Genomic DNA, 70,987 nt, shown 5'->3' with positions numbered 1-70,987 from the left:
CCTATCGTCACCGTTTGTTGTTTCTCAGGAACAAACTCCTCAAACGAATCGTCTTCACTGTCGTAGCCGGGGTCCTTTGGATCATTTGGGATGATAGATCGTGGAGAAACCATTGGTTGGACAGTATAGCTCATGACTACTTCCTTGTACCCGCCCTCCTCTGCCTCACAGTGGTACGTCCCAAAGGTGGCGTCGGCAGCATGGAAGATGAGGCTGCCATCAGTTGATTGGATGAAGAGTTTCTCTGACAGGTTTTGGAACCGAGGGGAGGTCCAGGTCAGAGTGGCCATGTTGGATGGTTTGATACACTGGAGTCTAACTACTTCATTCAGACCAGCACTGACCTCTGCTGGACAGAAATCATAACGAGTAAAATACATGAGAGAGCAAGAAATTACTGAACGTATTTATATACATTCACTCATCTTTATATACAATTGCGGATCGTCTTTATAAATAGCGTAAACATTTACCTGTGTCCTCAGTGTTCCTGATTTGTTGTAAACATTCTTTTTCGACGTTTCCGTTTTCCACGTCCTGAACACTGAGGAGGAAGAAGACTGTCAGTCACTGCACAAGGCATATGTTCTCAAATTAACTGAAACCTGTTGTAGATCTCTGGACTTGTTTATGATAATTCTTTTGAATCTCTATAACAGTAGTTTTCATTTGTGAGACAATAATGAATCGTTCACCAACATGTGTTCACGCTCGTGGTTTAGACTCGTGCACTCCCTCCTGGTCGGACTCCACCCACACAAGGGATCTCTGGCCAGAACACACTGACTGCAGCTTCTGTAAACGGAGCAGTTCGCCACAGGGACTGAGGTGACACCCTCCGACGTTCCCACGTATACCGCCCCCTACAGGAGAGGAGAATACTGTGACATGTACTCTGTAGTCTAAGTGAATGCTCAGTTCTCAGGTGTCAGGTTTACCTTGGTGGACGAGAGTACGATGCTTTTCACAAGCTGTGGATGAGTGAAGACCTGAATCTCCTCAATGAGCCGGGCGCCCCGATCCAGAAAAACCATCTTGTGCAGGAATCCAGACTCTGTACGTAAGAGGAGTAATTACTTTTTAAGTCAGAACAAAATGTTCTCATCATCGGGTTCGTTCATGCTGTTTAATCTCCTGACCTGTGAGCAGGAAGAGGACGGTGTACTGCTTGCCATTAGCTGCCATCGTCCTCATCGCAGCCACACGACTGTACTGATGCTCCGAGGAAACAACCGCTGGGCCGTCTGTCACAGGTTTGACTCCACCGCTGGTCAGGAAAGACCTCTTCACCTCCTCTAGCTCAGAATCAGTGGCTTTGTCCAGTCCGCACTGTCGAGCAGCATCGTAACAGGACGGCAGCATTTTAAACAGAACAATCTCAGAGTGAAAATGATTGAGAACAAAGCCGGGCACACAATCGAACCCTGAGGTACTCCGTTCTTGATAAGTCCTTAAAGAAGCGGCATGAACTTGATTCAAAGGTCACGGTAACCTCACCCTCCGCTTACAACATAAAAGAGAACCTGTGGTAGCTTCAGCTGTCATGAAAAAAGAGGACCCGCTCCTGATGTAAATATAAAGTATTTCAATATAAAGGGCCTATCCTAGTGTAAAGAAAACAACAATTCGTACAATTTAGATGAAACACAGTAGAGAAAATATTACTAGGATTATTTCATATAAAATTTCTGCCAATAGATCCTTTCTATACACACTTGACCTTTAACCTAATTTAATTTGTTTTAAACCTGACTGAACTTGTTTTAACTTGACGTTACTGTGGTGGTGCGACTCTTGGGATATCTTTGGTGATTGTCCTCACCTGTCCCAGGTACCAGTGTTTTCCCTGCTGAAGACTCCACTGGTGTGTCTTCATGTCGAAGGTCCTGTAGCTCCCAGCGAACACCATCCTGACGTCCTGCAGCTTAAAGACACAGACAGCAGACTGACGGCCTGAGGACCTGAAGGAGACCAGAGGACAAACTGTGTTATTATCAGAGTGATATTAATATTCATTACATTCTTCACAGAGTTCACAGGAAGGTTTTTCCTCTTCTGATCAAACCTTGGTCAAGTCAGAAGAAGTATAGACTTCCTGTTGACATTTGGACTAAGCTGTTGGAACTAACTGAACTTCATTAACTCTCGACTTGTTTGGTTTATAAAAACTTTGATGAAGACTTTAGATTGGGTCCGAAACCAGATGCAGCTGGTCAACTTATTATATATTATTATATGTATTATACATACATTTTTATTAACTGCTGACACTCTTCAGAGATGAAGGATTGTCTTCAGATGCTCATAAACATGTTTTCATGTTTTCTTACCACTGAGAGGTGAAGACGCCGTAGAACAGGGTGTCAGAGGCATCGCCGCCCTCTGGTGGCTGCAGGGTGAACATGTCCTGGAGAATGTTGAAGGGAAGCTGTTTGTGAGATTGACAGAGAAGAGAAGCTTTGGCGAAGGACGTCCACTTCTTCTGCAGTGTCCTCTGTCCACCACTGTCGTCCTGGAAACCATCAGAGAAGACACAACTTCAGGGAAGCTGCATCTGACCAAAGTTAATAAATATGTATGTATAATACATATAATAATATATAATAAGTTGACCAGTGATCGTATATAAAGATGTTTAGTTCCTCGGTGTTTACCCTACAGACTTGAGCAACTCGTGGAATCTGCAGTTTGTCAACGAAGCTGAACTCTTTCCCGACTTCACTGAAAAAGAAGTAGAGCTTCCTCTCCACCGGGTCCGCCGACGAGCCGACGAACGATGGCTCTAAAATACAAGAAGTGATGACAGACGAGGAAAGTCATAGTGATGAGCACAGACAGAGAAACATTCAGATCTGATCAGTTCTTTTAAAAATGTCCCGCCAGAGATTTGTGCCAGGATCGAAATACAAGTTCTGAGAGAAGATGTTAATGTGGCAATTACAGATGTAAAAAATATGTACAGTGAAGGTAATAAGTGTTTGATCCCTTGCCGATTTTGTAAATCTGCTCACTGACTACGAAATGAACAGTAAATAGTTGTAGTCGTAGGTTTATTGCAACAGTGAGAGACAGAATATCCCCAAAAATATCCAGAAAATAACATCATAAAAATTATAAATTGATTTACATTTGATTGTGTGAAATAAGTATTTGATCTCCTAGCAAAACCTGACTTAGTACTTGGTGGAGAAACTGTTCTTGGGCGCTGAGAGGGGGGGGCGGGGCACTCAAAACAGGTCAATCTGAGGAGGACTGTTTTAGACAGGGTAAAAAGATCCTGTTTTAAATTATCCTTGTGGTAATTTGACCATAATATGTTACAGGGTTAACCCCTAACCCTTACATTTCATTAAACCCCAAGGAACCACATCAACTGTGGTGAAATGGGCATAATATGTCCCCTTTAAGGTAAGGAGACTTGCTAGGCCCCTCCAGGACCTTAATGTGCTTCTTCTTGAGCCACTCCTTTGTTGGCCATATGTTTTTGTCACCGTCGTGTTGGAAGACACATCCACGACCATTTTCAGTGTCCTGGCTGAGGGAAGAAGTTTGTCGCCCACGTTTTCCCGGTACATGGTCCCGTCGATCCTCATCTCGATGCGGTGAAGTCGTCCTGTCCCCTCAGCAGAGAAACACCCCCGAAGCCTAATGTTTCCACCTCCATGCTGGACTTCGGGGTTCCTGGGGTTATAGTCATCATTCCTCTTTCTCCGAATACGGCGAGTCCAATTCGATTTTGGACTCATCTGACCACATCACCCTCTCCCAGCTTTCTCTGAATCATTCAGGTGTTCATTGGCAACCTTCAGACGGGCCTGTACTTGCGTCTTCTTGAGCAGGGGGACCTTGCTGGTGCTACAGGATTTTAATCCATTACGGCGTAGTGTGTTACTAATGGTTTTCTTAAGGACTGTGGTCCCAGCTGTCTTGAGGTCATTAACCAGTACATCCTGTGTAGTTCTGGGCTGATCCCCTCAGCTTTATCATGATCATCGATACCCCATGAGGCAAGACCTTGCGTTGAGCCCCAGACCGAGGGTGATTGATGGCAATTTTGTGTTTTTTCCATTTCCGAATAATCGCAACAGCATTTGTCTACTTCTCACCAAGCTTCTTGCCGATGGTCTTGTAGCCCATTCCAGCCTCGTGCAGGTCTAAAATCTTGTGCCTGACTTTCCTAGACAGCTCTTTGGTCTTGCTGGGGCTGAGGTTGGAATCTGACTGATTGATTCTGTGGACGGGTGTCTTTTATACAGATAACGAGCTGAGATTCTGAGTACTTTTTTAAAGTGAGAGGATTATTCCAACTAGTCTATGGAAGTCAGAATTCTTGCTGGTTGGTAAGGGATCAAATACTTGTTTCCCTAAATCTAATGCAAATCAATTTAGAACTTTTATATTTTGTGATTTTCTGGATTTTGTTATTTTGAATTCTGTCTCTCACAAAAAAACAACCATTACAATTATAGACCTTTTATTTTCGTTTTAGTGGGCAAACTCACAAAATCAGCAAGGGATCAAATACTTATTTCCCTTTACTGTATTTATGACCTTTGACGGGAGATAAAGAAAAAAAATTTAGTGAGGAAATTCAGTTTGTAGCGTTTTGAAACATCACTTCAGGTGAGGTGAAACAAAAAAATAATCATGTTTTTATGAGTTTTAAAAAACAGTGTTATCTCTCCTGTCTCTTTAAGACCTCCCTTTCTATAAAGCCCAGCGAGCTCTGATTGGTCAGCTGACTCGCTCTGTTTTTAATTGATCACCCGCTTGCAGCACTTGTGGGAAAGATTAACTCAAACCCCGCCTCTGCTTTTCCTTCACCTAGCTTTGGTTTTTGGGTGAAAACATAACCTTCACTGTAAAAAAGGTTTAAAAAAAACTAACTTTTTGCCTCCTTTCAAAATAAAGAGTAAATTTTTTTCACTTGATTTTGAGTGTCCCTATGTAAATGTGGCTTCTTCTCATGCCCTGTTAATGTTTTCTGCAACACAGAAAGGCGAACATTCCTCAGGCCCTCGCTGGTAAAAGTCATCCAGTGAAGGAGACTGCCGTCTGGAGGTCATCGTGAATTCATAGAGCCGTAGTTACATTTCAGTTGTTAGGGGGATGTCAGACTAGCCAATAGTGGCCTAGTGGCTAGTCAGACATAGTGTAAGTATTGTGCGAACACTAAAACAAGCCTTGCACAATACACACTGATCATCGTAATGGGACATCATGTTAATAATAAACATTATTTACTCTCTGAAAAATAAATAAGGGACACCTCATTGGTAGGGCTGGCCGACCCGATTGCCTTCACCATTCCTGGTGTGGTGAATTTTTTTAGCCCCTTTTTTTGTCAGTGAAACGATTTTTTAACTATTTGATCCTGAATTGATTTAGATGCATATTTTTGAGTGACATGAACACATGGGAAACAAATTATTATCCAGCAATTCACTTTAATAATAAACAAAAGTTTTTCAAGGGACGGTTGGCAACCCTACTCACCGTCCAGTAAACTGACGGATGTGTCCTGGCTGACGTTAGGACGACTGTCTTTGCTGAAGTGTCGAGAAATCTGTGGTTCGACGCCTCTGAAGTCGCTGGTTGTAGCGGTGAACAACTCGCCGTCTGCACACGGACAAACACAACAGCTGAGGAAACACACGTGACTGTGGGTTCAGTAAAACAACAGGACTCAATAAGCAACACTTATAGACCTGCTTCTTGTACAGTCAGCCAATCACAAGAGCAGCTTCAGATTCAGAGACTTTCTACTCAAACATTCATAGCATCCAGTAGAGTCGAATTAAGGTTCGAGACACTTCTGCAATGGCTTCACTTTCTGAGTCTACACATTTTTTTATAAACAGGCATCTTAAGGCCAGTATCCAACCTCCAATTCATCAGAGAGACACTTGAAAAACTTGTTTTGTGCAAATAAACTTCTTCCTAAAAGAGAACACATCCTGGAGGAGTTTCAGGCTTCAGAGCTCGTCACTGAAACTGAAATAATCACCTCAGACTAAAGTCTGAGGAAAACAAGGTTTTGATTCTCATCCTCCTGGAATTGAGCTTTTGATACGATTTGACCACAACTTCCATATCACTGGTCTTGAGAAGTTTATCTGTCTGAGTCCTGAACAAAACGTACGATAAAGGGAGGAAGTTCTAAGTCTACGTTGGAGAACATGTGTCTGACAAACAGCTGTTTTGAGGTTCCACAGGGCAGCTGCCTAGGACCTTTGTTATTTTCACTGAACATGCTGCCACTGGGTGACATCATCAGAACGCAAATTGTTTCTGTAGTTACGCAGATGAAACACAACTTTTCATCGCTACTGAGCAAAAAAGATGTCAACGCTCTTTGCTGCATCACTAACGTTCTTTCAGGAATAAATACACGTAGAAGAAACAATTTCCTGAAGAACAATGTGCATAAAACAGAAATCCTTTTGTTGGCCCAAAATCAAAAAGAGAAACACTATAAAACAATCTGGGTTAGGGTTAGCTGGGTTCTAGCTGCGCTGCACTGGTTGTTCCACAGAGGATTGCCTTTAAGGTTCTCCTCCTCACATGCAAGGTTCTGGAGTTACCCAGTTACAAAGATGCCTCTCTAGAGAAATATGTTCCCTCTAGAGCACTGAGAACATCTTAGAGGTTGTAGCCCAAAGACAATCTGAGACAGGCTGCTGCTAGATATATTACAATTTTATATTGGTCTACACCTTTTTTGTCAGCTAGGAGGAGGGGCCTAAGTCTCCAATTGCCTGAGGGTCTATTGCAGCTTGAGAACACAGTTAAAGTCGCCTCCTATTTTCAAATTGTAATTGTTATCATTGGGTATGATAGAGAATAGCTCAGTAAAGAAATTCCTTTTCTTTTAGATATCATTTTAACATGCTCTTATGTTTCTTAAAAATATGTCTTCTTATTTGAATCACATTTGAAAATGTTTTTATTGCTATTTATAATATATATAGTGCACATTAGGCTGCATTTCTTGTAAGAAAGATGCTATAGAAATAAAGTTTATTATTATCATTATCATCAGTCTGTGATTTTCATGTTTGAGAGTTTGTTCTCTTTAAACAGCTGTGATGATGTCACTGACTCACCAATGGCGATTGCGGAATTCCTCTGGAAGGGGCTGAACGGACATCGACCTTTAGCCCCGTTGTGTTGGACCAAAGAGAAACTCGCAGTGTCCTGTGGAAAAGAAAGAAAATCTGAACTGAACAGGAGAAAAAACTAATGTCAATGTTTGAATACGTGAAACTATCAATCAATCAAATTTTATTTGTATAGCCCATATTCACAAATCACAATTTGTCTCATAGTCTTTAACATGGTGAGACATCCTCTGTCCTTCACCCTCAACAAGAGTCAGGACAAACTACTAAAAACCTTTTAACAGGTACAAATACATAGAAACCTCAGAGACACATGTGAGGACCCATCTCCCAGGACGGACACAAGTCAACAGATGTCAAGTGAAGGAAACATCATCAGGATTAAAGTTGTTAGCAGCATTGATGAGGGGAAACATCTTGAAGGATAACTTCAATACTATATGTCAATCAGTCCTGCTGCATCATAGTCTATGGTCAGCAGCCAGCAGGACCATGATCCACCATCCAGACCAGATCCACTATAGTCCACAGTCATTGTCCACTGCCACCAGTTAGGATCCATCATCAGCTGCTACCTCGGTCGTGGTCCACCACCATTAAATGATCATTATTATAACGATCAGCCTGCACGATATAGAATCCTTTATTAAACTATGTGTTTGGACTCACGATGAAGGCGTCACGAGGGCTGAAGGCGAAGCTGCCACAGGTGTAAAGGTGGGTTGAGTTTATCAGCTGCAGAACTCGGACAAAGTTCGGACAATCGACCTGCAGGCAGAGACAGACAGACAGACAGACAGACAGACAGACAGACAGGCAGAGACAGACAGACAGACAGAGAAGGTCAGTGAGATAGATACAAGATACATGTATTGGTCCCACAAACACGCTATGCGGATGACACCCGGTTATATTTGTCACTAAAACCTGAACAAAGTAATCAATTAACTAAACTTCATCATGTCTCAAGGACATAAAAACCTGGATGACCCGCAAGTTTCTCTTATTAAACTCAGACAAAACAGAGGTTATAATACTTGGCCCCAAACACCTTAGAGATGCATTATCTCATGATGAAGCTGCGCTAGACGACATTGCCCTTGCTTCCAACAAAACAGTCAGGAACTTGGGAGTGATCTTCGATCCTGATTTATCCTTTAATAGTCACTTAAAACAAATTTCTAGAACCGCCTTTTTCCACTTGCGTAATATCTCAAAAATCAGACATGTCCTTTCGCAAAAAGATGCAGGAAAACGAGTCCACGCCTTTGTTACATCGAGACTGGACTATTGTAATTCATTATTATCAGGCTCCAGCAGGAAGTCGTTAAAGACTCTACAGCTTGTCCAAAGTGCTGCAGCACGTGTCCTGAAGACAACCAGGGACAAAGAGCACATGTCTCCTGTGTTTGCATCGCTACACTGGCTTCCAGTTAAATCTAGACTAGAATATAAAATTCTCCTCCTCACCTTCAAGGCCCTTAATAATATAGCGCCTTTTTACCTTAAAGAGCTGTTAGTACCTTATAAACCCACTAGAGCATTCCGCTCCCAGAATTTAGGCTGTCGTCCCATAAAGTAGAGTAGGAGCCAGAGCTTTCAGCCATCAAGCCCCTCGGCTGTGGAATAATCTCTCACTTTCAGTTCGGGAGGCAGACACCATCTGTTCGTTTAAGAGTAGGCTCAAAACCTTCCTTTTTGATAAAGCTTATAGTTAGAGCTAATTAGTGCTGCAGAACGTTACTTGTTCTATTTTATGACATATGACACACGGAGCTTCTCCTTCCAGCTTCTCCTTCCTCTTCTCCATCCCTATCCCCCTTCCCCGGAATCCCTTTGCTTTATCACCCGCAGATCCAGGGCCTCTGTGGCCGCACCATGGATTGCGGTTTGTTGATTGCGCACCGGGGGTCGTGGTGGTGGATCCAGTTTGGCGGATTCTGTGTTATGTGGGCTGATCGTGGTGGTGGTGGCGGACCCTGTGTCGCGTTGGCATTGGGCACGGGCAGTGGACCAGGACCGCGGCGGCGGCTCGTGGTGGGTCCTGGTGGGCGGCGGTGGACGGTGACTGAGGACTGGAGTGGCGTTCTGGTCTGGATGGTGGATCGTGGTCCTGCTGGTTGCTGACCATGGACTGTGATCGCAGCGGGACTGCTTGGCATGTCATGTTGGGGTTGTCCTTCGGGATGTCTACCCTCATCAAATGCTGCTAGAGACTTTAATCTTTAATCTTGAAGACTTTAATCTTGATGATGTTTTCCTGCACGTGGCATCTATTGCACATCTGTCCGTCCTGGGAGACGGATCCTCACATGTGTCTCTGAGGTTTCTACGTATTTTTACTTGTTAAAAGGGTTTTTAGTAGTTTTTCCTTACTCTTGCTGAGGGTGAAGGACAGAGGATGTCACACCCTGTTAAAGCCCTATGAGACGAATTGTAATTTGTGAATATGGGCTATACAAATAAAATTTGATTGATTGATTGTCTTATTTCTATTTTTGTTTTCACTCCGTGGAGTCGAACCAGAGACCAACCAGTCGATTTTCTTTTTTTTTAAGATAGATAGACAGACAGGTGGACATCGGTGTACGCTATGTTGAGGCCGCTTAGCTTAGCTTAGCAGAGCTCAGCTTAGCAGAGGTTAGCTTAGCAGAGGTTAGCTTAGCAGAGGTTAGCTTAGCAGAAGTTAGCTTAGCAGAGGTTAGTTTAGCAGAGGTTAGCTTAGCAGAGCTCAGCTTAGCAGAGGTCAGCTTAGCAGAGGTTAGCTTAGCAGAGGTTAGCTTAGCAGAGGTTAGCTTAGCAGAGGTTAGCTTAGCAGAGCTCAGCTTAGCAGAGGTTAGCTTAGCAGCGGTTAGCTTAGCAGAGCTCAGCTTAGCAGAGGTCAGCTTAGCAGCGGTTAGCTTAGTAGAGCTCAGCTTAGCAGAGGTCAGCTTAGCAGAGGTTAGCTTAGCACAGCTCAGTTTAGCAGAGGCTAGCTTAGCAGAGGTTAGCTTACCAGAGCTCAGTTTAGCAGAGGTTAGCTTAGCAGAGCTCAGCTTAGCCGAGGTTAGGGAGCTGCTGTCTGTTGAGAATTACCTCTTGATTCTTCCCTTTACCTCGACACTCCTTGATGTCATCCTCAGACGGACGCCATGACACCTGGACAGATACAGTTTCAGTCCAAACTTTAAATGTTTGATCTTTCCAACATGAATCTGAGCCTTGTGTTTTTTCTAAACTTCATCACGGCTGCAGCAGGTTAATCACCTTCCTCCTCAGGCTGATGACATCACTCTGACTAATGTCCAATGAGAGGACAGCATCTCGTGCCCCGACATACAGGGTGGAGCCATCGTCGCTTAACAGCAGTGTGGTGGTGTTGTGGACATCGTGGAGGCTGAAGTGGACGAGAGGTCGTCCTGTGGAGTCTGAGAGACAACAAACAGACGACTAGAAGTTTAGCCTGAATCACAAACTGTAAATAAAGATGGATGACATCACAGAAAGTGTCTCTATGGCCCCCTGGGCGAGCTGTAGGATAACAGCTGTTATTATTATTATTATTACTATTATTTTTAACAATAATACTTTTTATTACATATTACTATATGAACTGTTGTTGCTATCATACATATAATCTTTACACTGTTAATGTTTTCATTATAACAACTCAGAGCTGATACCTGATGCTGCACAAGTGTTCCTGGTCTCCCTCTCCCCCCTATCTCTCTCTTCTCTCTACTCTACTCCCCATCCCCCCCGGAACTTCTGGTTTCTCTATAAAAAGATTTGAAGGTCTTGACTTTCAATGTAAAGTGCCTTGAGATGATGTTTATTATGATTTGGCGCAATATAAATACAATTGAATTGAATTGGTGTCTGGCTGCAGTAAAGGTCATAAACCCTCCATGTGAGCGGATGGGACATGGAACAATCTAAAAAAAAATCAAAGTAGACGTTAAATAAATGTTTGTAAAGATGTTTCTGTCGTTTCAGCTCGTTCTCATCTCTCTGATGTTTGTTCAGTTTGGTTTGAATCAGTTATTTGATGATATGAAAACAGGCATGGTTGAGAGCTGAGACTGACTCAGGATTGGTCAAGAGTGAGTGTGGGTGGGACCTTGATGCCACGCCTCCACTCCACATCACTACTGCACCGACAGTCATTGATGTGAATTCAGATGCAGCTGATCACACAGTTTATGATCTGGAACATTTGACTCCACATTTAGAAACATGTTAAACAGGAGCACAGATTGTCTCTGAAAACGTAAAAAGGACATTGAGAAATAACAAAAAGACTTTCTGCTCAGGCATGAATTTGTCAAACAGAAATGAGCCGAGAGCTAAACAACCTTCTCCTTGTTTGAGGTTTACTGGCAAACTGCATGTTGATACATTCTGGTTAAAGGTTTCACACTGACTACATCCTGGTGGAAAGAGGAAATGGTTTCTTCAGTTTCTACTCTGTGTTTTCACCGTTTCCTTCAAAGAAAGAACTTCATCGCTGTTGTTCTTTTTAAAGTCACCTGACGAGTTCAATTGTTTTTCTCTGAATTCAGTTCAGAGTTGTCATCCATCACACCTTCACCAACATCTCTCAGATGTCAAAACCTGGTTCAGACCTGAACCTTGTCCTCTGGAGGAGTAAATACCACAAAGTAAAAATACTGTCCAAGTAAAATTCATGCATTTCATCAAAAATCCTACTTCAATGGGAAAACACACAGCAAAGAGGCATCTACATCAATAAAAGTAAAATGTCCAAAAATATCCTATTTTACGAAAATAAAGTACTATCATTATTAGTATTGCTGTTCTTGTTAATATTATTTTATTTCTTGCAAATGAATTTTGAAAAAACATTGATGCTTAAACTGACTTGAAGTATGCAGTGCTAGCCTGACGTTGTCAGACTCACATTCTAGTCAGAATGTGAGTCTGAGACCGCTCCATTGGGCTGTGATTATGGGGCGTGTTTTCAACAGAGCAACGTAGTATGTGACGTATGCTAAGCAACGCATTGTGAGTTATTTACTAACGCCGGGTTCACACCGGACGCTTCAGCGCAGCGCCAAGCCTTAAATAACAGCTGGCTCCCATCCACTCCCATGTTAAAACTTTGTGCCGGTCACACCGGAGGCTGAAGCACCGCGAGGCAGCCTTGGCGCAGCGCGGTGCTTCAGCCTCCGGTGTGACCGGCACAAAGCCGTGCAGCGATCTACTGGATCAACGGGTGATATTATTAGCGCTGCCCGGCGGTTCAGCGTCGCTTCAGTGTCCGTTGTGAACAGCCAAGCGCCGGGGCGATAGGGATTAGCGCGGTGCTCTGGCGTCGCCTCCACGTTCTGTGTTCCTCTTTCAAAATGAATGCGCTGTCGATGTCTTCTAAAACAGACTCAATGGCAGCATCTACACATCTCAGCTCGCCAGCGGCAGCCATGTTTGTTGAAAACGAATTCAACCTAAGGGCACTTTGGTGACGTGGTTGATTACGTTACCGTTGATCATCTGTCAATCATCGTATAAAGCCCGCCCTGACAATCTGATTGGCCCGGTCGGGCATAATTTTTTCCCAACGGAGCGACTCCAGACCGAACCGCCCGACCTAAAATGTTGTGGGCGGGGCTAAGTTCGTCTGGCATCCAGGCTAATGCAGTGCAGTACTTGAGTAAATGTACTTCTTCACTTTCCACCAGTGTTGTTATACAGCAGGTCCAGTGTCTTTATCTGTTGTGTCAAGAGCCTTCCCATCATGTACGTGTTCTCAGCATGTGGTAAACCGGACGTTTTTTATATTACCTCTTTATTTGTGTCTCATAAAACTTCTCATCGATGAGGCGCTAACAGGAAGTGAGGGAGCAGAACAAACCACCACAGACAGAACCTCTTCCTGTTTCCGAGGATGTGGCTCAGAGCTTCAGACAGTTTGTGTCTCAGCTCAGGTCAAAATAAGAAGCTGTGAAAACACGCTGGATTCTGTCTGAGAGATTTTCAATGAACTGATGAAGAGAAATAAAAAATATTAACAAAGATAAAAACCCTTTGTTATTTACAGAAGAGGAAGATACTGACACGTTTGAGTTTTCAGACTAACACAACCTCCTTCCATACAAACGTTTTAGTAATAATATCATAAATAATCTGATTCCACACTAACACACCTGAAGACACGTCACACGATCATTCACGTACACTGGTCATGTGATGTAAACAGGAAGTAGATCTCCTGTGCTCCTCTGAAGGAAGAAGAGTGATGGGGAAGAGTCGGAGCAGGGATTTCTTTTCTCTGAGCGACGACGAGATGGAACTGTTACTGACAGGAAGTGTTACTGACAGGAAGTGTTACTGACAGGAAGTACTAGTGACGCTTTGTGTTATACGCTGGTAGTCAAGTCATGTGACTGATGAGAACCAATCAGGAGGAGAATGTCTGCGTCATCATTTACAAAAGTCTCAGCTCCTGTTTGTCCAGACTAAAACACAAACCCAGAGTTTTCAAACTAAAACGAGACTAGCCATATTTCGTAAAGTGAAAACTATTGATACTTAACCATTTTTACCAGAGTAGAACTTATTGATTATTTCAGATCGAGGTTATTAAGTCTGTAGTTTTATTTTAATATCACTCCTGAAACCAATAATTGAAACCTGTTGCTGAGTCACTTTAAAATTGATCAGAATCTCTTTCTTGTGTTTTTATCTGATGAGTTTTATTATGAAATTAGTATTTGATTTGTTAAATATCAGGTTATGATTAGTTCCAGTGAAACATAGAAAATGTTTAATATTAGACATCATATTTTACATTTCCATGTGTCGTCTGTTCACATGTGATGCATTGATTCATTTCTTAACTGTGTTCATATATTTAGTCACATAAGAAAATGATTCTCACTTAGCTTTTATATTTTTGACACAACGGTTGAATGTTTTAAACCAGGAAATAAGACGTCATTCCGTCATTTCAAAATAAGATCGCAGCTGTGACACAAACTTCATGAGCAATAACCAGACTGATGATCAAAACTGATTGATTATTGATAAGAAATGTTTTTGGACTCACTGAGGGGGAAGGAGATCCGAGCAGGAGGCAGAGAGCTGGCGGAGGTCAGCACGCCGAGAAGGAGGAGGAAGAGGAGAGTGGCTGATGGAGCCATGATGGAGGAGGTGAAGATGAAGGGACGATAATGATAAAGACTAAATATGTTCGTCGTTGTCTTGAGTCGACGGCAGGAAACTGACTGTGATACTGAGAAGAGACTCAGGAGTGACCACAACTTCCTGTTACTGCAGAGATCGGCTGGGGCTGGGGGGGGGGGGGGGGGGGGGGGGGTAGAAAGCTTCTGTGAACCATCATCGTCTGATGAGTCACTGTTCAAGTAACCTCGTACAGACAACTAAGTATATTAAATAGTTATACACCCAGTGGCGGGGCGGCTCCTTCTCATGTCACGTGGGGGGCGCACGAGCACTTAAAAAAAATCATCTGGCCCGTAAAGCGTTTTTTTTATGATCTATCATATCACTGTGTGTGGAAGTGGCAAATTGGCGCCTCCTGCTTGATGCTGTGTGAGAAAGAGGAAGGGGAGGGGGGGACAGTTCACCTCTGGGTCTCCCAAATGGAACGGACAAGGGGGGGGGGGGGGGGGGGATCCACTGTACAGAGCAGTGATTCTCAAACTGTGTGGCGCGTCCCGTCCGCATCGCTTTAACAGCGGAGCAGAAAACACATCGGGGTCTGCAACCCGCCCCTCTGAAGACCCGCCCCTCTGAAGACCCGCCCCTCTGCAGCGGCTTCCTGAACAGTGTTGCGTGTGTCGCGGACACACACAACACAGGCGCCGGGGCTCCGCCCCCCCCCCCCCCCTCCGCTCACTCTCTCAGAGACACACAGTGAGATCAGAGCTCGTTCACGTGCAGCAGGTCAGGGACAAACAAGAGATTCAAAAACCAAGTTGAAAAGAAAGTACGATGAAGCCGCTCGGAGGGGGTCTCGCCCGGGGCGCAATTCCATGTAGAACCGCCACTGTATACAATATATATCAAATTACAATTTTCTTTGATATACAGGACTGTCTCAGAAAATTAGAATATTGTGATAAAGTTCTTTATTTTCTGTAATGCAATTAAAAAAACAAAAATGTCATGCATTCTGGATTCATTACAAATCAACTGAAATATTGCAAGCCTTTTATTCTTTTAATATTGCTGATTATAGCTTACAGCTTAAGAAAACTCAAATATCCTATCTCTAAATATTAGAATATCATGAAAAAGTATACTAGTAGGGTATTCAACTAATCACTTGAATCGTCTAATTAACTCGAAACACCTGCAAGGGTTTCCTGAGCCTTGAAAAACACTCAGCTTGGTTCAGTAAACTAAATCACAAGTATGGGGAAGACTGCTGATCTGACTGCTGTCCAGAGGACCATCATTGACACCCTCCATCAGGAGGGTAAGACACAAAAAGAAATTTCTCAAAGAGCAAGCTGTTCACAGAGTGCAGTTTCAAAGCACATCCACAAAAAGTCTGTTGGCAGGAAACGCTGCACAACCAAGAGAGATGACCGCAGCCTTAACAGCATTGTGAAGAAGGGTCGCTTCCAGAATTTGGGGGAGCTTCAAAGACAGTGGACTGAAGCTGGAGTCCAGGTATCAAAAGCCACTGTTCACAGACGTGTCCGGGAAATGGGCTACAATAGCCGTATTCCCCTGGTCAAGCCACTTCTGAACTCAAGACAACGGAAGAAGCGTCTGACTTGGGCTATGGAAAAGAAGCACTGGACAGTTGCAGAGTGGTCCAAAGTCCTCTTTTCAGACGAAAGCAAGTGTTGTATTTCATTTGGAAGTCAAGGCGCCAGAGTCTGGAGAAAGGCTGGAGAGGAGCAAAATCCAAGTTGCTTGAAATCCAGTGTGAAGTTCCCACAGTCAGTGATGGTTTGGGGAGCCATGTCAGCTGCTGGTGTTGGTCCACTGTGTTTCATCAAGTCCAGAGTAAATGCAGCTGTGTACCAAGAGATTTTAGAGCACTACATGCTTCCGTCTGCTGAAAAGCTCTATGGAGATGAGGATTTCATTTTCCAGCATGATCTGGCACCTGCCCACAGTGCCAAAACCACCAGTAACTGGTGTACTGACCATGGCATTACTGTCCTCGATTGGCCTGCCAATTCCCCTGACCTGAACCCCATAGAGAATTTGTGGGGTATTATGAAGAAGAAGCTGAAAGACACCAGACCCAACAATGCAAATGAGCTAAAGGCCGCTGTTGAAGCATCCTGGGCATCCATAAACCCTAAGCAATGCCACAGGCTGATTGCCTCCATGCCACGCCGCATTGATGCAGTAATCCGTGCAAAAGGATTCCCAACCAAGTACTGAGTGCATTAATGGACATTTTCAAATGTTTGATTTTGTTTTGCTGTTATAAATCTTTTTTTTACTTGGTCTGAGGAAATATTCAAATTTTTTGAGATAGGATTTTCGAGTTTTCTTAAGCTGTAAGCCATAATCAGCAATATTAAAAGAATAAAAGGCTTGCAATATTTCAGTTGATTTGTAATGAATCCAGAATGCATGACATTTTTGTTTTTTTAATTGCATTACAAAAAATAAAGAACTTTATCACAATATTCTAATTTTCTGAGACAGTCCTGTATATATATATATATATAAGAAAATCGTAATTTTCCTCTTCAGGTGACTGTAACAGGTTTTTAATGTTAAGAAAACACTGTCCTCAGACTATCCATTGCTGCAGCTCCTCTTTTAGCCTCTGTCTTAAACCCTTGGTTTTAGCTTGTGTAGCTTTAAGATCCCCCCCTCTGAATGAAGCCCACACTGCCCTGATTGGTCAGCTGGTCATCTCTGTTGTGATTGGTCAACAGTGTGTCAGACACTAACACTCTTATTAGTCACTTTATTATTTTGTTTGTGTGTCTCTTTCTCGGTCACTGTCCTATATTGACTTTGTGGAAATGGCCATGTGTTGTTTATACCTTCCACACTTTGTTACAGCGAGCTATGCAGAGAGGATGGTAAATGGTTTTGTATTTATAAATCTCTTTTCTAGTCTTGATGACCTAAAGCTCTTCACAGTACATGTTTACATTCACACATTCACAAACACATTCTTACAGTGCATCTATTCGCAGCACTTAGTTATTCTATGGGGGGGGGGGGCATTCAGGGTTCAAGGACAAGGACACTTCGGCATGCAGATGGGTCAGACTGGTGATCGAACTGCCGACCTTCAGGTTGGAGGACGACCACTCTACCCCTCAGCCATGCAGAGGAGCCAGAGCCTTGTTTACTGAGCCGACCAGCTGATTGAGTAAACCTGTGTTAGACCTGGAATCCCAACGGAGCTGCAGAGGATATGTTAGATTCATATTTTACTCACTGTCCGACCACAATTTGTCACTTGTTCTTCGTCTCTTGTATTTAGTCTGTTTATAGGGTTATTCTTGGTTCCATATATGTTAGTACTGTGTATTCTTGTACTTTATTGTGAATCATTTACTTTGGGAGTATATATAGTTTTTAGTACTTTTTATGTTTATTGCATTCTATTTTGAGCTATTTAAATTCTTTCTATCTATTTTATTGCTTCTTCGCTCTATTTGCAATGCCCTTAACATGCTGCTGTAACACAATCATTTCACAATTTGGGATCAATAAAGTGCATCTATACATCAGTTACCAAAACAAAACAAGAAACCAGCAGAGATGATGTAGAAACTGTTTTATCTGAATGATTTAAGGATCGTTGGGTGAAAACATTCGGTCCTGCAGTGGTTTGATAAATTCTACAATGTACAAGTTGCTGTGTGTCTGTTTGTTAACTCAAGTAAAACTTAACTGAAGTCAAACTGAAGTTAAACAGAAAGAAATTGAAATTAAACTTAAGTTTATCGATCATTCTGCAGCCTTTTGATTTAATAACATGTCGATGTTCTTTTAATTTCAAATGGTTTGTGTATAAAACTAAATATAGTGTAAATAAAAATATATAAAATATATTTACATAAAGTTAGGACGTGATGTTTGACATGTAGAGAGTGAAGCTGGAACATGAGTGTGGACAAAGACAAACTGACGAGTCATCGATTCTGATGGAAGCTAAACTGAAAACATTGTTTTATAGAACAAAATCAGTTTGTGTTTGTTTCAAGTCTCAAACAGTTTGAAGGAAGTAAAAATCCACACGTCCTTTTTCAAAATCATCGTTTTGCATCCACACTTAACTCATCTTGCTCATCCTCAGCGTGCCGTCACGAACAGCTGATGCAGCGTACGTTCTCTTTTGAAAAATAAAAACATGATCCAGCTCAGCCACACCCAGTTAGAACCGGTGACTTCAGTTAAGGCTTCAGTTCCTTCAGAGCCAGATCACGTCCAGAAAACATTGTTGGTCAGAAAGTTCTCTGTCACATCGGCGAAGGCAGTAAAAGTTGATTCCAGCAGTCAGTGAGTGAGAAGAGGTTTGGGCACAAAAAAGACTTTCGCTACGACGAAGCATCGTGGCCACGAGTTTATAAAAAGTCTAGATATAATTGAAATATAAAACAAGAGAAATATTTTATCAAAAAGGTAAAACATTCCAAAATCACAGTTGTGACATGTTGTCAGGTTGATGGATTCTATGAATAAAGTCTAAAATTGTACTAGTTACTGAAAATATTGTTCCTCGTCATTTTTTCTGAAAATATTTCAACTTAATTAAATAATCCTGCAGAGGGCGCTGCACCTCAGTTTGTTAACTACTATGTAAATCAGACTTTACTCACAGGTTTGATTCCTGTGTCCTCAAGCAAGGCAATTGCCCCCTGAGCCTCCAGGGGACGCTGTTTTCTGACACCAGGACACCTCTGACACACCCACTGGGGTCAAAGGTCGCAAGATTGATTCCTGAGTGTCCACTGCTGAGGTGCTGTTGAGCAAGGCACTAACACGTACAGACAGTTTCCGTGAGTTCATGAAGGATTTAAATGAGAAACCCAGTGATGATGATGGAAAAGTCTTCATCATCATTGTCTTTGTCATCCTCAGGTCCGGAGGAGACTCAACCATCGAGCTCAAAGCAGCGACGAGGACTCGACTTTCTGAGGGATGGTGGGTCGAGTGGGAGGAGCAGGAGGTCGTCTGCACAGAAACAAACAGGAAGTTCTCAGGTTTACGCTTCACGTTCATTTTTTTTCTTTTTTCTATTGTAACTTGTAAATTTTTCTGTTAAAACCGACGTCTCCTAACCCGACAGCTCAAAGAGGCGTACCTTTTGGAAAGCCCTGTAGGTGCGACGGTGCTGTGTGGTCGGATTGTGGTGTTGGAGGTGCAGGCAGCGGGTTGAGGTGGGAGAGGGGGAAGGTGGGGATGGGATGGTGGCGCCAGGGGGCGGGGCTTCTTTGGCACGATAGGTTTGAGTGGAAGAGGAACCTGAAGAGAGAAAATGTACATCGTCAGGAAAGAGAAAATGATTTGGATCTTTTTGTAACTGCGACGTTATAAATGTGAAACTACCGAGCTTATTTATTGATGGTTTATTTTAGCTAATGCATCGTACGTTCTCTGGTGCCATAGAAATATGAAAAACATGATCCAGCTCAGCCAATCACAGCGAGGGAACCCAGGTGGAACCGGTGACCTCGGTTAAGGCTTTTTTTCATTTTTAGCCAGATCACGTCCAGAAAACATTGTTGGTCAGATCGGCGAAGTCATCAACGTTTATTTCAGCAGTCAGTGGGTGAGAAGGCAGGGAGGACAAAAAGATTTTAAAGGTCGAAAGACTCTCGCTGCGACAGAATAAAGTCAAAGTACTTCTAGAGTTAGGGTTGGGGTTAGATTACAACCCTCATGAACTTTTAATGTGAAAAATTTGCAGGAAATTCGTACTTAACCCCAGACTCTACAATTAATTATTTTTATTATTGTTTATTTTCATCAGTGATTATTGCTCTCGGTCTGAGGTGAAAACTTAAAACATCTAATTTTAAAATAAAGAACAACTCCGACGTTTCTGAAATAATCCTGATGTTCCCGAATGCCTCACGTCTCAAACCACATCTCGCCTCCAGGTCCCAGTAATCCCAGTGATGACTTCAGTCAGAGCCACACGTTAACATGATCGTTCTACACTCTACACACATGGCAGCTACATGCTAAGAGCCAGCCGGTGGGATGGGGGGTCTACCTGTCCAGGTGTGACGGGGTCAGGGGGGAGTGGCTTGTTGGGTGGAGCTGGTCGACCCAGCAGCTGCTGCAGGTTAGTGAGAAGGAGGAAAGAGAAAAGTGAAGCGACAGAAAGACGACTGGAGGTGAAAATTATGAATGAAACAAAACATCTGAATCCCAGGATTTAAGGAAGCAGTAGAACAAAGGAGAAAAACCCAAACACACAAACATGAAAAACTTCACATCATTTCAAACAAGCAGACGGGACAAGCCCCAAATGAAAGCACGTGTCGGTGAAGGTCTCCACTTTCTAATATCAAGGCTTTTTCATAAACCTTCGTTTTTCACTGTGATGAATGTAAACATAAAATCAACCGATTAAGATCATCACAGACACACGATACATAAGGGCTGCATGATATTAGGAAAACATGCGATAATGTTGAATGTTGTGATGACGATATGATTTGCGATGAATAAACAAATGTATAAAAGTATAAAGTGTTAAAGTCTTTCTGCTCCGGTTCACTGCTATAGACTTCACACAGTCAGTGGTTGATACAGACGCTGAAATAAATGAAAATCATTATTTCCCTTCCAACAACATGGTTTAATTGGAAAGATTCCCCCTGGTTAGGGACACCATGGACGGCTCCAGAGCCAGAGGGAGAGGACACGCAGCCCAGCCACAGGCCACCAGGTCTGGGGCAGACACCAGGGAACCGTGCACAACTCCACCAGCTCCACAGACTGGGATCAGTCTTTACATACAACTTCGTATCTTGAGAAGTTACATTTCTACTGTATTTAGTGGCTCCGTCAGTAATTTACTGCTCCTCTCTGTCTCTATCTTTAACCCCATCTCTTCTAGTTCTACATTAATTGACTAAGTTTACAGATGTAACTGAAGCGGAGAGAGAGAGCAGCAGAGTCAGTGTGTGTGTGCCTTTACTTTCCCCTCAGTTTCAAAGACTATAACAAAGAAGCTACTCATTCTTTTCTACCATCAACTGCGTATAGGCTCAATTTGCTGGTTGCTGTTTAAACAGTAGAAGAAGAAGAGTTGTCTCGACCTCCGACCAACACGAGCGGCCGCGGATCATTTGAACTTCTGTCGACCAATCAGGTTGAACACATTTGCTTCGTATCAAGTAAATTATTCGATCGTTTGCGTTTATTAAGGATGATTATTCTATGTGATGAAGTGTTTAACATCCTCAAAACATAACGTCCTAAAAATAGTTTTCTTTATGTAAAACATGTTGTTCCCACTGTTCATATGACGACAACAACACAAACTGCTCACACACTCTGACCCGTTAGCAAGAGCAGCATGCTAACGTTAACGCACATGCAGGGGAGTTCAGGTGAGGTTACCTGCGGCAGGGAGTTTAGGGTGGGGTCAGGGGGGAGAGGCTTAGTGGGAGGAGCAGGTCTGTCATGAACCTGATTGGAGAGAAAACAGGAAGCAGAGTGACAGCTGAAAACATGCAGAGCAGATATCAAAGGTCAAACAAGCAGGTGTGTTATCATAAGCAGGAAGAAAAGAAAAAAACATCTCACGTCTTTCTGAGTCCACAAAACACTTCTTAGTTTCAGGTGTAATAAGCGTTAGAGCAGAATCCAATACAACTAAAGTAGCTGGTTCTTCAAATGTAAAAAAAACAACAGAAAAATCACAGCATGTCTCCATTCTGCTCCTGTGGTGTCATCAGGTCATTTACACCAAGTTTTCAGCCTTAAAGTCTCTGTGATCCTCCTCAGAGCCACGTTCACATTTGTACGCACACACGAGCTGTCACACAAGGGTACGCACGTGGTGGCGGTAGCATCGCTAGTTCCGGTAGCATCGCTAGTTCCGGTAGCATGGCTGCAGTTACAGCTATGTCTCGCTGATGTCGTCACGTGACCCCTGGGCGAGAGCAAAGCGCTGCGAGCTTGTGCAGTGTGTGCGCTCACAAACATGAACTACAGGCAGGAGGGTAACAACCGACCTCCAGGCTACACAACCTGGTGTAACTGACCTTGTTTCTAGTTGAATATGAATATCAGGGCTTCCGGACACTTGATGACATCACAGGAGCAGAACGGAGACATGTTGTGATTTTTTTGTTGTGTTTTACATTTGAAAAATCGGTCACCAGTTACTTCAGTTGTGTTGGAATTGGCTGCAATGCTGTTTATCCCTGAAACTCCAGAAATATTTGTGGACTCCCACACACACCAACACAATAAAATGTGTTCTTCCTTCATCCAGGGACAGGGTTGGCGTTTGTGAGGTTGCTTTGGGTACCTCTTTGCGGGGGGGCGTCATTGGGATGTCAGCCTGTGGGTTCAGGTGGTATCTCAGCGCTTGGACCTGATCGCCATCGTCCACTCGCTCCATCGTCTTAGTTCTGGACAACAAAAACAGTCTGGAAATTATTAATAGCTTCACTCAGAAGCTGGCGTGACACTTGAGATGAACCTGCAGTTGTTACAGTTTAATTTTAATCGACTGGTTTTAGGAAGAGGGTTTACAAATTCTGAAGGATCACAGAGTTGTAGGAAAGCTAAATAAATACCAATTAAGCCATCCTGTCCAACAACACTTAAAGCTGCACCTGAAAACTGTTAAATATCCGGACTTTATAAACCAGAATGCTCTCTGCTGTTTTGGTCCAGAAAGAAACTGTAGCATCACTTTAAACCAGGAGAAAAAAACCCAGTGAGACGTGGATCATTGCAGCTTTAAGTCCTGAAGTGGTGTGATGGGGTCTGAAGGGTATGAAGGGTACCAGTGAGGTGACAGTAAAGACAGGGTCGACCACAGACCAGGACCCGACACGTACTCAATTACCTGGAGATGTGGATATGGTCAAACTCCAAGTCCCACATCTCACTGTGAGTAACACTGCATTGTGGGTAAGAAAACACCGCAGGCAAGTTTAGAGACGAGTTATCGAGCAAGTCTCTTTTCTCAGGAATAAAGTTGTTATTTTATAACTAGATGGATTTCATTAGACTTATTAAAAAAATAGTGAATACAGACAGATTATCAAGTAAATATAAACACAATCTTTATGTGATCATAACATTTACACCATGTTTTTAGTCTGAATTACATCTGATCTCCTCCTCCGGAGCCGCGGGGATCACAGCGGATATTCAGGCTCAAAACTTGGTGTAAACAACCTCGTTTCCAGTTGAATATGAATGTTGTGGACACTTGACAACACAGGAGCAGATATAGAGACATGTTATTTTTAGGTCTGAAACTTTGGTCACTAGTTACTTCAGTCGTATTGGATTCAGCTGCAACACTGTTTACCCCGGAAACTCCAGAGGTTCACTTCACCCCCCTCCATCATAGTGATGAGGAGATGATGAGTGAATTTTCATTTCTCAGCGAACTATCCCTTAAATAATTAATAATCATTTAAATAATTTAATCATTTTATTTAGAAATACATTCACAGTAACAATAATAATATGTTCTCTCCCTCCCTCTAACTCACACACAAACTGGTGTGTATTACCGGTTGTGTTGTCGAGCTTTGCGAAAAGGGCTGTTTGGTCTGACACAGAGAAGACTCCGACGCACACGAGGGAAGCGAAGAGCGAGGAAGAGGAGGAGCACTGGCAGGATGAAGAGGAAGACAACGAGCAGAGCGACTCTGACCGGGTCCGACGCTGAACACACACAAATACACAAAGGGGCAGGGTTAACTGAGTCAGCGATAACATGGTTGTCAGTTTAAAGGTCCGTGTTTTAACCTGCTGCAGCTGAGGCCGGGCCGCTGTCCACGCTGCCGCCATGACCGGAGTGCCTGCAGTCAGGAGGAGCCCAGCCCACATCACAGTGACAGTTACTATTACTGTTACACACCTGAAACACACACATGCAGCAGGTTACACTCACCCACTTTCTTTTTACAGGTGAGTGAAGTGTCAAATCTGTGGAGTCGTCCCTCACTCACCCCATGGCCGTTACATTTCCTGCGACAGTCGTCAACGCCGAACACGGACACGTTCTGACACCTCTGGTTCAAACAGGCCTGAAAGAAAAAGAACAATAGACACATTTGAATGTCTTAGACAAAATTTTGTGATATTAAAAAATAATTGTGACTGTGTGTATCTCTGCTGACTCTTACTTAAATTATCACTCATTTCACATCACGTGATGTTAGAGAATGTGTCAAAAATATATGTTTTTGTTTTACGTTACCGAGAAAAATCTTTAATTTGTGAAACCTGAACCGCTCTTTTTTATTTCCTGCTGCCTTATCTCATCCAGAGCTGCTGGGAGCACTGGCTGACCTTTGCGGGTCCGCAGGCGGTGCCCTGGGCCACAGTGGCAGGGTCGGACACGTCATCTCCAAGGTGGAAGAAAGTTCCTCTGCAGATGAGGTCACTGACATTGAAGCGGACAGTGGTGGTGAGGATCTCTGCGTTGGTGCCCAGCAGGGGGCGCTCTCTCCCGCCTTGACACTGAATCCGTCCGCAGTGAACGTCACTGAACATTAGGGGGCGTGTCACTGCAGAACACTCCGAGGATTCTGAAAACTTTGTGTGCTTACAGTGTGTGCTGTGTGCACTCACGAGTTTCCACAGGGGATGTAGGATCTGTTGTTCAGCTGACCACAGTTCCCATGTTTGTTTCCTTGTTTATTGACAGATGAGAAGCAGACGGCCGGAGCACTGGTGGCGTCTGAGGACGGACACACAACAAAACCTGGTTTAACATCACTGTAAACTAACTGGACCAGTCTAAACTGGTTTAACATCACTGTAAACAAACTGGACCAGAATAAACTGGTTTAACATCACTGTAAACAAACTGGACCAGTCTAAACTGGTTTAACATCACTGTAAACTAACTGGACCAGTCTAAACTGGTTTAACATCACTGTAAACTAACTGGACCAGAATAAACTGGTTTAACATCACTGTAAACTAACTGGACCAGTCTAAACTGGTTTAACATCACTGTAAACTAACTGGACCAGTCTAAACTGGTTTAACATCACTGTAAACAAACTGGACCAGAATAAACTGGTTTAACATCACTGTAAACAAACTGGACCAGTCTAAACTGGTTTAATATCACTGTAAACTAATTGGACCAGTCTAAACTGGTTTAACATCACTGTAAACTAACTGGACCAGAATAAACTGGTTTAACATCACTGTAAACTAACTGGACCAGTCTAAACTGGTTTAACATCACTGTAAACTAACTGGACCAGTCTAAACTGGTTTAACATCACTGTAAACTAACTGGACCAGAATAAACTGGTTTAACATCACTGTAAACTAACTGGACCAGAATAAACTGGTTTAACATCACTGTAAACTAACTGGACCAGTCTAAACTGGTTTAACATCACTGTAAACAAACTGGACCAGAATAAACTAGTTTAACATCACTGTAAACTAACTGGACCAGTCTAAACTGGTTTAACATCACTGTAAACTAACTGGACCAGAATAAACTGGTTTAACATCACTGTAAACTAACTGGACCAGTCTAAACTGGTTTAACATCACTGTAAACTAACTGGACCAGTCTAAACTGGTTTAACATCACAGTAAACAAACTGGACCAGAATAAACTGGTTTAACATCACTGTAAACAAACTGGACCAGTCTAAACTGGTTTAACATCACTGTAAACTAACTGGACCAGTCTAAACTGGTTTAACATCACTGTAAACTAACTGGACCAGTCTAAACTGGTTTAACATCACTGTAAACTAACTGGACCAGTCTAAACTGGTTTAACATCACTGTAAACTAACTGGACCAGTCTAAACTGGTTTAACATCACTGTAAACAAACTGGACCAGAATAAACTGGTTTAACATCACTGTAAACTAACTGGACCAGTCTAAACTGGTTTAACATCACTGTAAACAAACTGGACCAGAATAAACTGGTTTAACATCACTGTAAACTAACTGGTTTAACATCACTGTACACTAACTGGACCAGAATAAACTGGTTTAACATCACTGTAAACAAACTGGTTTAACATCACTGTAAACTAACTGGACCAGAATAAACTGGTTTAACATCACTGTAAACAAACTGGACCAGAATAAACTGGTTTAACATCACTGTAAACTAACTGGACCAGTCTTAACTGGTTTAACATCACTGTAAACAAACTGGACCAGAATAAACTGGTTTAACATCACTGTAAACTAACTGGACCAGTCTTAACTGGTTTAACATCACTGTAAACAAACTGGACCAGAATAAACTGGTTTAACATCACTGTAAACTAACTGGACCAGTCTAAACTGGTTTAACATCACTGTAAACAAACTGGACCAGAATAAACTGGTTTAACATCACTGTAAACTAACTGGTTTAACATCACTGTAAACTAACTGGACCAGAATAAACTGGTTTAACATCACTGTAAACAAACTGGACCAGAATAAACTGGTTTAACATCACTGTAAACAAACTGGATCACTCTAAACATCTATAAACCAATGTGGGATCAGTATGAACTAGTTTAAACTGCGAACAGATTTGGGTACAGACTGGTTTTGAACAGGGTTAGGGGTTAGGACACTATAAACTGGCTTTGTCTAAAAAAAGTAAACCAGTTTCTTACTGGGTCCCCACAGCGTCTGACACTGGGTGTTCATGCTGGCACAAACGCCTCCGTGGCAGTAGGAGGCGCCATCCTCACAGAGCTCTCCGTTCTGCAGGAAGACATTGGGTGGACAGTGGGGGGAGGAGCCGGTGCAGAACTCAGGGAGGTCACATTCTCCAATCGGCTCCCGACACACCGAGCCCGCTGCTCGCAGCTTAAGAGGGAGGGGCTAAGAGTCAAGTACTGATGTGAGCGACAAAGATGGCGCCTGTGAGCGAGTGGTCGAATCTTACTTTACAGTTGTGACAACAGATTCCATCAGAAGAACACTGAGCTCCAGGAAGCAGCTGACACGTGGATGCGTTACAGCAAGGGTCATCACACTCCTGACCAATCAGAACATAGCATCAACAGGGACAGTCAGACAGACAGGTGAGTCAGAGAGACAGGTGAGCAGACAGACAGGTGAGTCAAGCAGACAGGTGAGCAGACAGACAGGTGAGTCAGAGAGACGGGTGGGTCAGAGAGACAGGTGAGCAGACAGACAGGTGAGTCAGAGAGACGGGTGAGTCAAGCAGACAGGTGAGCAGACAGACAGGTGAGTGAGAGTGACAGGTGAGCAGGCCGACAAGTGAGTGAGAGAGATAGGTGAGCAGGCAGACAGGTGAGTGAGAGAGACAGGTGAGCAGACAGACAGGTGAGTCAAGCAGACAAGTGAGTCAGAGAGACAGGTGAGCAGACAGACAGGTGAGTCGAACAGACAGGTGAGTCAGGCAGACAAGTGAGTCAGAGAGACAGGTGAGTGAGAGAGACAGGTGAGCAGACAGACAGGTGAGTGAGAGAGACAGGTGAGCAGGCAGACAGGTGAGTGAGAGAGACAGGTGAGCAGACAGACATGTGAGTCGAACAGACAGGTGAGTCAGGCAGGCAAGTGAGTCAGAGAGACAGGTGAGCAGACAGACAGGTGAGTCGAACAGACAGGTGAGTCAGGCAGACAAGTGAGTCAGAGAGACAGGTGAGTCAGAGAGACAGGTGAGCAGGCAGAGAGGTGAGTCAGACAGACAGGTGAGTGAGAGAGACAGGTGAGCAGGCAGACAAGTGAGTCGGACAGACAGGTGAGTCGAACAGACAAGTGAGTCAGACAGACAGGTGAGCAGACAGACAGGTGAGTCGAGCAGACAGGTGAGTCAGACAGACAGGTGAGTGAGAGAGACAGGTGAGCAGACAGACAAGTGAGTCAGAGAGACAGGTGAGTTGAACAAACAGGTGAGTCAGACAGACAAGTGAGTCAGACAGACAGGTGAGCAGGCAGACAGGTGAGTCAGACAGACAGGTTAGTCGAACAGACAAGTGAGTCAGACAAACAGGTGAGCAGACACAGGTCACTGAGAGAGACAGGTGAGCAGACAGACAGGTGAGCAGACATACAGGTGAGCAGACAGACAGGTGAGTCAGACACACAGGTGAGCAGACAGACAGGTGAGTCAGAGAGACGGGTGAGTCAAGCAGACAGGTGAGCAGACAGACAGGTGAGTGAGAGTGACTGGTGAGCAGGCCGACAAGTGAGTCAGAGAGACAGGTGAGCAGGCAGACAGGTGAGTGAGAGAGATAGGTGAGCAGGCAGACAGGTGAGTGAGAGAGACAGGTGAGCAGACAGACAGGTGAGTCAGGCAGACAAGTGGGTGAGAGAGACAGGTGAGCAAACAGACAGGTGAGTCGAACAGACAGGTGAGTCAGGCAGACAAGTGAGTCAGAGAGACAGGTGAGCAGACAGACAGGTGAGTCAGGCAGACAAGTGAGTCAGAGAGACAGGTGAGCAGACAGACAGGTGAGTCGAACAGACAGGTGAGTCAGGCAGACAAGTGAGTCAGAGAGACAGGTGAGTCAGAGAGACAGGTGAGCAGGCAGAGAGGTGAGTCAGACAGACAGGTGAGTGAGAGAGACAGGTGAGCAGACAGACAGGTGGGTGAGAGAGACAGGTGAGCAGGCAGACAGGTGAGTGAGAGAGACAGGTGAGCAGGCAGACAGTTGAGTCAGACAGACAGGTGAGTGAGAGAGACAGGTGAGCAGACAGACAGGTGGGTGAGAGAGACAGGTGAGCAGACAGACGGGTGGGTGAGAGAGACAGGTGAGCAGACAGACAGGTGGGTGAGAGAGACAGGTGAGCAAACAGACAGGTGAGTCGAACAGACAGGTGAGTCAGGCAGACAAGTGAGTCAGAGAGACATGTGAGTCAGACAGACAGGTGAGTCAGACAGACAGGTGAGTGAGAGAGACATGTGAGCAGACAGACAGGTGAGTCAGACAGACAGGTGAGTCAGACAGACAGGTGAGTCGAGCAGACAGGTGAGTCAGACCGACAAGTGAGTCAGAGAGACAGGTGAGTTGAACAGACAGGTGAGTCAGACAGACAAGTGAGTCAGAGAGACATGTGAGTCAGACAGACAGGTGAGTCAGACAGACAGGTGAGTGAGAGAGACAGGTGAGCAGACAGACAAGTGAGTCAGAGAGACAGGTGAGTCGAACAGACAAGTGAGTCAGACAGACAGGTGAGCAGACAGACAGGTGAGTCGAGCAGACAGGTGAGTCAGACAGACAAGTGAGTCAGAGAGACAGGTGAGTTGAACAGACAGGTGAGTCAGACAGACAAGTGAGCAGGCAGACAGGTGAGTCAGACAGACAGGTGAGTCGAACTGACAAGTGAGTCAGACAGACAGGTGAGCAGACACAGGTCAGTGAGAGAGACAGGTGAGCAGACATAAAGGTGAGCAGACAGACAGGTGAGTCAAGCAGACAGGAGAGCAGACAGACAGGTGAGTCGAACAGACAAGTGAGTCAGACAGACAGGTGAGCAGACAGACAGGTGAGTCAGGCAGACAGGTCAGTGAGACAGACAGGTCAGTCGAACAGATAAGTGAGTCAGACACACAGGTGAGTCAGGCAGACAAGTGAGTCAGACAGACAGGTGAGTGAGAGAGACAGGTGAGCAGGCAGACAGGTGAGTCAAGCAGACAGGTGAGTCAGACAGACAGGTGAGTCAGACACACAGGTGAGCAGACAGACAGGTGAGTCGAACAGACAGGTGAGTCAGGCAGACAGGTGAGTCAAACAGACAGGTGAGTGAGAGAGACAGGTGAGCAGGCAGACAGGTGAGTCAAGCAGACAGGTGAGCAGACAGACAAGTGAGTCAGACAGACAGGTGAGCAGACAGACAGGTGAGTCAGGCAGACAGGTCAGTGAGACAGACAGGTCAGTCGAACAGATAAGTGAGTCAGACACACAGGTGAGCAGACAGACAGGTGAGTCAGACACACAGGTGAGTCAGGCAGACAAGTGAGTCAGACAGACAGGTGAGTGAGAGAGACAGGTGAGCAGGCAGACAGGTGAGTCAAGCAGACAGGTGAGTCAGACAGACAGGTGAGTCGAACAGACAAGTGAGTCAGACAGACAGGTGAGCAGACCGACAGGTGAGCAGACAGACAGGTCAGTCGAACAGATAAGTGAGTCAGACATACAGGTGAGCAGACAGACAGGTGAGTCAGGCAGACAGGTGAGCAGACAGACAGGTCAGTCGAACAGATAAGTGAGTCAGACAGACAGGTGAGCAGACAGACAGGTCAGTGAGACAGACAGGTCAGTCGAGCAGACAAGTGAGTCAGACAGACAGGTGAGCAGACAGACAGGTGAGTCAAGCAGACAGGTGAGCAGACAGACAGGTGAGTCAGACACACAGGTGAGTCAGGCAGACAGGTGAGCAGACAGACAGGCACCTCCAGCAGGCCACAGTCACACTCCTCTCCTCGCTCCAGGTACAGGTTTCCACAGCGAGGTCCTCCCAGCAGGAGGTCGGGCTGTGGGACGTTGAAGAGACACATCCCCCCCCCGTGCAGCAGGCTGACGGACAGGTCTGCGGCGCTGCAGCTGCTGAACTGCTGACCTGGCAGGAACCTGAAGGTTACACGCATGACAAGTTCAGAGAGTGGGAGACGGCCGCTGCCAAACCCGCGTGGAGCCCGTTCAGATATCTGGTGCTGACCCGGTGGACGGCTCCATGATGCATCCTCCCAGACGCGGCTCATTCTGGCAGGAGCAGCGGCGCTCGGCCGTGTCGTGGCTCATCCCCAAATTGTGACCAAGCTCATGCGCCACAGTAGAGGCCACGCCCAGCACGCTGACCAGGTGATCCTGAGGCAGATCAGAGAAAAGCTTTTCATTGGACGCTGAAGGATTAGTCTGATCTTTGACCTCTGACCTGCTGATGGTGACCGGCGGACACTCACCACGTTAACTCCACCCGACCGGTCTCTGGAGCACATGGACGCCTGGGACGCCATCCCCACTGTGGTGCCGTCAAATGACCCGCCCCTGCACAATGAAACCAAGCGTTACTTGTGATGATTACGACAGGACTGATGCTTTTATTTTGGTGACTGTTCCGGTCATACATGACAAGCTGGGCGTTGTCATGGCGAAGGCGTGGCAGCAGCTCTCTGGTTCTCCACTCCAGGAAGTTGTTGAGTGTGACCGTGGGACTCTTCTCCACCTGGATCTTGTCTCGGTCGCTCCAGATCTCCAGACCGGTCAAAGCCACCCGCACGTTCAGAGGACGGTAGAACTGCAGGAGAAGAGAGGGCGTCTGGTTTCTGCTGGTTCAGTGATGAGCAGGTCAGAGGTCAAAGATCAGAAGTCTTACCCAGTCCACCTGGTTGGCCACGTCCAGCATGCGGTAGATGATGGTGTTGTTGTTCTTCTGATAATTCATGAACTGAGAGCAGATGAGAGATGATGCATCAGTATTTAAACACAGTGATCTACCATCACTGCTGCCACTCAGTGTTGAAAAGATGTTACTGCAGGTAAACTGATTGTCTTATTTTCATTTTGTATTTTTACTGTGATTAATTCAGATTTGTTTACAGTAAAACTTCAGATTATTGTCATACATTCATCTCTAAACTGAAGCTACATGATGAAGTGCATGGGTTCAACGTCATGTGTCACGTGTTTACCGATGTTTTCAGGAAGCTCATTTTGTAATTTTAGTCATATAGATTTCCTCTTCTCTCTCTTTCATTATGTCTTTGTGTTGCCTAAAGTTCAGTGAGTTTGAACAATCACAAACACATCACACTGACCTCCTGGTGATCAGCCACCAGCACAAGCTCGATGTATTTCGTCTCTGTCAAGATGTCTCTCTTTTTCTGCAGACAGAGGAAAGAAGATAGAACAAGCTTCAGCAGCAGCACGTGGAGCTCTGTGATTGGCTGTTTCTCAGTGAAATGCAGCCTAATTTTTTTATAATTTTTTAGCGGGGTGTCTATCTCACCCTGTGTGTGTGAGTGAAGCTGTGGATCGGGGGGAGAGCAGTGTGTGACACCACGCAGCCTCCAGCAACATCGCCCTCCAGGGGACTAGTGGAGAACAATAAATGGACTCCTTCTTCACCTCCTTCTCGACCTCCACTTCCTTCACTGCCATCTTCTCCACTCTCCCCTCCTCCCCACTCCTCCTGCCCCTGCTGGTCGGGGTGTTGGTGGTCGTCCTCCTGGGGCTGCAGCTCGAAGCTCAGCGTGGAGTTGATGGCGATGACGCCTCTGCAGGAGGAATCAGGTGATGTGTTCAGTTTTATGCTGCACAGCTGATAAAACTGTTCAAACTAAAGCTGAGAAAACTCGACAATTCCTGAGGTGACTCGTTTTATAGGATGAATTCCTCATGCAGTGCACAGGAGCAATGTGATGTGTCCACACCACTACCAGCGTAAGATGGCAGAGTTTGTATCCGAAGATACTTTAGTTTCATTTCTGGAGGAAGTGGAGACACGTCGTCCATCTTTATTAACAGTAGTTGATCATCTTTATATTCGCCTCATATCACAAACAGAGAGAAACGTAAACTCATGGTGAACAAACATTTCTAATGACATAATGAAAGAGAATAAACGTCCACTTCTCCTGTGATAATAACCAGATGGGTCCAGAGGAGCCTATGGGTACGAACAGTGTGAGAACATAAATGGTGAGTTGTTTTTTACTCATTCAGTTTGAGTGGGAATTCAACAAGAACATTTCTAAGAAGTTCAGAGTGTGAGCAGCTTTAGATGTGATGAAATAGTTTCTCTTCATTTTTAAAATCCAGGACACAGTGGTTTGTGTCTCTGAATCTCTGGAGCTCGACCCTGAAAACCCAAAACTGGATCAGGTCTCTTCACGTGAGCTGCTGGGTAAACCCCACTAATCCTGCTACAGAGGGCAGAGGTCGCACACATTTATCCAGATCAGTTTAACCTGAAGAGAAACGTGACGTCACTCACATTTTGGGCTGAGAAGGCCGAGAAACACAAAGAGGTGAAACTCATTAAATCCAGGACAAATCCGATTGAAACAGATTTATTTTCTTTCATTGTTGTTGCAGAAGAAAATGTTTTTCTCTCGTGTTAAAAGACGTTTTGGACTCACTGAACTGGTTCTGACGTTCAAAGCTGCATTCTCAAACCCATTCGTGCACAAGGACACAAGCGTTTCATGTGCTCACAGCTGCTGTGATGAATTGTGTGTCCAACAGAAACCAGGAATCCAGCCAGACACAAAGGAAAAGCTGATATTTGTGTTAATTCGGCTCGGGATTCATTTTTCTGATTTAATCCGGAAAAAAACCAATGGAGTCCGATGCAGTTACTATAGCTGCAGTTTGTGATAATAAGGCATCAGCTCAGCCAACATGTTGAACTGATTCCGACATCAACACTTGATGAAAAACAGTGACTGACCTGAGTCCGGAGCAGGTGCTCAGAGCCACTCTGGACTGAGGGAATCCCCTGACACTGCCTTGGTAATAACAGTGAGTCTGTGGACGACATGATACGTGTCACACAGCTGGAAAACATCACAAACACACACACACACACACACACACACAAAGACAGAAGGTGGTGCCTTCACTGACTCACCACAGGGTTGGCTGTCACAGACACGCCGGTTCCGTTGGGCAAATAGTAGAAGACGTTGGGTGGTTTAGGCAGCAGGTCGCTGCAAAGACACAAATCTCAGCTATTTATTAACTTTAACACAGAGGTGTTTCACAAAAACACGACAACTAGAGAGCAGATTTCTAATCAGAACATATGTGAAAAGAGAACTCACTAAATGTTGGTGTGAATCTGGATCCAGGATCTATTTTCTTTAACATTTTCACTGATGAAAATCAGACTCATATTTCTGACAGTTTGGGATTTGGTGCAGATTGATTAAAAGGAAGGGACTGATTGTTTTCAAACTGTACAGATGACAAAGACCTCTGCATTTTCAGACTCACTGGTTCTTCTCCAGGTCCAACAGGAAGAGTTGTCCTCCCACCTCCAGTCCACACTGCAGCCTGTTGGGGTGACCATACTGAAACACAAGAGGAGAACGGTGAAAAACGTCCAGAGACAAACAGAGATGGTGAAGAACACACAAGGTGTTGGCCGTTCAGTGTGTTGCAAAGATAAACAGTTCACAGAGCCATATAAAAAAGTTACTCTAAATCGAAGCATACATTTTATTACCATTGTTTTTATAATGTTTTAGTGGGCGTGTCTGTAGACATCCGTTAACCAATCAGTGTGGTTTCCTGCCTGTTAAAGAGTCACTTCCTGTTTGACACCTCCTCGCTTTCTCCTCTCAGATCAGCTGGAAGTCTCTGTGCATGCGTGTGTTGAGTGTTATGGAGTTTTCAAAGACTGTCTCCTGTCCTCTCTCTGAGACATAGTGCAGCTGGCTGTCATGTATGGGGAAGTAAGAGAGCTTAGCGAAGGTCAAAGGCTTCACTCCATAGACACCACAGATTTGAGACTGCGTAAGTGTGACTGCAGGAAAGCAGACTTGAGAATATGAGAGGACATCATGCACAGTTGTGTTGATGAATTCTGATTTCCTCCTTGGTAAAGCTTCAAGAAGTATTTCAGCATAAAACATCAAAGGGCTCCGCACACTTTCTTCATTGATGAGTTGATCATTGACGGAGGGCGGAGCAGCTAGTCTCTCTCTCTCTCTCTCTCTCTCTCTCTCTCTCTCTCTCTCTCTCTCTCTCTCTCTCTCTCTCTCTCTCTCTCTCTCTCTCTCTCTCTGGTGAGGTCATGTCTCTCGCCCAATCTCCAGATGACAGCAGAGCAGTAGAAATAGTGGGCGGGGCTGAGAGCTGCCGACCAGATGTAGAGTTGTGGGCAGGGCAGTCTATCTGTCACTTTGAATTAACATAACGACATCGGGCGTTAACCTCAGCGAGGGAACGCGAGTCTGAACATTCATCTGGTTCAAATGTGAGGAACTCCATTTCCCTCTTCTTCTCCTTCTTCCCAGGTGGCCAGCCCCTTTACCTTATTCTTTCTACCTACTCGTTTCCTCTCACAACGGTGGGTCATGAGGATTTCTGCAAGAAATGATCTCAGAGCTTCTGTCAACTGCTCAGGAAGTGTCCATCCCCTAATAACCCTCCCCCTCTTCATCCTGTGGTCAGATCTCAGGGTTTCAGCAGGAAGTTCCCTCCTGGAGAAAACTGTCAGCGCTCCAACTTCCCTCTTGTCGGACTGAAGCAGGAGGAAATGAACGAGGGTGTCGTAAGAATACGAAGAGAGTGATTCTTCTTTCTCCTCCAGACGACATAACGTTCTGTCACCTAATCTAATCTAATCTAATCCCTCACCTACGTAGTAGTTATAAAATGCATCACTGTTGCTCTGGTTACACCTGGCAACATATTCCAGCCTCTAAATCAGAGACTTTTTTATAGGCAGGTGGTCTCATTTTTGTTTGGGTTGTGTTTTAGTATTGATGAACAGAATCTGTATTTGTAGACCGATTGCGTCACACTGGCGCGAACAGACTGTTCCACTTGAAATGCTCCTGTGAGTCCAGCCGACCATTGTGTCCTTCCACCCCCGAGCAAGGAAGGCTCCACCGAGTGGGTAATACATCTTTAAAATGTAATGTATAATTATATATATATAAATCACCCTCCTTTGGGGGATGGTATTGTCTTCCTATATATGTAAAGGATATAGGATATTTATATAGAAAAACTGAATGATTCCTAAGATGGAATCAGCCTTTTAAAATATTTTCCAGTTGAGCATGATCCTTATTATAAATAACTACAATAAAAAATAAAACACAAATTCAAGCAAATATATAATACATATATATAAATAAATAAATGTTCATAAAATAAAAGTTTGAGTTAATTAATTATTGATTAACCAGTTATATACTAGTAAATTTGTAGGGGAGCGTCAGTAGCAGTAAGTAATGATTTTTTCTCTGACCTGTAACGCTTCAGCGAGGCTCCGTCTCTGTCCGTCCATCAGTACAAAGGGACGAGTCTTCTCCAGCAGGGGGCGCCACCCTCTGTCCGCACCTGGGGACACAGACATAAATAAAGATGGACGACATAACAACTCCAAATTATGCCAAGGTGTCTCAATCGCTCCCTGGTGGCTGGCTGCAGTACAGGTCATAAACCCGCCTCCTCTATGTCTGTGGATGGGAAGGGAGGAGAGGTCAAGGGTTAGCCATCAGCTCTCTCATCTTCCTGTCCGCTGTGTTTACGCTGTGACATCATAAGCGGACGGATGGCGGCCATTGTTTTATTTATCTTCACACAAAGTGACAAGAATTAATTAAAGGCACATGATTAGAGAGAGAGAGAGAGTGTGGCCTAGGGGATAGAGCGGGTGTTCTACAACAAGAAGGTTGCCAGTTCGAATCCCACTCTTTCCCATCTGCATGCCTAAGTGTCCTTGGCAAGATACTGAACCCCTAAAGTGGCCCCTCATAAATGCTGAGTGTTCTAAAAAAAATGTAAGTCGCTTTGGACAAAAGCGACAGCTAAATGACATGTAATGTAATTAAAATGTGACGCACAGGCTCTGTGACAGCAGCTGTAGACAGAGATCAGACAATGTTCAGAGGTCACAAAAAGAGCAAAGGTCATGAGTCTTAAATCAACAAATCACAGAATCATTTCAGACATATCGCTGTTATGTAGTCTGGAAAATATAACAATCAATTAAATAAGGTGAGCTTGTTTCTGTGTCGCTGTTCGGATTCAGTGCAGCAGGATAACAAGAGATTAGACAAGCACACACACACACACACACACACACACACACAGTCAATGTTCTAGTCCCACCTGACATCTATCCCCCTGCAGATTAATCTGATTACAGGAGGACAGTTCAACAGTTCAGTTAGAATCAGGCTCCGGTGTCATGATAACAGTATTTCATAAAGTCAAATTACGACAGTAACAGAACTTAATTGAACTCTGATCATCTTTATATTCTCTCCGTTAGTTGAGTCCACAGGTTCACAACATGGAAGGTCGGGACACCAGTGACACCAACAGACTTAAGGAGCTGATTAAGGAGCTGGCTTCGTCGTTGGCTGCAAACCGGACTCTTCTGAAGTGGTGGTGGAAAGCAGGGCTTTGAACACTAACCCTAACCCTACCTGTTATCCATCATGGACAGCCACGAGCACCCTCTCCCCACCTAGTGGACAGACAGCGGATTGTCTGTTGTATTTAGCCTTTGTCTTTGCTCTTCGTGAAATTGCCCTCGACATACTGCTGTAACACAATTTCCCAAATTGGGATCAATATAGTCCATCTATGTTTATCTATATCTGGGTTAATACTTCACTATTGCTACTGTATTATTACTGCAATTAATATAATAATAGTTTGCTGTGCCATTATAATTGTATTATAATAATTATTTTAAACAAAATGTTATAATTTCAGGATGTTTCCAGCATTATTCTTATAAAACCAGTATCACGACCTCCTTGCAACCTTATTTATTTCATCTCTTAGTCGTATCTTTAGTTTGCTTGTGTATCTTCTTTCCTTTTATGTGTTTTTTTACCTCGTATTTTATTGTTTGTATTTATATATATTATTCAATATATATAATATGACATTTGAATTTCCCTCCAGGGATCAGTAAAAAGATATTTGTATCTCTCTGTCTGTGTACACACGAATTGTTCAGCCTCAGTAAAGTAGTTGATTAAAAAATACTTTTGCAGCGCAGTACTTATCCCGGTATCCGGTAACGTACCTGTGACGGTCGCGGTCAGACCGTCGTTACCGTCCCGCGGTGCGTTCAGGGACCGGCCGACCGTGAGGGCAGCTCGGCCGCTGAGCAGCAGCAGCAGAAAGGTCGCGGCGGCTCCGCTCATCGTCTCTGCGTCAGCGGGAAGCTGCAACAGGTCTCTGCCGGGACGAGGCTCTGTGAGGGCGGCTCGCGTTACCTCACCGTGTCCCGGCACGGGGCGAGGCTCCACCGAAACTCCATGGTGTTCCCCTCCCGGTGACCCGCAGGGAGGAGCGGGTCAGAGCGTCCGCTTGACCGGACCACAGCCGGGGGGGGGGACTCGGTTACTGGAGCAGGAAGCCTGTCCGGTCTTCGGTCCGCTATCTGCGTAGTTTTCTGGCGTTACAAGTTCCGTTTGCACCGGACGGACTCGCTCGGCTTGTGATTGATCGACACCGGATAGTCCACAAGTTTTTCCCGGGGCCTGAGGCGGCACAGTACCGGACACAGCGCGTTTATACCGGAGAGACTCCGCAAAGCTTACCAGAGCTAGTGGTAGGCATACCGGAAGTACCGCAATCCTGCCTTCAAAATAAAGGTCTATGAATCTTCACGTGTTACATTTACATTAGAAAAAAAGATTTCAGTTCATGATTTAACTGATCATCTGGATCGCCCCCTGGTGTCTGTGCAGTGCAGATCACAAACCTCCTCCATGTTAGCAGATGGGACACGACCAAAGTAAACAATCGAAGTAGATAAATGTCAAAGATCTTTCTGTCGTTTCAGCTCGGTCTTATCTTACTGATGTTTGTTCAAGTGTTTCTGATCAGTTTGGGCTGAATCAGTTCTTTGATATAAAACGTAATGATTCACAGATGAGACTGACCCCTGATTGGCTACGAGTGTGTGTGGGCGGGATACATATTTCAGCTTCATTTTATTTACTGTATGCAGGACAGATGGATTTTATTTTGAAAATATGTTGGATGCAGTATTTACACACCTCAGAGGGTTGACAGGTATTTGATGAAACGCAAAATCACACAAACAAACACAAACGTTTCATAAATCATCCTTTCTGCAGGAAGTTAAATCAGATTCAAACTGAAAAAACAATCACACCAGAGCCGGCCCCACACCAACAGGGGCCCTGACTAAAATGTGATTCGGGGACCTTCTGACTTTTGACCGTTATTACTATATAAGAAACAAGACTTAGCTTTGAACTATTTACAATATATATTAATACAGTGCAGTATTTACGATGTTTGTCCAACGTGACTTCAGCTCTTTAAAAGTTAATAATTGTTTTCAAACTGTGAGAAGGGAGCGAGTGTGACCTGGGCAGTTCTGGGTTCAGCAGGATTACAGCTCACAACTGATTCAGCATTAGATTAAAAAGAAGTGAGAGCAGCACGTGCTGGAGATCAGCTGGTTACATAACTCTGCTGAAGGCAAACATTGTGGTCATGTGATCATTACACACTCACACTGAAAAATCTTCAGGTTGAAACGTGCAGCGCCAGCATCAGGCTCCCTCCACACTGACACCTTTTAGGTTTGAAATTCAGCCCTATGGTTACTATGGTCTCCAGTCTTTTGTAAACGATGACACAGACGTTCTTGTCCTGATTGGTTCTCATCAGTCACATGACACGACTACCAGCGGTGAACACAAAGCATTGCGAACACTTCCTGTCGGTAACACTTCCTGTCGGTAACAAATCCTGTCGGTAGCACTTCCTGTCGGTTGCACTTCCTGTCGGTTGCACTTCCTGTCGGTTGCACTTCCTGTCAGTAGCACTTCCTGTCAGTTGCACTTCCTGTCAGTAGCACTTCCTGTCAGTTGCACTTCCTGTCAGTTGCACTTCCTGTCAGTAGCACTTCCTGTCAGTAGCACTTCCTGTCAGTTGCACTTCCTGTCAGTAGCACTTCCTGTCAGTAGCACTTCCTGTCAGTTGCACTTCCTGTCAGTAGCACTTCCTGTCAGTAGCACTTCCTGTCAGTAGCACTTCCTGTCAGTAACACTTCCTGTCAGTTACACTTCCTGTCAGTAGCACTTCCTGTCAGTAGCACTTCCTGTCAGTAACACTTCCTGTCAGTAGCACTTCCTGTCAGTTGCACTTCCTGTCAGTAACACTTCCTGTCAGTAACACTTCCTGTCAGTAGCACTTCCTGTCAGTAGCACTTCCTGTCAGTTGCACTTCCTGTCAGTAGCACTTCCTGTCAGTAGCACTTCCTGTCAGTAACACTTCCTGTCAGTAGCACTTCCTGTCAGTAGCACTTCCTGTCAGTAGCACTTCCTGTCAGTAACACTTCCTGTCAGTAACACTTCCTGTCAGTAACACTTCCTGTCAGTTATACTTCCACCTCGTCGTCCCTGCTACTCCTTCAGAAGATTGTCTGTAACTAAGCAACCAACTACTTCCTGTTTACACCACATGTCCCATGGACGTGAATGGTCATGTGACATTTGTTTTCAGGTGTGTTAGTGTGGGTGGAGCCGATGAGCCTCTTGAGTGTTTATATAAAACAGAAAATCTGTTTTATTAATAAATTCACGTTGAAGTGAAACAAACTGAAAATGGTTTATTTTGTGGTCGGAGGGTCTTCCTGTCTGCGACAACAGAGGCGACGCCCACACCGGCTCAGATACTGACACACCTGCAGAACAAATACATCACATGTAAAACAATATGGGGAATTATTGAAGCAAAACTATTAACAAACGTGAGTCTCAATCCGTGTGTAGTTAGGGTTAGGGATCTGAAAATCTGTACTTTGAATGAGTGTGCGTGAAGAAAACATCTTCATATATATATATATGTGAAAGTGTATTTATCTCTTTCAGTGTAGAGACAAATCTGTGAACACATACATGGAGATTAACGGCTGAAAGGTCGTCAGTTGCTGCTCAGTTGGCCGCTCCCCGGTTCTTTTACACCCGTCGTTTGTCTCATGAGACGATTTGTGTGTTTTCAGGAGCAGCAGCCTTCAGAACTAAAGGTCACTAGGTGCTACCGCCACCTAGTGACCTTTAGTTCTGTGAAAAACAGCCAATTTACAGTTATAAAAACTGATTCAATCTGAATACAAATTTGAAGATATTTTCTTCACACAATTCAGGGCCGTATTACAAACTCACACTTTAAATACAGATTTTCGGATCCATGTTCACATTCACAAATCTAAATACACTGACTGATTGAGACTTACATTTATAACCATAAACAAACACACCTGAACGACAACAAACACAAAACTCAAACAAACACTATTCAACCATCCATCCCAGAAATGCTCACAACAGAATGAATTAGAAGAGTGAAACAGTTTTGTCAACATGTAGAATTAATCTGCGGTTGACAAAAGATTAAATTAATAAAATATACATTTTTTATTTTTGGTTTATCAATATAATAATACAAGTGCAATAAACCCAAGAGTTTAAGTAAAACAAATTAAATTCAGTGATTCTGATCCAAAACAATCATTAAATGAACATTTTGATAAGTTTAAAGAAGATTAAAACACAACGAGAAACTCACCTCCCCAAAGCTGCTGGTGTGTTCACTGTCCCGGGAGGAGATCCGACTGTGGAGCTGCAGATTGTAGGCGTATAAAACCCGCCTCTTCTCCTTCTGAGACAATATACCACATTTTGCACATTAATTATTGGTTCACAATAAAATGAATATGTTACAAATGTTGAATATGCTTCTTTTAATTGTTCATTTTGAATCAGTTTTATAAAAAATGTGTATTTATTAATTAGGGGATTTTCCTTATAAACAGTCTCTGATCGTCTTCTATACAGTCCCTGTGTATTAATGAGTGTGTATTGATGGGTGTGTACCTTCGGATGGTAGAAGGCGGCGATGACCCGTGGAAGGCGGTTGGTGTAAACGTGAAGGCAGGTGAAGAGCGCCATCAACAGGACACAAGCCACACAGCTCATATACACGCCTGCTGAGAGGGTGGTGGGGGGAAACACACACTCTGAGGGGGAAGAGATGATGTTACTTTCAATTGTTGCCCTCTACTGGATCAGTTTCAAACAACAGGATAAATCGATCAATGTGAAGTATAAGAACAGAAAATAATATGAATCACATATTAGAAAGACATGTTTTACAGACTTTAAAAACTCAATCACTTATGTATATATGATTTTATAGTTTGTCTCCACTGTATAAGACACACACTATTTCTGTGTCAGTGTAAAATCATTTTTGTGTTATACTTTTGTCAGTTATAACCTTTGACCTTTAACCTACTCCGGTTGTCGGTGTGGATGTGAAAGTCGGACGAGCTGTTGAAGGCTGAAACCGTTTTTCTCAGGAGGTTGGCCATCATGGATGCCCCGTCCACTCTGATATCCACCTGGTGACTACCTGGAGAGAGAACTTCATTACCCACTTGTCACTGTCTGATAATCAAACCACAGCAGTTACAGTGTGTCTTTGGCAGAGTCTGTAATATGAAATCTACAGGTCCTGTTATGCCTGCAATCCTCCTAAGGAGCTGTGCTTTAGAGCTAACTGCTGCTTGGGCTACTATGTTCCAACAGTCCCTGAGCAGCCACATCCTGAGCTGTGGAAGAAATCGATTATCACTCCAGTGCCAAAAACAGCCTCTCACAATGACTTAAGACCACTAGTTCTTACATTTGTGGTTATGAGATGTTTAGAAAAGAGCATTGTGACAATACTCAAGGAGGCTGTTTTAAGTTTAGGCCCCCCCACACTTGCCTACAGGCAGGTACGGAGCACGGAGGATGCAGTGGCATCTAGTCAGTAAGCATTTAGAGAACCCCAGGACTTATGCTCGGGTCCTATTTGTAGACTTGTCTTCAGTTTTTAACATCATTTATCAAACTTTACCAATTGGTCCAGATGTGATTGTGTACCACAAGGCTGCATGAGCTCTCCTTACCTATACACCTGTACACTAACGAATGTAGAGCAGCCGGACAATTAATCACATTAAAAAATGTGATGATTACACAGATATTTTATGGGATGATTGCCCCTGATATATAATTGGATGAGATTTACAACTTTAACGACTGGTGTGACAGTCATCATCTAATTTTTAACATAAAAACGATCAAGGAGATGATATTCGACCCCAGAGAGGTGAGAGTCTATGACCCAGTGATAACCTGTGACAAAGGTATTGAGCAGGTGAGCACTTTTAAATATGTGGGCATACACCTGGACTGTTATCTGAGATGGAGTGCCCATGCAGACTTTCACTGTTTATTGTGAGCACCTACGTCCTGTCCATATTTAATTCTGCTGTGCTTGAAAGCATAACTAGATATGGAATGGCAAGCTCTTGTTCATTACAACGTCAATCATTCTACTCAACAAGGAGATGCATTGAATCAGTCATGCATCAAATAACCCTCGCACATTTCAAACTTTGGTTTTTACGTTTTAATGCCAGTTACTGTTCTGTTTCTCATCTTGCTATATCGTGTTTCATCATTTTAGGTGTTTAAGGGCAAGTGCAATACTCAACTCACTTTTATTCTGTATTTTTATGCTGGGTCTTGTGTGATATGTCTTTGTGTAAAATGTTGTTGTTATTGTTGGTTCTCATATGTACACATTTCCCTATGGAACAATAAAGGTTTATTTGATATTTGATTTGATTATGTCATGTTCTTAAGGTTTGAGTCAAGTGTCAAACGAATGTTAATATTCAGTTTCTCATTCTATTCATTTTTCTTTTTTCTATCAAGACTCAATTACATTTCTTGTTTTTTAATGAGTCTTTAAAATGATTTCCAATTTTAAATATACATCAGCTGAGAAACTAAGTTTTTCCCAAAGAATCCAGATCAGTGGATTTCAAAATTCAAATAAAGCTGTGGATAAGTCTAAATTATTGGACCATGTGTCTTTATGTGTGTGTGTGAGACTGTGTGTGTGTGTGTGTGTGAATTTGTATTAACGTGCGTGTGTGTGTGTGGGTGAATGTGCGTTAACGTATGTGTGTGTCTGTGTGTGTGTGAATGTATATTAACGTGTGAGTGTGTGTGTCTGTGTGTGTTTGTATGCGTGTGAATGTGTATTAAGGTGTGTGTGTGTGGGAATGTGCTTTAACGTGTGTGTGTGTGAATGTGTATTAACGTGTGTGCGTGTGTGTGTGAATGTGTATTAACGTGTGTGTGTGAATGTGTATTAACGTGTGTGTGTGTGTGTGTGTTTGTGTGAATGTGTATTAACGTGTGTGAATGTGTATTAACGTGTGTGTGTGAATGTGTATTAACGTGTGTGTGTGTGTGATTACTGGTCAGGTTGAACTGGTTGGAGGTGTGTCGGCTGACGATGTCCAGAGCGCGGACCACAGAGAAGTCGACAGTCAGCAGGACGATGCACAGCAGAGAGACAGAGAGTAGCTGAAACACACCTGACATCTGACAACACACACAAACACACACACACTCTGATTATATTCCTTTCTACTGAGGTTGTGGAGAACTTCAGCCTCTTGTGGTCCAAATCAGTATTACAAATAAAATGTGATTAAACAGATCATATGAAATGTGATCTGTTTAATTTATATGACAGTGATATATTTATCTTCACCTGAATATATCACTGTGATATAAACTCAGTTATCATGTAACAGATACAGTGCTAAGGATCAGTAGAGTTGATGTTAACAATATTTAATATTATAATTATCATCCCATTCACATCAATTCAGTGTAAATGCTGTTGAATTGAAAGTAAATAAGAGTTCAATTAATTATCTTATGATTTTCACACATTGTCTGAAAAGTTTGACGAAATATCTCAATGGGTTTTTCTGACTTTTCTTCTCTCCAGGATGATGAAGACGACAGGAGCAGTTGAACTCACCACTTCCTGAAACTCGTCAGGATGAATCCTGAGGCTCAGAGGGTCGATGAACTTCTTCTTCTCTGATTTCCTCAGTGGCAGCAGGAAACGTTTCCCCTGAACTCAGGAGACAAACACATCAGTTGCATCATCTGTTCTGATGGTGATGATGGTGATGATGGTGATGAAGGTGATGAAGATATTACCTCTCTTCTTCTGCGAGCGTCGATCTTTCTGAAGTAGGTGGTGATGTAGACATTGTCAAAGTGAACGTCTCTCCTGTACTGTCTGACGTACCAGAATGCCCTGAGGAGGAAGAGGAGCAGGAGTACATTAGTTTGACCTCTGACTCAGCAGATTTATTAAATTGATTCATGGTGTCATGTCCTCACAGGACTCTGACATCTCACCTGATGAAGACGCTGATGATGGTGAGGGACAGCAGCAGCTGCACAACGTCCAGCAGCTGCTTCATCACGGTCTTCAGGCCGTGGAGAGACTTTTTCACAGACTGAGTGAAGTGATCGCTTGCAGCTTCGCCCAGCACAGCCTGCTGCTCCTGCAAGAGGTCAGAGGTCAGAGGTCAGACAGGATGTGAACATAGGTGACTGGCTGATGACATCACTTTCTGACCTGGACAACGAGCTCGGTGCTGAACTCTCTGGACAACATGTCGACTGAAACGTTCAGATGATCGAAGAGACGACCGAAGTTTCCCTCCACAGGAATGTGCTGCTTACACCAGGGACCCATCACTGACGATATAGAAACACCATCACTGACGATATATATAAACACCATCACTGACGATATATAAACACCATCAGTGACAATATATATAAACACCATCACTGAGGATATATAAACACCATCACTGACGATATATAAACACCATCAGTGACAATATATATAAACACCATCACTGACGATATATAAACACCATCACTGACGATATAGATGTAAAGACCATCACTGACGATATATATAAACACCGTCACTGACGATATATAAACACCATCACTGACGATATAGATGTAAAGACCATTAGTAACTATATGTAAACACAGTCTTTTAAGATTAAGATTAAGATTAAGATTAAGATGCATTTATTATTCGTCCCAAACACAGACACACTCATGCAGGTAGGGAAATGTAACCTCTGCTTTTAACCCATCTGGTGCAGGACACACAGAGCAGTGAGCGACCATGTACGGCGCCCGGGGAGCAGATGTTGGGGGAGTAAGGTGCCTTGCTCAGGGGCACTAGACAGTGTAGGGAGAATCCTCTTGGATTTTTGGACAGATCAATCCAGGTTTGTCTTCTTGTTATTTCTCCGTGGAGTCGAACCAGAGACGAACCAGAGACCTTTTCTGCCCATAGTCCAAGTGTCTGCCACTAGTACACCGCCTCTCCGAGCTTGAAGATGGGAAAGAGTGGGAATCGAACCCGGGTCCATCTAGTTGACGAGCAACCATCCTACCGACTAGGCCACACTGCCTACTAAAAAATGAGGAACGCTTCACGAATTTGCGTGGCATTGACTGTATATAAAGTCAACTGTATATAAAGATTACCTCTCATGATGTCACACAGGAAGTGGAATTTCATAGAGACACAGAGGATGTGGCTGATAACAGGAACAGGTATCGCCTCCATACACTTCGCCCACCTGACCTCGAACCAATCAGAACAGCGCTGTACTCCCTCAGTCACGACACCTGCAATCACATAACAGAAATCTTTTAACCCGTCCATGTGCTCAGGCCATAAGTATTTGCACAGTAAACCTGATGTTGTCTGACTCACTGTCGCACTGCATCATGGTCTTTGCAGTGAACTGTTCCTGGGTGCTCCTGTCCAGCTCCACGCGCTGTGGTTTGAACTGGTCGTATCCGTACTGAGCGACGACTTCATCTCTGAGGATCTGAAACTTCCTGCTGATGGTCAGAGCCTCTGACTCAAACGCTGCTTTATCGTCCTGAACACGAAACAACAGCCTTGTCAAAAACGTGGCCCTTAATCATCAGGTACTGATCACCTCATGCTGAAAGTTTTACTGGATTATTAATCATTAATTTGTTTGATTTGTATAACATTTACAAAGTGGGAATCAATCTTCATTATGGTTATAATAAAGCTCTTTAATAGAATAACATGCAGCTGAAATCAAGCGTTAATAACTGTGGACACGCAAATTAAACTGATGTTATGACAGCTGATTTTAAAAAGATTCTTGGCCGTGATTGGTTCTCACCACAAGCTGCTGAGTGATGACTGTGAACGGTCTGATGGCGTGTCGCCACAGGAGCTTGCTGTGAAGAACCTGCAGGTCCAGGTTACAGCTGAGAGACAGAGCTGCTGAGTGCACGTTATGCACGATGTTAGAGACCGGTCCTGTAATGACATCATCAGACAGCATCAATGATCACACACGCCTTTTATGTGTGTGTGTGTGTGTTTGTGTGTGAGTGGGTGTGTCTTTGTGTGCGTGTCTTTGATAACCTGTGGAGAGCACAGACAGGATGAACACCATCAGGTACATTCGGCCACGGGAGCCGAGCATGCTGGGAAAAATCAGGAGAACTGAGCATCTGAAGGCGGAGGACAACGCCCCACAAATGACACACACAACTGAAACAGACACACATACAAACGTAAGTCAGAGGAGTCGATTTTTTTCATTAGAAAGTAAACATCTGTTAATGGGACTTCTCCTCACCGACAAACACACTTCCTGCTGCCATCTTCAGGTCAAAGGTCAGAGGGAGGCTGTGAATGATGCTCAGGAAAAGAACTGAAGCAAAGGAACCATGTGGGGGGAAATGAAGAAGGTCAACTTGACAAAGCAATGAGCTAAATACTATAAATAAGTAATATATGTATACATTCAAACAATCTTTAAATAGTAACAGCTATTTTCATATAAAAAAATCTCACTAAAATTAAAATTCTAGAAAAGATAAAACAATTACATTTTGCAGAAACTAAATTTATAACTAAATTAAAAAAATATATAAGAGCAAAATGTGATATTTTGTAAAGCTAAAAGTAAAAACAATAATGTAAACACATAGAGATGTTACTACCTGAACCACTCACTGCTCCAAACAGAGCTCTGAGCACCAGGTGACACACCAGAAACTCTTCTGATTGGCTGAAGAGGAAGTGATGGACAGCAGGAGGCAGGAAGCTCAAACTGAGCCTCTTCACAGCTGGAAGACACAATATCTGTCTCATGAGGACTGAAGGTAAGACACATCAACTCCTAAAGTAGCTAGGGCTGCGAGCAGTACTGTGCGGGCCTGGTGAACAGGGGCCAGGCGAGAGACTATTAGATTTGTTCAGGTCAAACACACTTCCTCTCCAGATCGTATAAATATTTCACCTTTGCAAAAGTCTAAGACATCACAGGAATGTATGACCAGTGACACTGTGACATCAAAGTAAACTGACGCGGATTTCTTTGCTTAACTTGTTTTTGATCATCACAAATACTTAATTAAAATTTCCATTGTTACTTTTTGAATACAAATTGTTCATGTATCACTACCCTTCTAATGCACAACATGGGTCAAAAATTACCCATATTCATTTACTGTGTTATTTCATGAGGGTTTAAAAAATATAATATGTTTAATTAATATATTCATGAAATGTCTTGTTTTTGATTATCACAAATCATTATTTTCCCTTTTCCGTATTTAATTTATAAATAAATTTAATTGTGTATTTCCAAATCACTTTTACAAACATGGGTCAAAAACGACACGTACAGATACTATTCACTATGGAACACCTGCCATTCATTTCACAATCCATTACTAGTGAGAAAGACAAAGATGTACAATACTAACTAGCTCTTAGCTAGCTAGCTTCTTTTCTAGTTAGCTAACCATAGTTACATCAACAAAATAATACGCAAATTGTAACAGTACACTGACTGATCGATATGCTTTTGATTTTCTTTATCCAGAGTGTTAGTTTGGCTGGTCCCAATCATTTCAGACTCACGGTTGATCATAAAGATGCTGTACGAAGAACAGGATGAGGAAGATGAGGAGGCAATTCTTGGTCTCTATTCCGAGACTGAAATCTCTGATGCTGAAGACCTAGATAGTCCAGGTTCTACAGGATCAAGCTGGAGTTGTGGGTGTGTCTTAGAATTCAGCTCTCCGAAATGGAGAAGGCTCCTTTGATGAGATAGAAGATGAGTCTTCTATCTCATCCAACATTTTAAACTGGTTTGCTCTATTTTCTCGTGTAATAGAAATGAGCACTGTAAAAGTAATTCACCCAGAAAGTATAAGTAACTATGACATTATGCCCATGGATAAGCTATGTCTGCTGCAATGACTGTTCTTCTTCATTACATGCATGATAATATATAAGTCAAAAGCTATTATACAGCCAAGATCATAGGTATGTCATTAATCTTGATTTGGCATTGATCCTGCCTATGATTATTATCTTACGAGTGAATGGCATCCACTGCCGAGCTCATTACTGTAAGAACAGTAGAAATCCCGGGCACAGTTACTAACTCACTATAATCAATCACTTTATGATATGGTCCATTTAACGGTCATTTTAAGAATAATATAAATCACCAGAAGAAAAAAAAGAGTCTCCAGGACACAATCTTATTGAATCTCCTGGACCTTCAAGGCACCGGTGCTGGACAGACTCACAAACACAGACTGGGACAGAGCAGATTTCCCTTGGTGGCAGAGAGACAACCTGCCACTCAATGTAGAGAAAATGCTCCACACCATTGGTACAATCAGTCAGGCAACCGCTTGAGGCACGTGACGACTCTTCTTGTGAGGTTGTACACATGTAGAGCAACAAAGTACCTGGTTGTAGATAATGCTAAAAGAAAAACCCAATATTGCATTGGAACACGCTCTATCTAACAATTGAAATAGAGGTTGTGCAATTGAAAAGGGAAGTTGATCTTTTGAGGGTAAGAAATAATGACAATTAACTTGTGTCTGATATCGATGATATTAGGACCCGAGCACCGACAGGGCAAAAGCCATATTGCTTTACGCTTGTGAAAGGGATGTTTTTTTTAACTCCACAGTGCATTGTCCAGTCATCACCAAAATATTAATTTTTGTCCCACCTTGGATCAGAGTCTCAGCCTGAACAGCTCCATATGTCAATGTTAACTAAGAGTCATAGCGCCACCTACTGATCAGCATGAAAAATAAGTTGTTGTAACTTCACTGTACATTATCCAATCGGCCCCAAAATTGACGTGTTCATCCTTCGTGCTGTGATAGAAATTCTACTCATTGGGGCAATGATTGATATTGATGTTTTCGAAAGATAACAAATGTTGCCTGAGAAGTCAGGGGTTGCACTCATGACTGTTATGTGACATCCTCACTGACGAGGTCACCAAACAAATCACTTAACAGAACAGAAGATTTGTGTTTGTAAACTACTCAAGGGATCTTGAACAGTAGATGCTACATTCCAAAGGTCTGGGAAAGATAGGTGACAGGATAATGGTCACCTGTTGCTTAACATGAAAGAGGTTGATCGATAACATTTATCTCCTCTCTAGGAGGGGCTTGGAGATGTATAAAGTGTTGCTTTTTCCTGTATGTCATTGCTCATTGTGTGAAACCTATTTCATGGTCTTGTACATTGATGCCCATCTGCAGATGTAAAATAAACTTCCAGAAAGACATTGTAATGACTTGTGCTTGACTATTGAGAAATTCCCATGACAGTGCGGAGCCCAAAACGCACACAATGTGGAGCCACTTCGCCTGGTCCCGGTCCGACCTCCATCACGGGCTAATCAGATCCCGAGTTCGCAAGTGCTTGGGCCTGCACAGTGCTGCTCGTATCCTTACTTATACATATATATATATATATTTATAGATATACGTGATAGAACTTCTAACTGAAAGCTAACTGATTAAAGCTAATCTTTTTGAGGCCGCCTTACAGTGCTGGCCCAGCCCAAGATGCAGTCTGCAGGCATCCCTCTATCACTACGGGGCTGGCTCGCCACATGTTGTAGAAGATTTCTCATTAATTATTCCCAGAAGCATACACAGAGGCAGACCTGCAGTGGAAGAGTCAGTTTACTACACATCAGCTGCAGCTTTTATACACTTTGATAAACAATATCGTTTCCAGTAATGACGTGTGCGCGAGATTGTTTCCTTTCCTGGAAGTCCTTAATTGAAGTGTATTTGTAGTGCTATCTTGTCCTGGTCATGTGTGTCTGTGTGTGTGTGTTTCAATTGTGTTTTTGCTTAGACATGTTCTTTGGTCAGATAAAGACACAAGTGGGAATTGGTATTTTTATTTGAGAGGGGGGGGGGGCACTCAAAACAATCTGAGGAGGGCTGTTTTAGACAGGGTAAAAAGGTGCTGTTTTAAATAATCCTTATGGTATTTTGACCAAAATATGTTACAGACATTTCATTAAGACCCAAAGGAAGCATATCAACGGTGGTTAAATGGGCATTATATGTGCCCTTTAAAACAAGTTATACAACATTTCTCTTTCAGAGATGGAGCTGACCCCAATACAAACTGCTAACTTAAATCTGAAGCTGGTCATTGTCAACAAGTTCAAACCACAGACAAAGAAGGTGATGAAGATGATGATGATGATGATGATGATGATGATGATGGGTTAGGGCTAGTCAGTTGTCAGTTGGACTTTCTGGAAGTTTGTGACATCATGTTTAAAATTGTGACATCATGTTTTTGGTCTCCTTGCTACAGGATAAAAGAGGAGTCCTGAGCAGGTAACTGTTCATTCTGCTTTAAAGTCATCATGTGTTTAAAACACGGAGCTCTTCACAACATGTGTTCAGAGTTTAAACAAGACACTGACTCCTCAAATCAAACTAGTGATGTAATTCAACTGCTCTGGAGGTCTCAGGTTATTGTTCATCGTTCCCTCCACAGGTTAGCAGGACGGTCCCGCCTCTGCAGCTGGGGGAAGGTTAAAGATCACCTGCTTGAGGGGGAATGGAGCCTTGCAGGGTTCGTATGTGGGCTGATTTTGGGGTTAGTGTTCGGAGTCACAGCTCTGTTTCTGCAGAAGCAGCCTCTGTGGTTCTGTGTCTACACCATGGTGGCAGTTGCGTTCACAGCAGCGTTCGGTATGGGTCTGTCAGCTGGGATAGGGTTAGGGGTTAGGGATAAAAGCACATTGGAGAAGGAGATATTCTTGAATAACTTTTTTTCTGAAGGTCGTAGAGACTTGGAAAGTGGTTTCTATTGAAGTAATGTGGGTCCTGCGGATCGATTGGTGCCATCCCCGAGCTCCTACGACCTTCGGAGGGGGTCGAAGTAGCAAATGGCCGAAAACCCGAGGAGATATTCTTGAATAACTTTTTTTGTGAAGGTCGTAGAGACTGGGAGAGGGCATTTGTTTCCGGCAAATGGGGTATTGCGGATCGATTGGTACCATTTTCGAGCTTCTACAACCTTCGGAAGGGGTCGAACGCCCAAATCCCCAAAAGTGGGAGGGGCTAGTTCGGAATGAGTGATTTCTGGTGGAATTTGTGTCGATCTTACCTGCATTCTTACCTTTCAGGTTGAATGAAGAGGGGCATCCTGATGTGTGTCCAGACCACTGGCTCCGTGGCCCCCCATGATTGGGCCCCCTGAAGAGCTCCTGTGCCCCATACACCGCACGGCCCAAGGAGATGCTTCACTCTCATTCTTCCAAGCGACTGATTTTGGATTTCTCAATCATGATTTGTCTAATGAGCTGCTGTTTGATCTGTGGGGCACTTGTATTGTGTGTGAGTTCACCTTGGTTATGGTTTTTCCTGAATTTTGAATTTGATGTGATCAAATGATATTTCTGAGGAGAATTCTCTGTTGGGATGGTGAATATCCTGTAATTTTGAGTTTTGGTGTCTTCTATGCCGAGATATTTGAGAGAAACGGGATTGTAATTAGGCACCCTCATTAGCATAGCCTGCTGAGGAGATATTCTTGAATAACTTTTGTGTTTAGGGTTTAAACGGTTAGTTTAAGTGGTTCGGTTTTTTAGGCGTAGGTTTGAACGGTTAGGTTTAGGGTTAAGGTCAGATATAGGCATAAAGTGGTTAGATTTAGGGTTAGGGTTAGGTTTAGGATTGGGGACAAGTGGTTAGGTTTAGGGTTAAGGTTGAGTGGTTAGGGTTAGGATTTAGGATCCTGTCCAGATCTAGAGTTTAAGTGGTTTAGGGTTAGGGTTAGGGTTAGGGGTTAGGGATGAAAGCACATTGGAGAAGGAGATATTCTTGAATAACTTTTTTTCTGAAGGTCAGGGTTAGGGTTAGGGTTAGGTTTAGAAAATCCATCTCGATGACTCCCCCTGCTTCGTCCGTCGACTGGGCAGTTTGGTCTAGGGAGCCAAAGGCAATGCACGGGCCGACGCGCGCCATCAATACTCTCCAGTCTCACATATCTCTTTTTTGTCGAATTGCTTTGTTTGATGTTGTTTTATCAAAGCTGTAAAACATCAAAGTAAAAGATTGTTTCTGTTTTCGATATTAAGTAACTTTATTTTTCTGTATACTTGTCTATTGTATCGGTTTATTTGGATTTTTTTGCTTTTATAATGGTTTTATTTATTATTGTCTTATTAAAACAGATTTTAGTGTTCATTTGGCATGCCTTAGTTTTCTATTTAGTCTTATCCTGTATTGAAGTTGAGGATTATTATTTATTTTGTATTAAAAAGGTTTTATTTAAAATTGTTTGTTTTTGACCAGTGATTTAGACTATTATTTTTTTAAAACTATTTTGTTTGCCTAGTCCTATATAAGGTGACACATCATCAGTAGTGTACCTCAGGGTCATTGGGTGTTTCGGCCATTACCACCAGACACCCTCTCCCAAGGAAGGCCCCGCCGGGGTTGATCAAACCCCAGGGTGTGTCCCACTAAGTTTATAGTAATCTAATTCTAAAGTAATTTTGAAAAGGATTCACGGTTCAGTTTAAGGAACAATCGGGTTAGGTTTAGGCATTGGGTTTTAAATGGTTAGGTTTAGGGTTCAGGTTATGGTTAAGGCTAAGGTTAAGTTTTTAAGGTTAGGGTTAGGTTTAGGCCTCGGGTTTAAAGCCTTAGGTTTAGGAATCGGATTTACTGGTTAGGTTTAGAGTTAAGGTATTGGTTGAGATTAGAATTCGGATTAAGGTTGAGGTCTCTGGCTCTGAGTTTCAGTCCCAGTGGAGACTCAGGAGTTAACATCCTTTAAGGTTTAATCCTCTTCAGTAGCTCGACTTTGAAAGGACAGCTTGGTAAAACTCAGCTTGGTAAAACTCAGCGGGCTCTGGCCTTGAGTTCCAGTCCTGGTAGAGACTCAGGAGTTAACATCCTTTAAGGTTTAAGCCTCTACAGTAGCTCGACTTTGGTAGGATAGCTTGGTTAAACTCATAGGGCGTTGGCCTTGAGTTTCAGTCCTAGTGGAGACTCAGGAGTTAACCTCCTTTAAGGTTTAAGCCTCTTCAGTTGTTCAACTTTAATAGGACAGCTGGGTGATACTCACGCTCTGCTCAGGGGTCAGCTGGGGTCATCCTTCTGTCGGTTTTGGAAAAAGAGCTCAATGCTATGAAGCTAAGCGCTAGGTAGCTAAGTGCTAGGTAGCTGAGCGCTAAAAGCTAATTAAGTTTTTAAATTATAAGCACTGCTCTGTGTCACAATACACCGCAAGACCCCAGAACATGCTTTTCTCTTATTAAAACAGCAGACTGATCTCGGATTTCCTCCATGATAGTCTTAGAGTGCTGTCTGCATGTTGGTCTGGTATAGTCTGTGTGTGTTCAACTCTTGTCACGGTTTTTTCTGAGTTTTAAATTTTATACTCTTACATGATCTTTCTTAAGAGAACTCCCTCTTGGGATGGTAAATATCCTCTCATTTTAATTTTAGGTGGCTTATATCCAGAGATATTTGCAAAAAAAACCGGACAGTTCCAGGAAGTGCTCCCATCATGCATTGCGGAAGGGGCGTGGCCATTTTCTAAAATGGCGTCTGAGAATTCCATCTAATCTGTTTAAAATTGAATAATTCTGGGTTTTATTTGTCCGAAAAAGTAATATAATTCTTAATTAATCATTCAACTAATATATAGATGTATAATTCATTATTTTAAAACAATATATATATAATTAATTCATTTAATAATATTAAAGTTGTAAAATCTTATCTATTCTTAATCTCTCTTTTCTGTGTTTAAACAATGAGGGAAACAGAGTCAGGGGGAGAAGCCTGTTCGGGCGAGAGCTCCCCCCCGCCTGTTCGGGCTGACACTCTGTCTCCCCCCTTACTCTCTCACTTACTGAAGTGAGAGAAAGAGGTGAGAAGAGGGATCAAAAATTGCTTTTAAATACTTGAGTATATCAAGGTTATTCTTAGTGTATTATTTTCCAGAGACTGATTTCTCATCCTTTTTCAGGTTTGAAGGCAGAACACCGATCTGAATAAATTTGGTAGGGATATGTGAATCGGTTTTCAAAGAGAGCAAGCTCATCCGATGGCTCTGGCAGGGTTAGGTTTAGAAAATCTATCTCGATGACTCCCCCTGCTTCGTCCGTCGACTGGGCAGTTTGGTCTAGGGAGCCAAAGGCAATGCACGGGCCGACGCGCGCCATCAATACTCTCCAGTCTCACATATCTCTTTTTTGTCGAATTGCTTTGTTTGATGTTGTTTTATCAAAGCTGTAAAACATCAAAGTAAAAGATTGTTTCTGTTTTCGATATTAAGTAACTTTATTTTTCTGTATACTTGTCTATTGTATCGGTTTATTTGGATTTTTTTGCTTTTATAATGGTTTTATTTATTATTGTCTTATTAAAACAGATTTTAGTGTTCATTTGGCATGCCTTAGTTTTCTATTTAGTCTTATCCTGTATTGCAGTTGAGGATTATTATTTATTTTGTATTAAAAAGGTTTTATTTAAAATTGTTTGTTTTTGACCAGTGATTTAGACTATTATTTTTTAAAACTATTTTGTTTGCCTAGTCCTATATAAGGTGACACATCATCAGTAGTGTACCTCAGGGTCATTGGGTGTTTCGGCCATTACCACCAGACACCCTCTCCCAAGGAAGGCCCCGCCGGGGTTGATCAAACCCCAGGGTGTGTCCCACTAAGTTTATAGTAATCTAATTCTAAAGTAATTTTGAAAAGGATTCACGGTTCAGTTTAAGGAACAATCGGGTTAGGTTTAGGCATTGGGTTTTAAATGGTTAGGTTTAGGGTTCAGGTTATGGTTAAGGCTAAGGTTAAGTTTTTAAGGTTAGGGTTAGGTTTAGGCCTCGGGTTTAAAGCCTTAGGTTTAGGAATCGGATTTACTGGTTAGGTTTAGAGTTAAGGTATTGGTTGAGATTAGAATTCGGATTAAGGTTGAGGTCTCTGGCTCTGAGTTTCAGTCCCAGTGGAGACTCAGGAGTTAACATCCTTTAAGGTTTAATCCTCTTCAGTAGCTCGACTTTGAAAGGACAGCTTGGTAAAACTCAGCTTGGTAAAACTCAGCGGGCTCTGGCCTTGAGTTCCAGTCCTGGTAGAGACTCAGGAGTTAACCTCCTTTAAGGTTTAAGCCTCTTCAGTTGTTCAACTTTAATAGGACAGCTGGGTGATACTCACGCTCTGCTCAGGGGTCAGCTGGGGTCATCCTTCTGTCGGTTTTGGAAAAAGAGCTCAATGCTATGAAGCTAAGCGCTAGGTAGCTAAGTGCTAGGTAGCTGAGCGCTAAAAGCTAATTAAGTTTTTAAATTATAAGCACTGCTCTGTGTCACAATACACCGCAAGACCCCAGAACATGCTTTTCTCTTATTAAAACAGCAGACTGATCTCGGATTTCCTCCATGATAGTCTTAGAGTGCTGTCTGCATGTTGGTCTGGTATAGTCTGTGTGTGTTCAACTCTTGTCACGGTTTTTTCTGAGTTTTAAATTTTATACTCTTACATGATCTTTCTTAAGAGAACTCCCTCTTGGGATGGTAAATATCCTCTCATTTTAATTTTAGGTGGCTTATGGGTTAGGGTTAGGGTTAGGGTTAGGGATTAGGGATGAAAGCACATTGGAGAAGGAGATATTCTTGAATAACTTTTTTTCTGAAGGTCGTAGAGACTTGGAAAGTGGTTTCTATTGAACTAATGTGGGTCCTGCGGATCGATTGGTGCCATCCCCGAGCTCCTCCGACCTTCGGAAGGGGTCGAAGTAGCAAATGGCCGAAAAACCCGAGGAGATATTCTTGAATAACTTTTTTTGTGAAGGTCGTAGAGAGTGGGAGAGGGCATTTGTTTCCGGCAAGTGGGGTATTGCGCATCGATTGGTACCATTTTCGAGCTTCTACGACCTTCGGAAGGGGTCGAACGCCCAAATCCCCAAAAGAGGGAGGGGCTAGTTCGGAATTTCTGATTTCTGGTGGAATTTGTGTCGATCTTACCTGCATTCTTACCTTTCAGGTTGAATGAAGAGGGGCCTGATGTGTGTCCAGACCACTGCCTCCTTGGCCCCCCATGATTGGGCCCCCAGAAGAGCTCCTGTGCCCCATACACCGCACGGCCCAAGGAGATGCTTCACTGTCATTCTTCCAAGCGACTGATTTTGGATTTCTCCAAGATTTGTCTAATGAGCTGTTTGATCTGTGGGGCACTTGTCTTGTGTGTGAGTTCACCTTGGTCATGGTTTTTCCTGAATTTAGGGTTTTGAATTTGATGTGATCAAATGACATTTCTGAGGAGAATTCTCTCTTGGGATGGTGAATATCCTGTAATTTTGAGTTTTGGTGTCTTCTATGCCGAGATATTTGAGAGAAACGGGATTGTAATTAGGCCGCCTCATTAGCATAGCCTGCTGAGGAGATATTCTTGAATAACTTTTGTTGTGAAGGTCGTAGAGACTTGGAAAGGGCGTCTGTCTCTACCAAACGGGGTACTGCGGATCGATTGGTACCATCCCCGAGCTTCTAGGACCTTGGGAAGGGGTCGAACGAGCGAATCTGAAAAGTGGGCGGGGTTAGGTTTAGGCAAGGGGTGGTGTGGTTAGGGTAAGGGTCTAAGGAACCTGAGGGTTAGGGTTAGGGTTAGGGTTAGGTGAAAACGGTAATATCCGTTGACCCGACAAGTCAGGTCAAACGTTATGCACGGGCCCTCCTGGGACATGGGATGCCCCTCACTTGGTAAAATAACCATAAATATCCAATAAAAGTGTTGTAACAACACCCTGATTTTTTACAGGTATGTGAAACACACTGTGGTAAAATAACCGTAAGTAAATCCTAATGATGTCGTAATAACACACTGATTTTTGCAGTTGTGTTAAACATGTTGTAATTACAGCTAAATAAACATCCAATGAACTATATACAAATTTACAAATATGTCTTGAGTCTCTCCGCTCAGCCGAGGGAGGGTAAATGGCTTAGTCAGGTAAGTACAATTTGTCATTTTTGCTTAAAGTCCGTAGGCCCTGTCGCGACGTTTCGAAATTTGTTTATCTTCATCAGGCTAGGGCAGGTAAGTAGGTCAGGTCGAATTAAGAGGTAAGTCATCCCCATGGTGGGTCTCTGGGAGAGCTTGTCCCTGATCTTGCTCCATGAGGCATTTTGTCTTGTCTGAGACTGGCCAAGGAGTTGCAATCATTTATATAGCCCATCTAGCTCCTCCCCCTGGTGAAGTTTCCTTGTCCCTCCGAAACACAGCACTCCAACAAGCACTCATTCCCATATTCCTTTTCCATCAATTCCATTAAAATAGGCTCCAATCACACACCTATAGGGATCTCTTGTCCTCTAAATATTAAACACAGTTGGGTGGGGTATACCAGGGAATTAATTGCCTTCTCTCTGAGGTCTTACTGCCTATTTAGGTCTTTCTTCCTGTACTGTACTTGCCCAAAATTAAAGAGTTGCAAACCAACTGGTTGTGGAATCTATGTTTTTGGTCAATAATCTCAAAGGAGTTAGGTGAGATGTCTCAGGTCACTCGTTCTGTCCAGGGGTCAAAGGTTAGGTTTAGGTAGGGGGTCCCTATGGTTAGGGTTAGGGTAGTGGGACCCTGATTAGGGATATTGATGACTATGTGGTCATAACTACTGACTAAGGGAATCCAAATTGGTGTGGTTTGTATAGGTTCAAATTAAATTTTGTGTGGTCCTGAGTTAAATTACTCTCCATATCAACTACAAACAGCATTTATTATTTTCCAATGGCATCGTGCCCTGAACCAAAATGGGATGGGGGTAAGGGTGAAGGTAAGAGGTAAGTATGGGGTGTAAGAAACCGGGTCCTGGGTCCGTTAATTCCTTTCATTCCAGGTTTCTTTAACATTTTGGCTGCTTTTATGGGAGTCGATTCCCCACTATTGGAAGTAATAGGTAAGTAGTGATTTTTAAAGGGGCATCCCATTAATTGTCCCAGGGTTAGGGTTAGGGTTAGGGTTAGGTAAGAACGGTAATATCCGTGGACCGACCCCGTCGGTCCAACGTTATGCACTGGCCCTCCTGGAACATAGGGTGCCCCTCACTTGGTAAAATAACCTTGCACAAACACTATTAAATATTCTCAAGTGAGTATAATAATCTCAAGTTAGAGTTTATAGGTGGTTCCAAAAATTCTGCTACAATGCAGTTTGTAAAATAGACCATTTGCCATCAGTTCAGTTTAATTATAAAGGTAAGTATCAGTTAGTACTGTAATAACACATCCATAGTTGCAAACTTTAAGCCCGCCGCGACGTTTCGATTGAAATAAATCTTCTTCAGGCTTGGGCTTAAGATGTGTGATAAGTGGTAATAAACACAAGTCATTTTGCTTTGTTTGTGATGAGTGCATGGAGCATTTTGTCCTATGCTGGCTGAGGTCAGAGTGAGCAGTGAGCTGTTTGCTGCTCTGCCTTATATACTCTCTGCCTCTGTTAGGCTCCTCCCCTTTCTTTTACAAAACTCTTTTCGAGACAATGTGAAGGGTGGATCCAATTGAGATGTGAAGTGGGTAATTCCTTCTCTTAAGGTAATTACCAGGTAAGTATTTGTCATAAAATTGTGTTAATGTTTTTTTCTTGTTTGAAATAAAACATGTAGTAAATCCAGTGGTGTTGTCTGTAATTCCTTCTTTATTCCTTTATACAGGTAAGGTAATTACACAGGTAAGTGGTCTGCATTGCAGTTATGAAAGCAAATTATAAGAAATAGAACATTTGGTTTTTGTTCGTAGTGGGGCAGGTAATTCCTCCTTATTCAGGTTGGGTAATTACATAAATATTAAGTATTTTAAAGAATTGTTTTATATGAATGACTGAGTTGTCCTTATATTTGTAATAAGGTACCTCAAATTGAACGTTGAGTCGCAGGCAGGGGTGAGTATATATAATGATGAGAAAGTAGATCTCCACTGATGGGACTGTGATACTGGCCTTCCGCAGAGCTTTCCAAAGGTTCCGGAGGCAAAATTCTGTTCTTCGTGGCTTCATACACACGGAATTCTCAAAGTGGGAGTCTTACTTTATGCTCCATAAATCGTTCATCTGGAGTCTTACTTTCATCTATGCTCCAGGAATAGCTCGCCTGGAGATCTTAAGTTCTACAATCAAGACATGGCCTCTAATCAGCTGTCACTGCTCACTCAAGTTTTTATGAGGACCAGTGGAGTGTCCTATAGGACATTGAAAAGAGACAACATTGGTCATGTCATGAATAATAAATAAACCAATTGGTGTTGGGTGTCGTAGGGTGAGTAATTCCTTAATTTAAGGTAATTACAAGGTAAGTATTGAATATACAGTTATTTTGATGTTTCTTCGGATTGAAATAAACATGTAATAAACCAATTGGTGTTTGTTTGTGAATAATTCCTACCCTTTTCCCACTAAAATTTAAGGAAGGAAAAAAGGTGAATACTACGTAGTGTTTAAATCTCAGTCATTCCACCTTCCACTAACCAGCCAAAACCATGTCTTTCTTCATATTTACACTGTCCAACAGCATCGTCCCTGAACCAGATGGGATGGGGGTTAGGATGAGGGCAAGGGGTCCTGTGGTTAGGGTTAGGGTAAAGGGTCCTGGGGTTAGGGTTAGGGTAAGAGGATTTGGGGTAGGGGTAGTAGAAAGCAGGGTCCGTCAGGAGCCGTTAATTCCTTGGCCTCTTTCTCGCCAGTTACTTGTGGGAAACGATTCCTAAAAATTGGACAGCATCGGTCCAACATGGAGAAGACTAAAGCAGTGTTTTAGAAGGGCACCCCAATGCTGTTCCAGGCGGCACTGGCCAGGGTTAGGTAAGAACGGTAATATCCGTGGACCGACCCCGTCGGTCCAACGTTATGCACTGGCCCTCCTGGAACATAGGGTGCCCCTCACTTGGTAAAATAACCTTGCACAAACACTATTAAATATTCTCAAGTGAGTATAATAATCTCAAGTTAGAGTTTATAGGTGGTTCCAAAAATTCTGCTACAATGCAGTTTGTAAAATAGACCATTTGCCATCAGTTCAGTTTAATTATAAAGGTAAGTATCAGTTAGTACTGTAATAACACATCCATAGTTGCAAACTTTAAGCCCGCCGCGACGTTTCGATTGAAATAAATCTTCTTCAGGCTTGGGCTTAAGATGTGTGATAAGTGGTAATAAACACAAGTCATTTTGCTTTGTTTGTGATGAGTGCATGGAGCATTTTGTCCTATGCTGGCTGAGGTCAGAGTGAGCAGTGAGCTGTTTGCTGCTCTGCCTTATATACTCTCTGCCTCTGTTAGGCTCCTCCCCTTTCTTTTACAAAACTCTTTTCGAGACAATGTGAAGGGTGGATCCAATTGAGATGTGAAGTGGGTAATTCCTTCTCTTAAGGTAATTACCAGGTAAGTATTTGTCATAAAATTGTGTTAATGTTTTTTTCTTGTTTGAAATAAAACATGTAGTAAATCCAGTGGTGTTGTCTGTAATTCCTTCTTTATTCCTTTATACAGGTAAGGTAATTACACAGGTAAGTGGTCTGCATTGCAGTTATGAAAACAAATTATAAGAAATAGAACATTTGGTTTTTGTTCGTAGTGGGGCAGGTAATTCCTCCTTAATCAGGTTAGGAAATTACATAAATATTAGGTATTTTAAAGAATTGTTTTATATGAATGACTGAGTTGTCCTTATATTTGTAATAAGGTACCTCAAATTGAACGTTGAGTCGCAGGCAGGGGTGAGTATATATAATGATGAGAAAGTAGATCTCCACTGATGGGACTGTGATACTGGCCTTCCGCAGAGCTTTCCAAAGGTTCCGGAGGCAAAATTCTGTTCTTCGTGGCTTCATACACACGGAATTCTCAAAGTGGGAGTCTTACTTTATGCTCCATAAATCGTTCATCTGGAGTCTTACTTTCATCTATGCTCCAGGAATAGCTCGCCTGGAGATCTTAAGTTCTACAATCAAGACATGGCCTCTAAGCAGCTGTCACTGCTCACTCAAGTTTTTATGAGGACCAGTGGAGTGTCCTATAGGACATTGAAAAGAGACAACATTGGTCATGTCATGAATAATAAATAAACCAATTGGTGTTGGGTGTCGTAGGGTGAGTAATTCCTTAATTTAAGGTAAGGGTTAGGGTTAGGGTTAGGTAAGAACGGTAATATCCGTGGACCGACCCCGTCGGTCCAACGTTATGCACTGGCCCTCCTGGAACATAGGGTTAGGGTTAGGGTTAGGGTTAGGGTTAGGATTAGGGATGAAAGCACATTGGAGAAGGAGATATTCTTGAATAACTTTTTTTCTGAAGGTCGTAGAGACTTGGAAAGTGGTTTCTATTGAACTAATGTGGGTCCTGCGGATCGATTGGTGCCATCCCCGAGCTCCTACGACCTTCGGAAGGGGTCGAAGTAGCAAATGGCCGAAAAGCCGAGGAGATATTCTTGAATAACTTTTTTTGTGAAGGTCGTAGAGAGTGGGAGAGGGCATTTGTTTCTGGCAAGTGGGGTATTGCGCATCGATTGGTACCATTTTCGAGCTTCTACGACCTTCGGAAGGGGTCGAACGCCCAAATCCCCAAAAGTGGGAGGGGCTAGTTGGGAATTTCTGATTTCTGGTGGAATTTGTGTCGATCTTACCTGCATTCTTACCTTTCAGGTTGAACGAAGAGGGGCCTGATGTGTGTCCAGACCACTGCCTCCTTGGCCCCCCATGATTGGGCCCCCAGAAGAGCTCCTGTGCCCCATACACCGCACGGCCCAAGGAGATGCTTCACTGTCATTCTTCCAAGCGACTGATTTTGGATTTCTCCAAGATTTGTCTAATGAGCTGTTTGATCTGTGGGGCACTTGTCTTGTGTGTGAGTTCACCTTGGTCATGGTTTTTCCTGAATTTAGGGTTTTGAATTTGATGTGATAAAATGACATTTCTGAGGAGAATTCTCTGTTGGGATGGTGAATATCCTGTAATTTTGAGTTTTGGTGTCTTCTATGCCGAGATATTTGAGAGAAACGGGATTGTAATTAGGCAGCCTCATTAGCATAGCCTGCTGAGGAGATATTCTAGAATAACTTTTGCTGTGAAGGTCGTAGAGACTTGGAAAGGGCGTCTGTCTCTACTAAATGGGGTACTGCGGATCGATTGGTACCATCGCCGAGCTTCTAGGACCTTGGGAAGGGGTCGAACGAGCGAATCTGAAAAGTGGGCGGGGTTAGGTTTAGGCTAGGGTTAGGTTTAGAAAATCTATCTCGATGACTCCCCCTGCTTCGTCCGTCGACTGGGCAGTTTGGTCTAGGGAGCCAAAGGCAATGCACGGGCCGACGCGCGCCATCAATACTCTCCAGTCTCACATATCTCTTTCTTGTCGAATTTGTTTTGTTTGATGTTGTTTTATCAAAGCTGTAAAACATCAAAGTAAAAGATTGTTTCTGTTTTCGATATTAAGTAACTTTATTTTTCTGTATACTTTTCTATTGTATCGGTTTATTTGGATTTTTTTGCTTTTATAATGGTTTTATTTATTATTGTCTTATTAAAACAGATTTTAGTGTTCATTTGGCATGCCTTAGTTTTCTATTTAGTCTTATCCTGTATTGAAGTTGAGGATTATTATTTATTTTGTATTAAAAAGGTTTTATTTAAAATTGTTTGTTTTTGACCAGTGATTTGGACTATTATTTTTTTAAAAATATTTTGTTTGCCTAGTCCTATATAAGGTGACACATCATCAGTAGTGTACCTCAGGGTCATTGGGTGTTTCGGCCATTACCACCAGACACCCTCTCCCAAGGAAGGCCCCGCCGGGGTTGATCAAACCCCAGGGTGTGTCCCACTAAGTTTAGAGTAATCTAAATCTAAGGTATTTTTAGAAAGGATTCTTGTTTGTCGCTTTTTAGGGATTAAGGTCATATAAAGTGGTTAGATTTAGGGTTAGGTTTAGGATTGGGGACAAGTGGTTAGGTTTAGGCGTAGGGTTGAGTGGTTAGGGTTAGGGTTTAGGATCCTGTCCAGGTCTAGAGTTTAAGTGGTTTAGGGTTAGGTTTAGGGCTAGGGTTAGAGATTTAGGTTTAGGTCTGGGTTAAAATGGTTAGGGTTAGTATTTAAGGTCATGTCTAGGTCTAAATGAAAGCTGTTTAAGGTTGGGTTAAGGTTATTGGTAAATGTTTTAGGGATAGGTTTAATTTGTAACAATAAGAGTTCTGTGTAAGTATAAAGTTAAATAGGTAAGGTTTTTTTTGTTGTTCGGTATTGGTTAAATATTTAAATTGTTTAGGGCTAGGATTGAATCTAGTAATAAGGTGAATTGGTTAGATATAAGTATTTAATCTGGTGTAGAATTATAATTTCTAGGATAAATAGTTGAGGTAGGATTTTTCAAAGGAAAAATTTAAAAATTAAATATGATATTTAAATAAATACAAGTTTTCGTTCTAGTTTTTTCCAAAGGAATTTATATTTTTGTGTCCATGTTAATACTAATCAGAGTCAGATGAAAAAAATAATTTTATCTTCTTTACGGAGGTGGTGAGAGGAGCTCCTAGGTCCCGATGCATCCACGGGCTGGTCACTAAGTTGGACCAGGGGATGGAAATTTGGAGGAAAGTGACAATTTGAAGGAGTCCAATTTGTCTGGTTATTTTTGGAGAAAAGATTCTGGTTCGGCGTGTGTAGAGCAGAAATGTTTCGTTGTATGGGTGAGGCTATACCTCATAGAAGACTGGGCAACGTTTAAGGTCTTGATGCCCTAGACCACCACACCCCACGTGCTGTCCTAAAGTCGGACCTGGGGGGGCCGCATACTTACCACCTGCTCAGCACAGACTATTCGTTATCACCGCAAGGTATCCCTAGTCTGGCCAGTCAGGTTCTGAGAATCGGGCTTGTTTTCCTCCGGAAAGGTTTTTAAGTTTTTACAGTTTTACACAAATAGAAACCATAGGAAGCTCCCACAAAAAAACCAGAACCAGCCATGACAAGCATTGCCTTCCCAGTTATCATGAGGGTTTGGAGGAAACAAGGAATTTTTCGCCAGAGCTCTGCCTCCTTGACTCTCCATAGCTTCCATTAAGATGTCACCCCCAGAGGTAACCAGAACCAGCCATGACAAGCATTGCCTTTCTAGTCACTCTGAGGGCTGAAAAAAATCAAGTTTTTTGCGCCGGAGCTTTTGCCTACTTGATCCTTCCAGACACCCTGGAGTCTATCTGAGAAATCTGTGTTCCAATACACCGCACAACTACAGAAATCTCCGAGACATACCTGTGTTCCTATTACAACGCACAACTACAGGATATGCTCAAACAATCAGACAATTTGGCAGAGAGGTCATCCTCCTGATGATCTGTTACAGTCATGGTTTCGTTTTTCACTTTTTTTGGAGGAATCCCCCATCAGCCCCCCTGTTTTTATTTATGCAAATTAGCGAATTTTAAAATCCGTTTTTAATACCATAAATGAGTGTTTTGTCAGGTTCTGTAGCCAGTCCCAAGTCACTATGCCTGTTTGTAAAATTTTGGGATACTACTTTAACCAGGTAAATGTGTTATTATCGCGGAAACCTTAACTTTCGTTTTTTAATTTACTTCCTGGTTGGAGTTTTTAACTTCCTGTTTGAGGTTAGGGTAAGTTTTCTAGTTATCCTGAAATACAAAAAATTCAAGAAAAAAAGTGTATCTAAAGAAAAGGGGTGGCCTATTTTAAATAAATTTTTTCATATTTTTCAAAAATAAAAAATGAATATTTTTTAATTTTTTTATTATTGTTACGTGTGTATAAACCCGCTATCATCATTGTTGGCGTGGATACATTTATTCTGGTAGGACAGACAATAACCAAACGATTATGTGTATACAGATTGGGAGGTGCCCATAATAAAACATCTTTCTAAACATTATTTAAACATTTGATAAGTTATGATTGCAATAAAAAATTTTTTTTAAAAAAAAAGGGAAGCAGAGTCAGGGAGAGAAGCCTGTTCGGGCAAGAGCTCCCCCCCGCCTGTTCGGGCTGACACTCTGCCTCCCCCTACTCTCTCATTTTCATGAGAGAAGAGGGGAGAGGAAAAGGGATCTATTTCTAATGTGAATTAAATTCTTGTTTTTCGGAGGAACTCAGGTCTGGGTTTGTCAATTTTAATATGACATGATCAGTTTTAATTAGTGCCAGTAATTCTGGTGGTAGTTTATCTGGTGTTAATTCAGTCGTCTATGGTATTCTGTTAAGTTAGTTTGTAGGGAAACTCTTTGATTGTCTATGGTTTTGACTGATGGTATGAAAGAAAGACTTTTCTTTAAAAGTTGTCTCTGGATTGGTGTTAAGACATAATGGGTTGACAGTTTAATAACCTCTTTGTCTAGCCGGTGAGTCCCGCATGATAATGATCGGTCGGCTTGGTGTTAGGTCCCAGTTAAGTGTTTTATCGCCATTATGTTCATGTCTGTGATAAAGCGGTTTGTTGGTTTGGTCGGTTTGGATAGTTGTTGGTATTGGTGGGTTTGATGACGGGTTTTCTTCCGGGTTATGTCTTTGTTTCTTTTTTGCTGGTTCTTGATTGTCCGTATTGTCGTGATTTGTTCTCATTTTGTTGGAGTGGTTCTCTTCCTCATCATCTTGGGTCAGGTCGATAATCAATATATCGGTTGTGGGTCTGGGGATTAAGGGTTTTTGTTTGTTAGCGATTTCGTCATGTGTTATGTCGGTTTTGCAAAGGTTTTTTATGGCGTCTTTCGCTTGTTCTAAGGTGGTTGTTTTGATTTGGTTCATGTCTTTTTTTTCTCTTTCTTTTTTTCACATATCTTGTCGCCACGAATAGTGTTCTTTCCCAATCTGCTTTAGGCAAGAGTAGGGTTTCGTTCCGACAGTCTGTGATTAGGGATTTGTTTTATGAAATCTGTTGTTTTGTTGGGGCAAGCTGGGTAGACCCCTTTAATAATCGCGGTCTGTAGTTTTAGCAGCCCTTGTGGGGTGGTTGAGTCTGGTTAGGAATTAGCATATTCCGGGTGGTTTTTCCTCATCATCTTGGGTCAGGTCGATAATCAATATATCGGTATGGGTCTGGGGATTAAGGGTTTTTGTCCGTTAGCAATTTCGTCCTGTGTTATGTCGGTTTTGCAAAGGTTTTTTATGGCGTATTTCACTTGTTCTAAGGTGGTTGTTTTGATTTGGTTCATGTCTTTTTTCACACATCTTGTCGCCACGAATAGTGCTCTTTATCAATCTGTTTTAGGTAAGAGTAGGGTTTCGTTCTAACAGTCTGTGATTAGAGATTTATAATGGTCCTCCAATATTTGCAATGTGGTATAGGACCAGTTCTTCCCGTTGTAGTATTTTTTGAAGACTGTTGGGGCAAGCTGGGTAGACCCCTTTAATAATGGGTAGACCCCTTTAATAATTTCGGTCTGTAGTTTTAGCAGCCCTTGCGGGGTGGTTGAGTCTAGTGAGGAATTAGCATATTCCAGGTGGTGGTGGGTTTTTATACAGCGAGCGAAGACTCTGAACAGGAGTTTGTAGTCCTTGAGGTCAGAGTTAGGGATCGACATGTCTCTCTCATATTGGAAAAATATATAGAAAAAAGGGGGGGGGGGGGGTTTAAAAAAAAAAAAAAAGAAAAAAAGAAAAAAGAAAATAGTTGTGATAAGGTTGGGTAAGTTGGGTTTTTTTTAAAAAAAAAAAAAAAAATTTTTCTATTCTATTTTAAAAAAATTTTTTTACAAAAAAATGTTTTTTAGACGGGGAAGCAGAGTCAGGGAGAGAAGCCTGTTCGGGCAAGAGCTCTCCCCCGCCTGTTCGGGCTGACACTCTGCCTCCCCCTACTCTCTCACTTTCATGAGAGAAGAGGGGAGAGGAAAAGGGATCTATTCCTAGTGTTATCCTTTTGTTTGGATAGTCTTGTTTTCTGAAGGAAATCCAATCTGGGTTTGTTTAGATTTAGGGTTAGATATACATAAAATCGAGGAAGGATTTTTTCTTTAATTTTTAGGATTTGTAAGACACATTTCTTTTAAATCTTTAATGTATATTCTGGGTCTTGAGATGGTTTGATGTTAGTTTTCATTCTTTTTTTGTTTGTTTTTTTTTTTTTTTTTTTTTTTTTGGTAGGGATATGTGAATCGGTTTTCAAAGAGAGCAAGCTCATCCGATGGCTCTGGCAGGGTTAGGTTTAGAAAATCTATCTCGATGACTCCCCCTGCTTCGTCCGTCGACTGGGCAGTTTGGTCTAGGGAGCCAAAGGCAATGCACGGGCCGACGCGCGCCATCAATACTCTCCAGTCTCACATATCTCTTTCTTGTCGAATTTGTTTTGTTTGATGTTGTTTTATCAAAGCTGTAAAACATCAAAGTAAAAGATTGTTTCTGTTTTCGATATTAAGTAACTTTATTTTTCTGTATACTTTTCTATTGTATCGGTTTATTTGGATTTTTTTGCTTTTATAATGGTTTTATTTATTATTGTCTTATTAAAACAGATTTTAGTGTTCATTTGGCATGCCTTAGTTTTCTATTTAGTCTTATCCTGTATTGAAGTTGAGGATTATTATTTATTTTGTATTAAAAAGGTTTTATTTAAAATTGTTTGTTTTTGACCAGTGATTTGGACTATTATTTTTTTAAAAATATTTTGTTTGCCTAGTCCTATATAAGGTGACACATCATCAGTAGTGTACCTCAGGGTCATTGGGTGTTTCGGCCATTACCACCAGACACCCTCTCCCAAGGAAGGCCCCGCCGGGGTTGATCAAACCCCAGGGTGTGTCCCACTAAGTTTAGAGTAATCTAAATCTAAGGTATTTTTAGAAAGGATTCTTGTTTGTCGCTTTTTAGGGATTAAGGTCATATAAAGTGGTTAGATTTAGGGTTAGGTTTAGGATTGGGGACAAGTGGTTAGGTTTAGGCGTAGGGTTGAGTGGTTAGGGTTAGGGTTTAGGATCCTGTCCAGGTCTAGAGTTTAAGTGGTTTAGGGTTAGGTTTAGGGCTAGGGTTAGAGATTTAGGTTTAGGTCTGGGTTAAAATGGTTAGGGTTAGTATTTAAGGTCATGTCTAGGTCTAAATGAAAGCTGTTTAAGGTTGGGTTAAGGTTATTGGTAAATGTTTTAGGGATAGGTTTAATTTGTAACAATAAGAGTTCTGTGTAAGTATAAAGTTAAATAGGTAAGGTTTTTTTTGTTGTTCGGTATTGGTTAAATATTTAAATTGTTTAGGGCTAGGATTGAATCTAGTAATAAGGTGAATTGGTTAGATATAAGTATTTAATCTGGTGTAGAATTATAATTTCTAGGATAAATAGTTGAGGTAGGATTTTTCAAAGGAAAAATTTAAAAATTAAATATGATATTTAAATAAATACAAGTTTTCGTTCTAGTTTTTTCCAAAGGAATTTATATTTTTGTGTCCATGTTAATACTAATCAGAGTCAGATGAAAAAAATAATTTTATCTTCTTTACGGAGGTGGTGAGAGGAGCTCCTAGGTCCCGATGCATCCACGGGCTGGTCACTAAGTTGGACCAGGGGATGGAAATTTGGAGGAAAGTGACAATTTGAAGGAGTCCAATTTGTCTGGTTATTTTTGGAGAAAAGATTCTGGTTCGGCGTGTGTAGAGCAGAAATGTTTCGTTGTATGGGTGAGGCTATACCTCATAGAAGACTGGGCAACGTTTAAGGTCTTGATGCCCTAGACCACCACACCCCACGTGCTGTCCTAAAGTCGGACCTGGGGGGGCCGCATACTTACCACCTGCTCAGCACAGACTATTCGTTATCACCGCAAGGTATCCCTAGTCTGGCCAGTCAGGTTCTGAGAATCGGGCTTGTTTTCCTCCGGAAAGGTTTTTAAGTTTTTACAGTTTTACACAAATAGAAACCATAGGAAGCTCCCACAAAAAAACCAGAACCAGCCATGACAAGCATTGCCTTCCCAGTTATCATGAGGGTTTGGAGGAAACAAGGAATTTTTCGCCAGAGCTCTGCCTCCTTGACTCTCCATAGCTTCCATTAAGATGTCACCCCCAGAGGTAACCAGAACCAGCCATGACAAGCATTGCCTTTCTAGTCACTCTGAGGGCTGAAAAAAATCAAGTTTTTTGCGCCGGAGCTTTTGCCTACTTGATCCTTCCAGACACCCTGGAGTCTATCTGAGAAATCTGTGTTCCAATACACCGCACAACTACAGAAATCTCCGAGACATACCTGTGTTCCTATTACAACGCACAACTACAGGATATGCTCAAACAATCAGACAATTTGGCAGAGAGGTCATCCTCCTGATGATCTGTTACAGTCATGGTTTCGTTTTTCACTTTTTTTGGAGGAATCCCCCATCAGCCCCCCTGTTTTTATTTATGCAAATTAGCGAATTTTAAAATCCGTTTTTAATACCATAAATGAGTGTTTTGTCAGGTTCTGTAGCCAGTCCCAAGTCACTATGCCTGTTTGTAAAATTTTGGGATACTACTTTAACCAGGTAAATGTGTTATTATCGCGGAAACCTTAACTTTCGTTTTTTAATTTACTTCCTGGTTGGAGTTTTTAACTTCCTGTTTGAGGTTAGGGTAAGTTTTCTAGTTATCCTGAAATACAAAAAATTCAAGAAAAAAAGTGTATCTAAAGAAAAGGGGTGGCCTATTTTAAATAAATTTTTTCATATTTTTCAAAAATAAAAAATGAATATTTTTTAATTTTTTTATTATTGTTACGTGTGTATAAACCCGCTATCATCATTGTTGGCGTGGATACATTTATTCTGGTAGGACAGACAATA

The 70,987-nt window shown here is 42.7% G+C and overlaps 3 protein-coding genes across 7 annotated transcripts in view; all 3 read right to left on the bottom strand.

Moving 5' to 3' along the window:
* LOC128449408 (semaphorin-4A) overlaps nt 1-14,402 on the bottom strand; it is a 15,640-nt gene extending 1,238 nt beyond the window's left edge. The window contains exons 1-14 of one of the 2 annotated variants that reach the window (XM_053432558.1): nt 14,167-14,402; nt 10,368-10,528; nt 10,197-10,259; nt 7,791-7,889; nt 7,107-7,197; nt 5,497-5,619; nt 2,655-2,782; nt 2,331-2,512; nt 1,823-1,961; nt 1,140-1,329; nt 939-1,054; nt 700-863; nt 474-544; nt 1-349 (exon numbers count right to left, since the gene is read on the bottom strand). The exon at nt 1-349 is cut by the window's left edge and continues 1,238 nt beyond it. In XM_053432558.1, the coding sequence (XP_053288533.1) occupies nt 1-349; nt 474-544; nt 700-863; nt 939-1,054; nt 1,140-1,329; nt 1,823-1,961; nt 2,331-2,512; nt 2,655-2,782; nt 5,497-5,619; nt 7,107-7,197; nt 7,791-7,889; nt 10,197-10,259; nt 10,368-10,528; nt 14,167-14,260 (1,970 nt within the window). In that variant the 5' untranslated portion in view covers nt 14,261-14,402. The remainder of the gene's footprint in view (nt 350-473; nt 545-699; nt 864-938; nt 1,055-1,139; nt 1,330-1,822; nt 1,962-2,330; nt 2,513-2,654; nt 2,783-5,496; nt 5,620-7,106; nt 7,198-7,790; nt 7,890-10,196; nt 10,260-10,367; nt 10,529-14,166) is intronic. The other variant, XM_053432557.1, reaches the window with a different exon arrangement.
* A 3,431-nt stretch (nt 14,403-17,833) lies between these two features.
* Nucleotides 17,834-38,091, bottom strand: adam15 (ADAM metallopeptidase domain 15). Of its 4 annotated transcripts, XM_053432888.1 has the most exons (24): nt 37,967-38,091; nt 36,170-36,261; nt 34,183-34,259; nt 33,818-33,896; nt 33,638-33,714; nt 32,195-32,462; nt 32,004-32,069; nt 31,562-31,633; nt 31,314-31,483; nt 31,149-31,233; nt 30,905-31,053; nt 30,639-30,816; nt 27,162-27,254; nt 26,887-27,082; nt 24,861-24,969; nt 24,579-24,774; nt 24,236-24,313; nt 24,033-24,144; nt 23,795-23,948; nt 23,116-23,169; nt 22,570-22,672; nt 21,654-21,722; nt 19,381-19,541; nt 17,834-19,250 (listed from the first exon to the last, which is right to left on the bottom strand). In XM_053432888.1, the coding sequence occupies exons 1-24, from the start codon at nt 38,085-38,087 to the stop codon at nt 19,184-19,186; spliced, it is 2,826 nt and encodes a 941-aa protein (XP_053288863.1). In that variant the 5' UTR covers nt 38,088-38,091; the 3' UTR covers nt 17,834-19,183. The 4 variants fall into 4 exon arrangements, with proteins under 4 accessions (XP_053288863.1, XP_053288865.1, XP_053288864.1 ...); XM_053432890.1 differs by lacking the exon at nt 21,654-21,722; XM_053432889.1 differs by lacking the exon at nt 23,116-23,169.
* Nucleotides 38,092-38,240: 149 nt separating this feature from the next.
* On the bottom strand, nt 38,241-48,385 carry dcst1 (DC-STAMP domain containing 1). The gene is made up of 15 exons (XM_053432154.1): nt 48,382-48,385; nt 47,519-47,593; nt 47,302-47,430; nt 47,054-47,193; nt 46,606-46,777; nt 46,374-46,517; nt 45,433-45,554; nt 45,210-45,358; nt 45,006-45,105; nt 44,821-44,916; nt 44,246-44,372; nt 42,223-42,339; nt 41,802-41,944; nt 41,494-41,586; nt 38,241-38,426 (listed from the first exon to the last, which is right to left on the bottom strand). Exons 1-15 carry the CDS (start codon nt 48,383-48,385, stop codon nt 38,241-38,243), a joined length of 1,797 nt encoding a protein of 598 aa, XP_053288129.1.
* Nucleotides 48,386-70,987: the final 22,602 nt, after the last annotated feature.

The sequence above is a fragment of the Pleuronectes platessa genome, chromosome 10, assembly GCF_947347685.1.
Source record: "Pleuronectes platessa chromosome 10, fPlePla1.1, whole genome shotgun sequence".
Classification (NCBI taxonomy): Eukaryota; Metazoa; Chordata; class Actinopteri; order Pleuronectiformes; family Pleuronectidae; genus Pleuronectes; species Pleuronectes platessa.
Note: the sequence above shows the minus strand (reverse complement) of the source record. Positions and strands in the feature narration are given on the sequence as shown.

Bases quoted from the DNA above. Each gene is read 5' to 3' on its own strand.
- adam15 (XM_053432888.1), bottom strand. From the start codon at position 38,087: ATGAGCGGAGCCGCCGCGACCTTTCTGCTGCTGCTGCTCAGCGGCCGA. The intron at 31,054-31,148 runs GTGAGTGTCCGC...GATCTGCCTCAG, and splicing joins GGTCGGGTGGAGTTAACGTG to GATCACCTGGTCAGCGTGCT. The intron at 24,970-26,886 runs GTAAGAAACTGG...GTCCGTCCTCAG, and splicing joins TCAGACGCTGTGGGGACCCA to ACGCCACCAGTGCTCCGGCC.
- dcst1 (XM_053432154.1), bottom strand. The intron at 45,359-45,432 runs GTCAGAAAGTGA...GACCTCTTGCAG, and splicing joins GCACCGAGCTCGTTGTCCAG to GAGCAGCAGGCTGTGCTGGG. The intron at 45,106-45,209 runs GTGAGATGTCAG...CTTCCTCCTCAG, and splicing joins ATCATCAGCGTCTTCATCAG to GGCATTCTGGTACGTCAGAC.